This window comes from Pseudophryne corroboree, chromosome 6 (genome assembly GCF_028390025.1).
Source record: "Pseudophryne corroboree isolate aPseCor3 chromosome 6, aPseCor3.hap2, whole genome shotgun sequence".
NCBI lineage: Eukaryota > Metazoa > Chordata > Amphibia > Anura > Myobatrachidae > Pseudophryne > Pseudophryne corroboree.
The window spans coordinates 128,891,945-128,964,033 of record NC_086449.1 but is presented as its reverse complement, the minus strand read 5'-3'; the positions used below and the strand labels follow the sequence as shown (position 1 = coordinate 128,964,033).

At 42.7% G+C, this 72,089-nt stretch overlaps 1 protein-coding gene and 2 long non-coding RNA genes across 3 annotated transcripts; 2 read left to right on the top strand and 1 right to left on the bottom strand.

The window, feature by feature from the left end:
* Window positions 1-36,457: 36,457 nt before the first annotated feature.
* On the top strand, window positions 36,458-37,393 carry LOC134934499 (olfactory receptor 2T5-like). The gene has a single exon (XM_063929931.1). The coding sequence runs from the start codon at window positions 36,458-36,460 to the stop codon at window positions 37,391-37,393; it is 936 nt and encodes a 311-aa protein (XP_063786001.1).
* A 6,567-nt stretch (window positions 37,394-43,960) lies between these two features.
* Window positions 43,961-45,019, top strand: LOC134935038 (uncharacterized). Its single transcript, XR_010179856.1, has 3 exons — window positions 43,961-44,021; window positions 44,097-44,309; window positions 44,928-45,019. It is a non-coding gene; the product is annotated as an uncharacterized LOC134935038 (long non-coding RNA).
* Window positions 43,973-44,995, bottom strand: LOC134935037 (uncharacterized). Its single transcript, XR_010179855.1, has 3 exons — window positions 44,919-44,995; window positions 44,157-44,306; window positions 43,973-44,047 (listed from the first exon to the last, which is right to left on the bottom strand). It is a non-coding gene; the product is annotated as an uncharacterized LOC134935037 (long non-coding RNA).
* Window positions 45,020-72,089: the final 27,070 nt, after the last annotated feature.

Genomic DNA, 72,089 nt, shown 5'->3' with positions numbered 1-72,089 from the left:
AAGTCGTAAGCCCACTTGTACTACTTCCAGTAAGCAATTGACTGTTCAACAGTCCTTTGCGAGGAAGATGAAATATCACAGCAGTCATCCTACTGCAAAGCGGATAACTGAGTCCTTGACAACTATGTTGGTGTTAGACGTGCGTCCGGTATCCGCCGTTAGTTCACAGGGAACTAGACAATTTATTGAGGCAGTGTGCCCCCGTTACCAAATACCATCTAGGTTCCACTTCTCTAGGCAGGCGATACCGAAAATGTACACGGACCTCAGAAAAAGACTCACCAGTGTCCTAAAAAATGCAGTTGTACCCAATGTCCACTTAACCACGGACATGTGGACAAGTGGAGCAGGGCAGGGTCAGGACTATATGACTGTGACAGCCCACTGGGTAGATGTATGGACTCCCGCCGCAAGAACAGCAGCGGCGGCACCAGTAGCAGCATCTCGCAAACGCCAACTCTTTCCTAGGCAGGCTACGCTTTGTATCACCGCTTTCCAGAATACGCACACAGCTGAAAACCTCTTACGGCAACTGAGGAAGATCATCGCGGAATGGCTTACCCCAATTGGACTCTCCTGTGGATTTGTGGCATCGGACAACGCCAGCAATATTGTGTGTGCATTAAATATGGGCAAATTCCAGCACGTCCCATGTTTTGCACATACCTTGAATTTGGTGGTGCAGAATTTTTTAAAAAACGACAGGGGCGTGCAAGAGATGCTGTCGGTGGCCAGAAAAATTGCGGGACACTTTCGGCGTACAGGCACCACGTACAGAAGACTGGAGCACCACCAAAAACTACTGAACCTGCCCTGCCATCATCTGAAGCAAGAAGTGGTAACGAGGTGGAATTCAACCCTCTATATGCTTCAGAGGTTGGAGGAGCAGCAAAAGGCCATTCAAGCCTATACAATTGAGCACGATATAGGAGATGGAATGCACCTGTCTCAAGTGCAGTGGAGAATGATTTCAACGTTGTGCAAGGTTCTGATGCCCTTTGAACTTGCCACACGTGAAGTCAGTTCAGACACTGCCAGCCTGAGTCAGGTCATTCCCCTCATCAGGCTTTTGCAGAAGAAGCTGGAGGCATTGAAGAAGGAGCTAACACGGAGCGATTCCGCTAGGCATGTGGGACTTGTGGATGCAGCCCTTAATTCGCTTAACAAGGATTCACGGGTGGTCAATCTGTTGAAATCAGAGCACTACATTTTGGCCACCGTGCTCGATCCTAGATTTAAAGCCTACCTTGGATCTCTCTTTCCGGCAGACACAGGTCTGCTGGGGTTGAAAGACCTGCTGGTGACAAAATTGTCAAGTCAAGCGGAACGCGACCTGTCAACATCTCCTCCTTCACATTCTCCCGCAACTGGGGGTGCGAGGAAAAGGCTCAGAATTCCGAGCCCACCCGCTGGCGGTGATGCAGGGCAGTCTGGAGCGACTGCTGATGCTGACATCTGGTCCGGACTGAAGGACCTGACAACGATTACGGACATGTCGTCTACTGTCACTGCATATGATTCTCTCAACATTGATAGAATGGTGGAGGATTATATGAGTGACCGCATCCAAGTAGGCACGTCACACAGTCCGTACTTATACTGGCAGGAAAAAGAGGCAATTTGGAGGCCCTTGCACAAACTGGCTTTATTCTACCTAAATTGCCCTCCCACAAGTGTGTACTCCGAAAGAGTGTTTAGTGCCGCCGCTCACCTTGTCAGCAATCGGCGTACGAGGTTACATCCAGAAAATGTGGAGAAGATGATGTTCATTAAAATGAATTATAATCAATTCCTCCGCGGAGACATTGACCAGCAGCAATTGCCTCCACAAAGTACACAGGGAGCTGAGATGGTGGATTCCAGTGGGGACGAATTGATAATCTGTGAGGAGGGGGATGTACACGGTGATATATCGGAGGGTGAAGATGAGGTGGACATCTTGCCTCTGTAGAGCCAGTTTGTGCAAGGAGAGATTAATTGCTTCTTTTTTGGGGGGGGTCCAAACCAACCCGTCATATCAGTCACAGTCGTGTGGCAGACCCTGTCACTGAAATGATGGGTTGGTTAAAGTGTGCATGTCCTGTTTTGTTTATACAACATAAGGGTGGGTGGGAGGGCCCAAGGATAATTCCATCTTGCACCTCTTTTTTCTTTTCTTTTTCTTTGCATCATGTGCTGATTGGGGAGGGTTTTTTGGAAGGGCCATCCTGCGTGACACTGCAGTGCCACTCCTAGATGGGCCCGGTGTTTGTGTCGGCCACTAGGGTCGCTTATCTTACTCACACAGTCAGCTACCTCATTGCGCCTCTTTTTTTCTTTGCGTCATGTGCTGTTTGGGGAGGGTTTTTTGGAAGGGACATCCTGCGTGACACTGCAGTGCCACTCCTAGATGTGCCCGGTGTTTGTGTCGGCCACTAGGGTCGCTAATCTTACTCACACAGTCAGCTACCTCATTGCGCCTCTTTTTTTCTTTGCGTCATGTGCTGTTTGGGGAGGGTTTTTTGGAAGGGCCATCCTGCGTGACACTGCAGTGCCACTCCTAGATGGGCCCGGTGTTTGTGTCGGCCACTAGGGTCGCTTATCTTACTCACACAGCGACCTCGGTGCAAATTTTAGGACTAAAAATAATATTGTGAGGTGTGATGTGTTCAGAATAGGCTGAAAATGAGTATAAATTATGTTTTTTGAGGTTAATAATACTTTGGGATCAAAATTACCCCCAAATTCTATGATTTAAGCTGTTTTTTAGGGTTTTTTGAAAAAAACACCCGAATCCAAAACACACCCGAATCCGACAAAAAAAATTCGGTGAGGTTTTGCCAAAACGCGGTCGAACCCAAAACACGGCCGCGGAACCGAACCCAAAACCAAAACACAAAACCCGAAAAATTTCCGGCGCTCATCTCTAATGTTAATACCAAAGGGTTTAAACGAAAACTATGAACTGACACCTTTTATTGAAGAGAGATAGGGGTATTTTGTAGTATTCCTCTTGTGCTGAACTTGGTCTGCAGCTCTGATTTCTGATTTGCAAATTCTTCTGAGGAAGAATCAAAAGTGTCCGAAACGCGTTAAGCAGGTGGTGCTAGCTGATCTCTGGACTGTGGGTGGACTGATCCTGGTACTTCGACTTCCCTTGTACCGTTGCGGTGTCCGGGACCTCCGGTGCTTCCCCTTGTGCCATCTTGGGATGGTAACTAGAAGATATCCAATACCAGCACCCCTTTCTTTCCACTGGCAGTGGTTACATGCTTGTTTGTTTACAAATTTTGTGAGTGTTCTGTGTAAAATAAATACGTTGTCCCTGTGAAATTGATCTGCACTATGACCTCTTCTTCTTTATTGAGAAAAAGAAGTACTCTGTATCATTGAGGCTGTGTGGACAAGGGATTCGAGAACACGGAGCATACAATAACCAAGATCTCACTCCTGTCTTTTCATAAGGATGCTTATGTAAGGATTCATTTATGGTGTTTGCGCCTACTTTAAATGCTTTTTTGTTGTCATTTATTCTTGGAATTTTGTGTGAAGGTTCCTTGTTTATTAGTGGGCTGCATTTACATCATAGGCAGCACATTTGTACAATAACTTCTTTGTACACTGACAGAAAGAGTTGGCGACAGATTCAACAAATTATGTAGTAGGGAAGTGTACTGGATGCTAAAATGTAACTCTTTACACCCTGATGGTCTAAACGAAACAATAGAACTTAATTCAGTTCTGTAGATAGAATAGTCCCTTGCTTGTTGGGTTAGCATTAGACGTGGGATTGTCACCACCAGATTATAGGTCCCTATTACTGGTGTAGCACTTTATGTTAAAAATGACCACTTATGAAGAATTATAGCCACATCCTTTTTTCTTTAGTGATCTGCCCATTTAGACTTAATAGATAAGATTGTGATATCCCATAATATGATTGTTATATAACTTCTAATAAGACCAAGAATGCTCCATTGTAAAACGTATAATATCTGTATAGTGTTTAAAGGATTAATTATACTCCTGTTATAAGATCTATATAGTCCATATGGATGTTATTAGTATAACTATAAATTACAAATCACCATCATACAGTATATGATGAGTGTACACTATTCTATGGAACGAACCAGTCTCTTAAAATCTATTATAAAAATATTTATCACCCTCTGTCTATACTCTAAGAACATGTATATATTTTTTCCATCTATTAATATACTAGACATTATCAGATTTAATGTTATTATATAATATGGAGCCGTGGAGATGATACTCCTACTATGATAACAGTCTGTCCACGGCTGACTATCACCCAGACATGGCTTCTCTGGTTTCCATGGCAGCCTTGTTTACATGACACGGTGCTCGCAGCACCGGGTTACGTGATTGAACACGTGACCGACGCCCGAGCGTCAGAAGACGTTAGACACATACGGCTTCTCTGGTTTCCATGGCAGCCTTCTTGACATCACGCAGCGCTCGTAGTGCCTAGTCACGTGACTGAACATGTGACCGGTGCCCGAACGTCAGATGACTGCGGACGCATAGGGGAATTCCACATAATGACGCCTTACATAGCCAGATGACTCTATCCCTCCAATGGGAGAATTATGCTCCTGATAACTCCGGCCACATGACGAGTGTGAGTCACGTGATCGGAGTAAATGAGTAAAAATATACCTTTTACGTGTGATTGCTTGCTTTACACTGATCATTACATTCATTCATCAAGTACATATCTATATGAGACCAATAGGCTTATTATGATTGCAGTTTTTTATTACTTCTATGGACGGTTAGGTTTATTGAATACCCACAGTACACAGGTGTTTTAATTTACATTAATTTTGTAGGGTATATAATGTGACCCAAGCCATACTCCACCATATACTCCTGAGGAAGCTAGGTCGTTGGCACCAGTGAAACGCGTTGAGTTTGGAGAACATCATTGACATATCACGGGAGACCCTTTTCACTATTGCTTGGACTCTCACCCAGTTGATCCCACCTGGCACCAATTGGACATTATCTCCTTTGGACGTTTCACCACGCACAGAGGAACCGGAGCCACCCCTACTTGCTAAAACGCTTGAACTTTTGTGCTTAACCAGGAACTTAATAGGACTCCAGTGGTATAAACTAAATTCGACCATTCTTTGTGGATGTTACTCCAGAGTAAGTCCTAGCCGGGGTATGATCTAGATATTACCGAGGAGTCAAACTTTTTTGTCATGATATATGCATATATTTCTGCTAATTAGCTCTGTTTTAATGACATTTGTGTTTTAAAAGTGACTGTGCATATTAAATGTATTACTTTTTAATTTTATAACCTACCATCCTGGATTTATCTATTCATATATTTATAGCTATATAAGCTATAAGTTTACAACTAGCGCTGGTGTACACAATTTTTTATATGTTCTGCTGTGCATCTCTGCTCATCGGTCAATCCCAGTGTCCTGCTCTGCTCATCGACAATCCCAATGCCCTGCTCTGCTCATTGGTCAATCCCTGGTGTCCTGCTGTGCATCCCTGCTCATTGGTCAATTCTGGTGTCCTGCTGGGCATCACTGCTCATCGGTCAATCCCGGTGTCCTGCTGTGCATCTCTTTGAATTGGTCAATCCCGGTATGTTGCTGTGCATTTCTGTTCATTGGTCAATCCCGGTGTCCTTTTCTGGTCATCTGTCAATCCTGGTACCCTGCTCTGCAAAGCTGGACTGCATTCTTCCAGCTGATTGCTGACACTGCATTTGGCCCTTGTATGGCTCATCTCCCTTAGTGTAACCTTCGGTGTGCTGCCTTATCTGGTGCGCTTGTGGATGGGATGAAAAATACATGGACCTGATGGTTTTGCTGGAACCCTACACTGAACTTTAGGATTCTGCAATCTCCCCATTTTGTCTTTTTTCTTCTAGGGGTAGACTATTCCACCCTGAGTAATCCTACGCAGTGCGCCCAAGATGGCTGCTGCACCTGGTATCTTGTGAGGGAGGAATACACAACCCTTGGAAGTTATTACCTAAAATGCCTACATCAATCATGTATTATTCTTTTGGTGTACTCAAGGTTTTCTTTTATGTCTGTGTGGTTTATCTTTTGATGTATTACTTAAATCTTCTGTATTATGGCCCTCATTCCGAGTTGTTCGCTCGCTAGCCGCTTTTCGCAGCAGTGCACACGCTAAGCCGCCGCCTAATGGGAATGTATCTTAGGATAGCAGAATTGCGAACGAAAGATTAGCAGAATTGCGAATGGAATAGCGATCAGAAATTTATTTGCAGTTTCAGAGTAGCTCGATACTTACTCTGCAACTGCGATCAGTTCAGTCCTTTTCATTCCTGGTTTGATGTCATAAACACACCCAGCGTTCGCCCAGACACTCCCCCGTTTCTCCAGCCACTCCCGCATTTTTTCCAAAAACGCCAGCGTTTTTTCACACACTCCCATAAAACGGTCAGTTTCCGCCCAGAAACACCCACTTCCTGTCAATCACACTACGATCAGCAGAACGAAGAAAAACCTGATAATGCCGTGAGTAAAAAAACAAACTTCTTTGCAAATGTACTTGGTGCAGTCGCAGTGCGAACATTGCGCATGCGCAATTAGCAGAAAATCGCTGCGATGCGAAGAAAATTAACGAGTGAACAACTCCTCGGAATGAGGGCCTCTGTGCATTGTTTTTGATGTATGTAAAGCGCCTTGAGTCCTGTTGGAGAAAGAGTGCTATATAAATAAAATTATTATTATTAGTACTGGTCTTTTATCTGTTGCCAAGACTACGTTTATATCTGTTGAACCTTCCATTGTGAATGAATAAATATTATATCAAACCTGCTACATTCTGCACTGGTAATGCTAGCCAGGGCCCTGTACTTCAGCTCAGTCTGGGTCCACAAGCAAACATATCCATGACAGCAAGGATAACAGATATATCTGTGCTAAAGGACTGAGTTTGTGACAGATAGTTATTGCTGGAAGGACTGATCTAATAAAACAAGAGTTAATCAAGCCCTGTAACTGGAAGAGACTGAGTTTGTCCAATACAAACGCTCCATATTGTGATATACAGTAAGTACCATTGGCAAGAGACATGGGCCCTCATTCTGAATTGATCGCTCGCTAGCTATTTTTTGCAGAGCAGCGATCAGATAGGCGCCACCTATAGGGGAGTGTACTTTCGCTTTGCAAGTGTGTGAATGCTTGTGCACCCGAGCGGGACAAAAAAGGTTTTTGCAGTTTGTGTAGCTCTGGACTTACTCAGCCCTTGCGATCACTTCAGTCTTTTTGGACCCGGAATTGATGTCAGACACCCACCCTGCAAACGCTTGGACATGCCTGCATTTTTCCAAACACTCCCAGAAAACGGTCAGTTGACACCCACAAATGCCCTGTTCCTGTTAATCTCCTTGCGATCGGCTGTGCGAATGGATTCTTTGTTAAATCCATCACTCAGCACCGATCCGCTTTGTACCCGTACGACGCACCTGCACATTGCGGTGCATACGCATGTGCGGTTTTGCCGAGTTTTGACATGATCGCAGCGCTGCAAAAAATAGCAAATGTGTGATCAACTCGGAATGACCCCCATTGTTATTCCTTCACTAGTTATATCCACTTTGCAATAAAGAACTGAGTCATATTGACATTTCCTATCCCTGGATGCCCTTTTGTTAACTGCACCTATTTCCCCCATTTACACACTGTGGCACAGCAAAGCAAACTTTAACAAGAGCTCCAACAATAATTACCGTTTAAGATACTTTTTACCTTGGCTAAGGAAAGTTAGAAAGTCAGTAATTAGGATTACTGAAATGTATTGTCTTTATTCTTGTTGTAATCACGTTATAGAATGGAATGCACACTGTCTGATTTAATTTTCCTATTTCAAATGATTTTATGTTAATTTTGTGATTCCAATTGTTTGTCATCCTGATTCTAATTATTCTTCTTCATGATTCCAATAACTTGTCTTTGCAAATTGGATGATCTTTTGTGGTATGAACTGTAGAGAAATTGCATATTCCTGTTTTTATTGTATGACAAAATCTTCTTTTTGGGTTTTACCACCCTAGCAACGTACCTTAATCAACCATTCATCCCAAATCCAGAGTTCATTGCAGATTAATAAAAATATTTCCTGTTGGAATTGCTGACTCACTACTGATTTGTATCAATCTTTCCTACCTCTCTGAGTAATGTACTATGAGACAAGGTATGGGGAACGACTATTCAGGGGAAAGGTCGGTCACATAGCCACCCAATACCTGTGACATCTCTCTCAACCACTTAGATACACCCTGCCAACCCAGGGGTTTAGTTTGAGATATATATATATATATATATATATATATATAAATGGTCAAAGAAATGGCGTCACTCCAGGTCATTAAAATGTGAAATCTTCAATGAGTGAAATCAAACAAACATCAAATAAACCTGTGGGTTTCTGTGATGTTTGTTTGATTTCACTAATTGAAGATTTCACATTTAAATGACCTGGAGTGACGCCATTTCTTTGACCATTTAACTACATCTACATTGGAGGGCACCCTGGCAATTGTACTACACAGGGACCAAGAGTGCCGGCCACCACTGTTGCTATATATATATATATATATATATATATATCCTGCACAACCAGCCGGCACTCACAAACTCAAATGCAATAGGCTCAGGTGCTCCATCCGAAACAGTAATGCAGAATCCCCCATGAATAGATGGCACTCAGAGACTTTGATGTATAAATGCAGAAAGCTGTATTCATATATATATATATATATATATATATATATATATATATATATATATAGAAAATGAAGAGAGCACTTACAGGACTTAGAAGGTCAAGAATCAACCGACACAAGGCCTCCTCATGTTCAACCTTTTAGTTTATTTTACTTTTTTTCAAGAACTTAAAAATATCCAAAAGCCATACCTTAAATAGTGTACTGATTACTGCACACCATGTCCACTCACCCCGCAATGTAGGACACATCCGAATGATGTCACTACCAGTGTCGAACCATGGCCACACCATCAGTCATCTGGCAACGTGAGCAAGCCGGTCAGTTGGGTGACGTAATTTGCTGGTGCCGAGACCCCTGCTTTCCAGCAGTGACATACCAGGAAGGGGAAGGGGCTGCGGTTCTGGGGGGTAGGAGGGTTTGTAGGTTGGAGGAGCTTTTAAACTAGGAGCATGGGGGAGGGTTTAGCTAGAAACGATGGGTCATCCAGCGAGTATAGTAGGGATGGTGGTAGTGAGATAAATGGGGGTGGAGAAGGGGGGAGGGAAAGTGCAGCCGGTAAGGGTATTTACATGGGTTCTATTAAGGGTGTTAAGAAAGGTATTGCTAAAGCATTAAATAATAACAATTATGTGTCATCATTACAGACTATAGAAAATGTTGTACATGACTTGAGGGAAAATACTTATGTCAGTGCAATGAATTTAGACATTGGGTTGACCAAAGAGAAAAGTAAGGTGGGCAATACTAAGTACGGTGGGGTTGGAGAGGGAGCAAGAAGGACAGTCTATATCAGTAACTCTACGGATGCACTAGTTAACCAGGATGGGAAATCTTTAGTTAAACAAACAAATAAAGGAAATGATAAACTAAAATGTATGCTTGCAAACACAAGAAGTCTAGCAGGTAAAATGGGGGAATTGGAATTGTTAGCATCAAAGACTGGGAATGACATTATAGGTATTACGGAAACATGGTGGGACGACTCTCACAACTGGGTTGCTAACTTGGAGGGGTATTCTCTTTTTAGGAGGGACAGGGCTAACAAAAGAGGAGGAGGTGTATGTCTTTATGTTAAACCATCACTTAAACCATACCTAAAGGAGGTTATCTATGAGGAGACTGGTGATAATGTGGAGTCACTATGGGTAGAAATCTCAAGTGGGGGAATTGATGCAAAAAAACTAGTCATAGGCACGTGCTACAAACAGCCAGATATTAGCATACATTAGTTAGAACAACTATTGCAGCAAATCAAAATGGCTGTGTGATTGGGGGACATCCTTGTCATTGGGGATTTTAATTACCCAGATATAAACTGGAGTAACGATTCATGTGCTAAAGCGAGGGGCAGCAAGTTCTTAAATATGTTTAGGGATCACTATTTGTCTCAATTAGTCGAGGACCCAACTAGGGGTAAAACTACCCTGGATCTAGTAATTACTAATAATGTGGACATTATATCAAACACTAAAGTTGGGGAGACTTTGGATAACAGTGATCACTATATGATCACATTCGACATCAGTTTCAGGAAACATAGCTACAGGGGTTCCACCAAAACTTTTAACTTTAGAAAGGCTAATTTCAGTATGCTTAGATGTGCACTTAACGACATAGAGTGGGAGGTTCTGTTTAATAACAAGAACACTTCGGAAATGTGGGATGTTTTAAAAGGGTTGCTGGATAGCAATATTCATAATTTTATTCCCATGGGCAGTAAACGCAGGAGTATTAAACGCAAACCGATGTGGCTTAACAAGAAGGTTAAGGCAGAAATGGATAAAAAAGTGGGCTTTCAAAGCATTAAAATCTAATGGAAAGGAGGAGTCTTTCAAGTATTACAAGGAGTGTAACAAGAAATGCAAAAAACTAATAAGAGCAGCTAAAATGGAAAATAAAAGCAAATCGCTATAGAGAGTAAAACCAATCCTAAAAAGTTTTTTTAATACATAAACGGTAAAAGGTTAAAAAAGGAGAATATAGGTCCATTAAAAGATGAATTAGGAGAATTGATAAATGATGACAAAATAAAAGCGGAAATACTGACCAAATTATTTTCATCAGTATTCACCAGTGAAGAACTGATGGTGGGAGTAGAGCATAACAATTGTGACAGTAAAGATTCATGGTTAGATACTTGTTTAAGCGAAGAAGTAGTCCGGGAGAGACTAAGCAAAATTAAGATGAATAAATCACCTGTTCCTGATGGACTTCACCCGAGGGTTCTTATGGAACTTAGTCCACAACTAGCCCGACCCCTATACTTGATTTTCAATAGTTCAATTAGATCAGGCATGGTACCAAAGGATTGGCGTATAGCTGAGGTAGTGCCATTATTTAAAAAGGAATCCAAAAATCTTCCGGGAAACTACAGACCAGTTAGTTTAACATCTACAGTGGGGAAAATATTGGAAGGAATTCTAAGGGACGTCATACAGGAGTATATAAAGTCCGCTAGGATTATTAGCAAGAACCAGCATGGGTTTGTGAGGGACAGGTCATGTCAGACTTACTTAATTAGCTTCTACGAGGAAGTGAGCAATAATCTTGATAAAGGAAAAGCAGTAGATGTGGTCTACCTAGATTTTGCAAAAGCATTCGATACAGTTCCTCACAGCAGACTTATGATTAAATTAAAGGAGATTGGCCTAGGAAAAACTATTTCCACATGGATAAGCAGCTGGTTGGATTATTATTTATTATTATCCTTTATATATATGGCGCCACAAGGGTTCCGCAGCGCCCAATTACAGAATACATAAACAAATAATCAAACAGTAAAACAGCAACTTACAGTTAATGACAGTATAGGACAAGTACACGGTAAATAAACATAGTTACATCAGCAGATGACACTGGAATAAGTATCAGGTGGCAGAAGACTGCTGGATGTGGTGCAGTTGAAGATTATTAAAGTAAGAGAGGATAAGCACATGAGGGAAGAGGGCCCTGCTCGTGAGAGCTTACATTCTAAAGGGATAGCAGGGTACAGCGAGTAGTGGTCAACGGGAAGTCCTCAACCTGGTCCCCATTAGTCAGCGGAATACCATAAGGGTCCATACTCGGACCACTACTGTTCAACATATTTATCAATGACCTAGAAATAGGCATGGAAAGCACAGTGCCAATCTTTGCAGATGATACTAAACTATGTAAGGTAATTCAGAATTAGATGTGGAGTCCTTGCAGAATGATCTATCTAAACTTAAACTCTGGGCGTCTAAATGGAAAATGAGGTTCAATACAGACAAATGCAAGGGGTTATGCATTTTGGGACTAAAAACAAACTTGCATCCTACATATTAAATGGGGAACGTCTAGGGGAAACAGAGTTGGAAAAAGATTTGGGGGTATTTATTGATAATAGGCTTAATAACTTTACACAATGTCAAAACGCAGTAAAGAAGGCAAGTAAGGTGCTAGCGTGCATAAAAAGGGGAATTGAGACAAGGGACTCGGATGTAATCATGCCGCTGTATAAGGCATTGGTACGTCTGCACCTGGAATATTGTGTTGTTTTGTGCACCATTGTATAAAAAAGACATCAGTGAACTCGAAAGTGTTCAAAGGCGAGCTACTAAATTGATTAAAGGCCTAGAAGGACTGGACTATAAGGAAAGATTTACTAGGCTGAATATGTATACACTAGAAAAGAGGCGCTTAAGATGAGATATTATTAATATCTTCAAATATGTAAAGGGACATCACAAAGAGTGATCAGAGGAATTATTTATTAAAAGAACACAGTTTAGGACACGTGGGCACTCACTGCGACTGGAGGAGAGAAAGTTCCGAACGCAACGAAGGAAAGGGTTCTTCACTGTTAGGGTAATCAGGATGTGGAATTCCCTGCCAGGGAAGGTGGTAATGGCGGACTCTGTAATTTGATTTAAAAAAAGGAATGGATACATTTCTGAATGAAAAAGCTATCCAAGGTTATAATACTTAAAATTATCAATGTGATTAATCCGGGGGTAACATGAGTTATAGTAGCTAACTAGTCATAAAACATTATTCAGCAAGTATGTAGAATCATCACAACTTATAACAGGTTGAACACGATGGGCAATTTGCCTCTATTCAACCTCAAATACTATGTTACTATGTTACTATGTTTACCCGCTGTCGTATGGTCACCATGGCGACCTGTCAACGAAATATACAGAGCAAGTGTGCAAAAAGTGCTATGTGCTGTAAACAATACACAGTGTTTACATATATAATAACCAAGGTAACAAAATATAAAACCGTACAATTTGATGTACAGTAAATCAGAATTAAGGACCCTGCTAAATTAGTCAATCAATAGTAATATAAAAGTGCTGAGTGCTATAGTGTATGAAAGACTTGGGCCCTCATTCCGAGTTGATCGGTCGCAAGGCGAATTTAGCAGAGTTACACACGCTAAGCCGCCGCCTACTGGGAGTGAATCTTAGCTTCTTAAAATTGCGACCGATGTATTTGCAATAATGCGATTACTAACTACTTAGCAGTTTCAGAGTAGCTCCAGACTTACTCTGCCTGTGCGATCAGTTCAGTGCTTGTCGTTCCTGGTTGACGTCACAAACACACCCAGCGTTCGCCCAGGCACTCCCACCGTTTCTCCGGCCACTCCTGCGTTTTTTCCGGAAACGGTAGCGTTTTCAGCCACACGCCCCTGAAACGCCGTGTTTCCGCCCAGTAACACCCATTTCCTGTCAATCACATTACGTTCGCCGGAGCGAAGAAAAAGCCGTGAGTAAAAATACTTTCTTCATAGTAAAGTTACTTGGCGCAGTCGCAGTGCGAACATTGCGCATGCGTACTAAGCGGATTTTCACTGCGATGCGATGAAAAATACCGAGCGAACAACTCGGAATGAGGGCCTTGGTGCGCTGTGAAATTTGTTCATTCTCCTCGCATCATAGGTGGATTAAAAAGGTTTCATCAAAGTGTGAAGTAATCATGCCTTTCTGTATCAAAGGAGATGTTACTTATTAACATATTGGGAGGACTATCTACATGTATTATTAAGTTTGTTTTATTTAATCAAAATAGACAGTGTTCTGTGCTGCTCCAGTATATATACTAAAACTATGTTATCCAGGATGCTGCCATGGGCTAATGTATAACAGATAAAGGATAATGATATAATTTGAAACAATTCAGAGAAACAGGAAAAAGACAGTATCTACTAGTGTGAATTATAGCAGTTCAGAGAAAGCAGGAAAAAGACAAATATTCATTCAATCCAAAATGAACAATCGAGTTCATCCTATGTATCCATTGGGATTTGAGCTGCAGTAAGTGTTTGTCCCTGTCGCCTGCTCTTTTGGAAATAGGTACGTGATCCACGATTTTGTACGTTAATGATGAAAAAGTATGTCTCTTTCCACAAAATGTCATGCCACGGGTTGGTCAACTGGTTTTCCTTCAAGAGCCAAATGTATTGTTGAAATATGTTGGGTCATGTGCTCCCGAAATGTGGTTTTCCCAATGTACACATGGGTTCAGTATGTAATACTGAAGGATGGGATGCTGATGGTCAGAATACTGGCATCGGCATCCCGTCCATTCAAATCCAGACAGCCCTGTAGTTAGCACCCTAAACTTCCCCTCTCCCCTAGCCTAACCCTCTCTTGTGGGTGCCTAACCCTGACCCTTCCTGGGGAAGCCTAACCCTAAATTCCCTGCTGCCTAAACCTACCCCTCCCTGCTTGGTGCCTAACCCTAACCTCCCTTCTAAGTGCCTAACCCTCCCTTCCCAGTCCCTAACCCTAACCTTCTCATCCCTACACTCTAACCATAACCCCCTTCTCCTGTCTAAACCTAACCTCCTCCCTGCGGCAGGACGCAAGCACATCCTGCTTAGAGGTCGATCGGGATTCTCGGCGTCTGTATTTTGACACCGAGAATCCCAGCTGTGTCTGTATTTTCACGTTGGGATTATGGCCGCCGGGTGGGATTCCGGTGTATGTATTTTGTCTGCTGGGATCCCGTACTTAACTTTAACTGCATCTCAAACACAAGACTGCAGGGACACCGTATCATATAAATCACAAACTTACTGGTGTAAGAAAGTGCAGATCGAATGTAAATTATTTTGCCCAAATATGGGTGTAGAACATAATTGCCCGTTTCCAAATACCTGCATGTCGTGCACCCAATGCACTTGTAGCAACTGGCTTTTGTTGTCAGAAAATAGATAGTGCCTGAAAGTGCTATGCTCTTCATTGGATTATACTCTAAGGTAGTCACTGGCATTCCAGTAAATCTTATGAGCCAGTGGAGTTATCTTCACTGCGGAAAAAAAAAGATCTAAGCAATACTTGCTTGAAAATACAGTACTGTAGTTACCCTTCCCGGACAGATGGATATCTTATTGCACTGGTTGGGTATATCCTTTGTCTGTGTCTAGGGGCTCCTCCTTGCAGCTCAATAACAGTTAGCAATCCCCTTGTGCAGTGAGAGCCAGCGTCTTTGTGTAGCTGCAGCGGGAGCCGTTCAGTATATATATAATGAATAATGATAGAGTAATATCTAGTTCTGTTGCAGATCTAAAAATATTACATGACGACAGATATCCCTCATGCAAACTTGCCTAGCTTCAATCTGTCTCTAATACAAAACAGCTCGAGCAGAATAGTATTGTACTGGGTTCTATATCTCAAGTGTATAGAGTAAAACCCCTATTGACAATACTAATCTTCAAGATGGACAAAATCTAAGGCTTCATTTAGTCCTTTCACACTTAGAGTATTGAGTTTGAAAATTCCGGCAGATTCCCCTATGCTTAACTGTTTGAACCTTTTCCCTCCCCTTTTTGTAGTATTGAACTGTTCAACCCCTGTAACCACTAAGCCAACAGGATCACTATTATGATGATGAAAAAAATTATGGGAAACAATGGGGGTCATTCCGAGTTGTTCGCTCGTTATTTTTTTCTCGCATCGGAGCGATTAGTCGCTAATGCGCATGCGCAATGTCCGCAGTGCGACTGCGCCAAGTAAATTTGCTAAGCAGTTAGGTATTTTACTCACGGCATTACGAGGTTTTTTCTTCGTTCTGGTGATCGTAATGTGATTGACAGGAAGTGGGTGTTTCTGGGCGGAAACAGGCCATTTTATGGGTGTGTGCGAAAAAACGCTACCGTTTCTGGGAAAAACGCGGGAGTGGCTGGAGAAACGGAGGAGTGTCTGGGCAAACGCTGGGTGTGTTTGTGACGTCAAACCAGGAACGACAAGCACTGAACTGATCGCAGATGCCGAGTAAGTGTGGAGCTACTCATAAACTGCTAAGAAGTGTCTATTCGCAATTTAGCTAATCTTTTGTTCGCAATTTTGATAAGCTAAAATTCACTCCCAGTAGGCGGCGGCTTAGCGTGTGCAAAGCTGCTAAAAGCAGCTTGCGAGTGAACAACTCGGAATAACCCCCAATATGTTTAAGTGATTTGTTTATAATGTTACAGCGATGTTCCCTGAATCTACTTTTTATAGACCTAGTCGTCCTCCAATACGTAGGGAGCACACACACTGTAACATGTAAATGCAATAGGTGGAATTGCAATTTATAAATTGTTTGATGGCAAAAGTCTGTCCAATAGAAAATTAAGTAATATTTTCAGTTTTGTTAGACATATGTTTACAAGTTAAACATATTGTTTTATTACAATGATAACATCCTAACGGTATAGGGGGTAGCCAAGTGATAGATTGAATTTTAGGTTCAGATATATTCTTCAAATTTATATTTTTCCTATAAGTCTTATCCTCCAAACATTTCTCCAATATAAGATCTTGTTTTAATATTTGATAATTATTTTGTATAATCTTCTTAATATGTCCAGATTTTATGTTAAATTTGGATATAAATGCTACTGATTCTTTATTAGTAAAGCTATCTGTTTCCATCTGTTTGCTATCTCTAAATGTTCCCTTACTGTATATCTCTTCCCTGGTGAAGCTTTCTTAACTCTATCAATCAACAAGTCATTCCTCTGAATAGAGTTAGCGAAGGCCTTAGCCTCCTCTAACAGATGTTCTGGGTAACCTCTCTGTCTAAAATGATTGAACATTTCTTCCATTTGTAACTGAAAATCAGAGTTATTGCTACAATTACGTGGTATTCTGACAATTTGATTTTTAGTGATATTATCCACTCATGTTTATAGTGTCCACTTTTATATTGGAGATAGATCTTAGCATACACTGGTTTATTATAATTAGATGAGACTATATGATTATCTTGGATTGAAAAGGTAACACCTAGATAGTTAACCGTTGTTGGATGAAACATATGTGACAAGGTTAAATTAAAAGTGTTAGTGTTCAAATAATCTACAAACTCAAGTGCTCGTGCTAAACTCCCACTCCAAATAATAAATCAATCATCAATGTAATGGCCATAGAGGACCAGATTATCTCTATATGAGCAGCTCCAAATAAGTTGTTCCTCGAAGCGGCCCATATAGAGATTCGCAAAACTGGGTGCAAATATGGTCACCAAATATACTGTGTTCTAGTAATTCTTTACAATAAACACCCTGAATTACCAGCAACCCTTTGTTCTTTGGATTCCTGACTAACTTTGGGAAAGTAAGCGTAACAGATTGACCAGCCATAACAAACATGAGAATGCTGAAGAACAAATCACTTTAGATTCTCTAATTAAAGTCCTTGCTGCTGAAATCCTTGAAATACTGTAGTTAATCAGGTCAATCTGTCCTGTGGAAATATTTCACAGCAAACCCTGTCAGCTGACTTGATTTTGCTGTGTGCACAATTAGCACAGCTTTAAACTAACTTGCCAGAACTGCTTGCAAAGATGTCCACACTCCTCCAGACAATTGTTTCTTTCAGTGTTCCAGAATAGTTTGCAGGTAACTACACCCAAGCATGCCAAAAGGGGTCTATTAGTTTCACAAATCTACAGAGGACCTCTGTCCCATGTGTCACTGCAGCATCAAATTCAGTTCAACCTAGTACAGTGATTATGGTTTCCAGCAGTCCTCGTGCCCCTCTTACTGAAACAGAGCATGCTTTTTGTAGATGCAATAAACTATGCTTATATTGTGCTAGTCTCCTCCCAGAGTTGCCTAGCTTGAGTCTCCACCCAGAGTTGCCTAGCTGGAGTCTCCACCCAGAGGTGCCCAGCTGGAGTCTCCACCCAGAGTTGCCCAGCTGGAGTCTCCACCCAGAGTTGCCCAGCCGGAGTCTCCACCCAGAGCTGCCCAGCCATGTGGCTATGCCCTCATAGGGGACATGTGTGCCAAAGCCCCCAGAGAGGATTCGTGTGCCAAAGCCTCTGGAGGGGACATGTGTGTCAAAGTCTCCAGAGGGGACTCATGTGCCAAAGACCCCGGAGGGGTCCCTATTGCCCTGGCCTCCAGGCCTGAGGTTCTGTCTGCCCTGGCCTCTGGGCTTGAGGTTCGGTCTGCCCTGGCCTCTGGGCCTGAGGTTCTGTCTTCCCTGGCCTCTGGGCCCGAGGTTCTGTGTGCCCTGGCCCCCAGGCCTGAGGTTCTGTCTGCCCTGGCCTCCAGGCCTGAGATTCTGCCTGACCTTGTCTTGAGGCATGAGAACCTGCCTGCCCTTGTCTCGCGGCATGAGGACCTGACTGCCATTGCCTCATGGCATGATTACCTGCGTGCCCTTGCCTTGCAGCATGAGGACCTGCCTGCCCTTGCCTCAGGGAATGCAGATGTTGCTGCGGTGCCTGAGGGATCCGATGTTGTGGTCAATGACTTGGCCCCAGCAGGGAAAGCCAATGATCCGGTCCCAGAAAGAGAGTCTGATGATCCGGTCCAAGGGAGAGAGTCTGATGATCCGGTCCAAGGGAGAGAGTCTGATGATCCGGTCCCAGGGAGAGAGTCCAATGATCCGGTCCCAGGGAGAGAGTTCCAATGATTTGGTACCATCAAGGGAATCCAATGTTCTGGTTTCATCAAAGGTATCCAATGTTTCGGTCTCATCAAGGGAATCCGATGTTCTGAAAACCAAACACACTAGTAAATGCAGTGCCTGTATCTATAAATAAAATAATTGGCAAATTGAACCCATGCTTTATTATCCACAAAAAACGGGAGAGCAATAATAGGTGTACGTTCGCCTCTATACAGGAGTTGTGTAATACTCCTGAATAAAACTGAACAGAAAGGATAAAATAGAAGCGCTCATAGAACTATGTATATTGCTCTTCAGAAATATATCAGCCAAAGTAGTCCAGAAGTTAATAAGTAGCAAATTGCTTTATTAAAAAAATATATAGACACTTTATAACCGTATGCATAACATATACCTTATTGATAATTAAAAAACAGACTTTGTACAAATAAATTACAATAAATAAACACAGATATGTTACTGGAGGACCAGCTCCATGTGTCAATTTAATTGTATAAGAACAATTAGGCCAGTTGAGAACCGGGCGTCCCTGGATGTGGTGGCATTTGCTATGGTTTAAAAAGTTAATGAAATACTGTGGCTTAAAAAGCTGCTGGATTGCAGGGCACAGTTATCCGTGTTAAGCCACTAATTGTAGTAATAGCTGTGAAAAGTTACTGAGTCCAGGTGGATGGTAGATGGCGTGTAGCTGATTAGAGAGAAGCCGCTAATTCCAATGATGGACAGCCCGTAGTGACCTCCGTTGGGATCTCCACATAGTGAGAGGATGCTTTTTTCCGCTGCAGCCGTGCTGTGATAACAGGCAGTGTGGGTGGTCTGTATTGTCCACCAGCTTTTGGCAAAGTGGGCGGAGTACCACTTTGCCGAAAGCAGGTGGACAATACAGACATCGGCTATGCTGTCCAGATACTACGAGCCGCCCCAAGCATTGCACGGGAGACGGGAAGCTAATCCCCCTCCAGCTTGTTCCCCAACTGCAACCTCACATCCACCTGCAGGGTCTCAATATCCACCACCTCATCTAGCAGCTGCAATATGGGTATTATCAATGTGGTTCATACGCCGCCAGCACCAGCAGCCCTCTTACCACCCGCACTGCCTATTATCACAGCATAATAGGGCTGACCAGATAATCTCATCCAGAGATACTATTCTGCAGGATTTGGGGGCTTTTACCCAAGCTGTGGTCAGGAGGTTCGATGGACCGGAATTAGTTCCTTCTGAATCTCCTGAAAGTTTTGTTTCATCAGCCAAGAACTCGGTGTCCAACAAAAAGGATCAAGCTTGCAAGAACCAGGCTTCTGAGGTCTGTTAGTCTCAGGGTGATCTCAATACAGTACCATCTTCATCAAGATCTCCTATCTGGAAGTTAACTGCTGTTTTTGCCTCACTGTCTACACCCTGTACAGGAGTTGTGAAGAAGTGTGATCTGCAGTATCTAGTTCCTGTCCAGTCTGCCCATGCCCAGGTCCAATCCAGCCGTGTTTTTCTGGTTCCAATTGTCTCTAAGACGAAAACCATTATCCTCCCTCTGGATGTAAACTCCAACTCGGATTATGATTCTGAAACCAATGAGATAACTTTGCTGGAGGGTACCATCTGCTTGAATAATGTATGGGGACTTACCTTGGTCAGACCACTAGAATCATGCTAAAAAGAAGAAGAAAAGATGATTCTTAAGGTGTCTGGAATCTGCCTTCCGAAGGGGGGCTTAATGTTACTTAAATGTATTAAAATGTAATGCAATTAAACATTGATTAGCTGAAATATAAGGGCCTAATTTAGAGCTGATCGCAAATGCAAAATCTTTCTTTAATGGGCAAAACCATGTGTAGGTGGTATAGCTATAACATGTGCACAGAGAGTGTTATGTCTGTTTTGTTTAGTTGTTGTCTCATCACCAGGGGTCAACAGACATTTCTGGATTGCAGTTCTGCTCTCTGCCAGAGGTGCTGCTCTTTGGACATTCTTGCAGATCAGGTGCCTGGTGAGTGATCACTTAAACAGCAAAGTCTGGATGCCTGTCATCTGGCTTTCAAAGTCTGCTTGAGGCCAATACACTTTGCTGGTCATTACATTTCCTGGTGTGATGTAAGGAGGTTGCTGATTCTGGAGCTGTTCCTGTTTATACCAGTCTGCCAATACCTTGCAAAGCCGAGATACAGTAGTTCTTGGATTCCTGGCCTGTATGTCTACATCCCATAAGGTCTGCCTCAGCTGTTCTAAAATACCTGCATTTCCATAATCTGTGTTCTGTTTTCTGGTTTCCACTATATATGCATATACCTGGAATTGATTCACCAGCATCACCTCAGTCTGCAAATATCCTGTGTTCTAGTCTTGTCGTCTCTATATTTCTCTGGGCAATCCAGTTGTTAGCATTACCTCAGTTTGCAATATCTTCTGTTAAGTTTTCTGCCATACCTACATATACCTGGATTATTTATTTACCTGCATTGCCTCAGTTTGCAAATATACTGTGTTCTAGTAATCCTTCACAATAAACACCCTGAATTTCCATCAACCCTTTGTTCTTTGGATTCCTGACTAACTTTTTGAAAGTAAGCATAACAGAGAGTTAGATTTGGGTGGGTTATTTTGTTTCTGTGCAGGGTAAATACTGGCTGCTTTTTTTTTACACTGCAATTTAGATTTCAGTTTGAACACACCCCACCCACATCTAATTCTCTCTGCACGTTATATTTGCCGCACATGGTTTTGCCCATTCGAGAAAATTTTTGCTGTTCAGATCAGAACTGAATTAGGCCCTAAATCTCTTTACCTACTTTAGGTACAAATCTTCAGTGTTAATGTTCTACTAAGCCTGTGGGTCACAGGTGCTCTTCATTATTAGATTCAGAAAGGTGTAAAGACTTCCATAGGTGTAGGTTATTGTGGACCTGATTCTGAAGTGGACGAATTAGCAGTTATTGCTGCAACTTGTCAAAGTATAAATCAGGTCCTTTATCTTAAGTTTAATGACCTTCCCATTTTAGACCACACATTATAATAATAATAAAGGCTAAAATACACTGCTCAAAAAAATAAAGGGAACACTAAAATAACACATCCTAGATCTGAATGAATGAAATATTCTTATTAAATACTTTGTTCTTTACATAGTTGAATGTGCTGACAACAAAATCACACAAAAATTATCAATGGAAATCACATTTATTAACCCATGGAGGTCTGGATTTGGAGTCACCCTCAAAATTAAAGTGGAAAAACACACTACAAGCTGATCCAACTTTGATGTAATGTCCTTAAAACAAGTCAAAATGAGGCTCAGTAGTGTGTGTGGCCTCCACGTGCCTGTATGACCTCCCTACAACCCACACAAGTAGCTCAGGTAGTGCAGCTCATCCAGGATGGCACATCAATGCGAGTTGTGGCAGAGCATGGAGGCGCTTCCAGCAGACAGGCCAGTACATCAGGAGACATGGAGGAGGCCATAGGAGGGCAACAACCCAGCAGCAGGACCGCTACCTCCGCCTTTGTGCAAGGAGGAACAGGAGGAGCACTGCCAGAGCCCTGCAAAATGACCTCTAGCAAGCCACAAATGTGCATGTGTCTACTCAAACGATCAGAAACAGACTCCATGAGGGTGGTATGAGGGCCTGACGTCCACAGGTGGGGGTTGTGCTTACAGCCCAACACCGTACAGGACGTTTGGCATTTGCCAGAGAACACCAAGATTGGCAAATTCGCCACTGGCCCCCTGTGCTCTTCACAGATGAAAGCAGGTTCTCACTGAGCACATGTGACAGATGTGACAGAGTCTGGAGACGCCAAGGAGAACGTTCTGCTGCCTGCAACATCCTCCAGCATGACCGGTTTGGCAGTGGGTCAGTAATGGTGTGGGGTGGCATTTCTTTGGGGGGCCGCACAGTCCTCCATGTGCTCGCCAGAGGTAGCCTGACTATCATTAGGTACCGAGATGAGATCCTCAGACCCCTTGTGAGACCACATGCTGGTGCGGTTGGCCCCGGGTTCCTCCTAATGCAAGACAATACTAGACCTCATGTGGCTGGAGTGTGTCAGCAGTTCCTGCAAGACGAAGGCATTGATGCTATGGACTGGCCCGCCCGTTACCCAGACCTGAATCCAATTGAGCACATCTGGGACATCATGTCTCGCTCCATCCACCATCGCTACGTTGCACCACAGACTGTCCAGGAGTTGGCGGATGCTTTAGTCCAGGTCTGGGAGGAGATCCCCCAGGAGACCATCCGCCACCTCATCAGGAGCATGCCGAGGCATTGTAGGGAGGTCATACAGGCACATGGAGGCCACACACACTACTGAGCCTCATTTTGACTTGTTTTAAGGATATTACATCAAAGTTAGATCAGCCTGTAGTGTGTTTTTCCACTTTAATTTTGAGGGTGACTCCAAATCCAGACCTCCATGGGTTAATAAATGTGATTTCCATTGATAATTTTTGTGTGATTCTGTTGTCAGCACATTCAACTATGTAAAGAACAAAGTATTTAATAAGAATATTTAATTCATTCAGATCTAGGATGTGTTATTTTAGTGTTCCCTTTATTTTTTTGAGCAGTGTATATAGAATATCAGTCTACAGTATAAACTCCATAAAACGAATCAAGATTGTGAACCCTGATTTGTATAAGATATGTTAAATATATCACATGTGGAAAAAAACATTTGGTTAGTCTTAATCATTTCTTCAGAAGTCCACCTCAAAGGACTTTTATTAGGCCTTATTTACTAAATGTGTTCAAAGTTTGTATACCGAAAAAGATTCTCACATACACAGGTTTTTAAATCTGTCTTCCACCTTTAAGTTGTTCCTATGGGGTATATTTACTAAAGTGTGGGTTTTTAGAAGTTGAGATGTTGCCCATAGCAACCAATCAGATACTAGCTATTATCTTCTAGATGTGCTAGATAAATGATAAGTAGAATCTAACTGGTTGCTCTGTGCAACATCTCCACTTCTAAAAACCTACAATTTAGTAAATAACCCCTATGAGTCTGTCTCCCCCCTTAGGGTCTGATTCTTTATTTGTATATTGGTTTAATTAATTTGAACTCCACTAATTTCAAATTTTCTGGGTTACTAGAATAGATAGTTACTAGATAGGTCATAAAATGACAAGGGATGCTGTGATTTGATGTATTGTTTATAATGTTTCTCCTGTATTCCAGATATCAAATCTTAAGCATCCTGCTAGTAGGACCGACATACAGGTAACAACAGCTACATTTAATCAGACAGTTTACAAATGACAGATAACAATTTATAAAGCTTTTTATTTGGACCAGTGATATATGAGAAAAATGTCTGTTTATTTTTCATATAATATATTACTCATCCTTTTGTACTTAGAAAATGAGTCTCGCACCTTACAGCCTGTAGCATATTAGACTCTTGGGGCCAAGGGGGTAATTCAGACTTGATCGCAGCAGAAAATTTGTTAGCAGTTGGGCAAAACCATGTGCACTGCATGGGGGGCAGATATAACATGTGCAGACAGAGTTAGATTTGGATGGGGTGTGTTCAAACTGAATTCTAAATTGCAGTGTAAAAATAAAACAACCAGTATTTACCCTGCACAGAAACAATATAACTCGCCCAAATCTAACTCTCTCTGCACATTTTATATCTGCCACACCTGCAGTGCACATGGTTTTGCCCATTAGCCATCAAATTTGTTGCTGAGATCAGTTCTGAATTAGGCCCCAAATGTAATAGAGTGAGAGTTTCAGGGAGCTTGCTCATTGTGAGAAGCTTGCATTCTAAAGTGAAGCTTGGCTTTTTAAGTGAATTGTGAGTTTGAAACAGCAGCAGGTGAGTTAGAATACAGAAAAAGGTGAGTTTTATAAATATGCAAAAAGGATCATAAATATTTGCCATACTTTTAACATCTGATACAATGTTTGGGCTAGTGCAATGCAATGGATGTAAAGCATTGTTTTGAAAGATGCATTGTGGAGCCTCCACTGCCTCAGAAATCCACCAGAAGACATTCCCAATTGGTGACAGTGCCCACCCGGAAAGACTCAATATTAGACTTAATACTTACAAATGGAGACAGAATATCAGACGTAAGGGGGTGAAAATCTGGGATCCAGTGATCATCAAGCAGTATGGTTCAGCATAAAGACAGAGACTGACTTATCCCATACAAAACAAAGGTGTTTGATATTAGGAAGGCTGATTTTGTAGGGATGGCAAAATGTGTAAGTGATTCTTTAGCAGAGTGGAGGAACTTGGAAGCATTAAAAAGTGCAATATTAAAGGCAACAGACCTTTGTATCAAAAGTGTTTGGAAAAACACATAGAAAATGAAGCCAGTGAGGTTTGCGAAAGAAGTAGCAAATACTGTGAAAGCAAAAAAGATGGCTTTTAGGAAATATAAGCAGACAAAAAAATGAAGACAAAGAGATACAGTATATCTTGTTAAACAGAAGGAAACTAAGAAAGTAATCAGATGTGCAAAGGCACAAGCTGAGGAGAAAATGTCCCAATCAGTGGGTAAAGGAGGCAAAACTTTTTTTAGGTATATAAGCGAAAGAAGAAAAACAAAAGACAGAGACTGGGAGTCTTGATGAAGGAGACAATGTAATAGCAGATCATCCTAATTAAAGAGAGGGGCAAGGGGCCACAGTTAAGTTGCAGGGATAATCAGGAAAGTAAAACAAGTACATTTACAGAGGAGAAGGTCCTAACAGAACTCTCAAAGCTGAAAGTGGACAAATCTATGGGGCCAGATGGGATACATCCAATGATACTAAAATAACTTAAAGAGGTGCTGGTAGCACCATTTACAGAATTATTCAACCAGTAATTAGCTACAGGAGTAATTCCAGAGGACTGGAAAAGAGCGAACATAGTCCCACTGCACAAAAGTGGAAGCAAGGAAGAGGCAAACAACCACAGACCAGTGAGTCTTACATCGGTAGTAAGGAAATTGATGGCAACACTCTTAAAAGAAAGAGTTTTAGATTATCTAAAATCCAGCATTTTACAGGATCCCAAACAGCAAGGATTCACTGAGGGAAGATCATGTCAAACAAATCTTATTGACATTTTTGACTGTGTGACTAAAGTGGTGGATAAAGGTGGAGCTGTGGATATAGCTTATCTAAACTTTAGTAAGGCTTTTGACACTGTTCCACATCGCAGACTGCTAAATAAACTTGAAAGGTTGGGATTGGATACCAGGATTATTGAATGGATAAGATCTTGGTTGCAGGATAGAAAACAGAAAGTTGTGGTAAATGGAATGCATTCACAGTAGGAAAATGTTATCATTGGAGTACCCCAGGGATCTGTACTTGGACCAGTGCTTTTTAATATCTTTATTGGTGACATTGCAAATGGCATTAAAGGGAAAGTATGCCTCTTTGCCGATGATACAAAGGTATGCAACGGGATAGACACATCAGGATGGGTTAAACAAATGATTGAGGATCTAGGTAGACTAGAGGAATGGTCAAGAGTGTGGCATTTACAGTTTAATGCCAAAAAATGTAAAATCATGGACTTGGGTCTCAAAAATCCAAAGGCTAAATATAGTATTAATGGCACTATACTGGAACTACTGAGGAGGAAAGGGATCTTGGAGTCACTATTTCAGGTGACTTAAAGGCAGGTAAGCAATGTAACAAAGCAATGAGGAAGGCAAGTCAGATGCTTGGCTGCATTGGGAGAGGAATCAGCAGCAGAAAGAAAGAAATAATAATGCCACTGTATAGGTCATTGGTACGGTCTCATGTAGAATACTGTACTGTGTTCAATTCTGGAGGCCATATCTTCGAAAGGATATTAATACATTAGAGACTGTACAAAGAAGGGCAACTAAAATGGTGCACAGCCCACATCACAAAACATACACAGAAAGACTAAAAAATCTCAAAATGTATAGTTTGGAGAAGAGAAAGAGGGGACATGTTAGAAACTTTCAAATATACAGTATCAATGGTTTTAACAATGTCCAGGAGGGAAACATTCTTCAAATGAAGAGAAGCAATAGGACACGAGGACATGCACTGAGACTGGAGAGAGTTCATGGGAAATTTGAGGAAAAATTACCTCACAGAAAGGGTAGTGGACAAGTGGAATAGCCTCCCATTAGAGGTGGAAGAGGCTAAGACAGTAGAGCAATTTAAACATGCATGGGATAGACATAAGGATATCCTTACAAAGAAATAAGGATTAAATAAGGTTTGAGCTAAAAAAAAATATGGAAAAAAAAGGTGCAGACTAGATGGGCCAAGTGGTTCTTATCTGCAGTCAAATTCTATGTTTCTATGTACTTGTCTTCAAAATTTGCAAATAACAATGGTGGTCATTCTGAGTTGTTCGCTAGCTGTTTTCGGTCACTGCGCAGTGATCAGGCAAAAAAACAGCACTTCTGCACATGCATATGCGGCTCAATGCACACACATGACGTACTTTCACAACAGCCAATGCAGTTTCACACAAGGTCTAGCGACGCTTTTCAATTGCACTGCTGGCCGCAGAGTGATTGACAGGATGTGGGTGTTTCTGGGCGGTAACTGACCGTTTTTGGGGAGTGTGTGGAAAAACGCAGGCGTGTCAGATACAAACGCAGGCGTGCCTGGGAAAACGCAGGCATGTCTGGCCGAACGCAGGGCGTGTTCGTGACGTCAAAAAAGGAACTAAACAGTCTGAAGTGATCGCAAGCTAGGAGTAGGTCTCGAGCTGCTCAGAAACTGCACAATCTTTTTTGTAGCAGCGCTGCGATCCTATCGTTCGCACTTCTGCTAAGCTAAGATACACTCCCAGAGGGCGGCGGCTTAGCGTTTGCATGGCTGCTAAAAGCAGCTAGCGAGCGAACAACTCGGAATGAGGGCCAAAGTTGGTTATTAAACAAATATATGTATGTGAAAGGGGATGTGGTCAGCATCCTGATGGACAGGATGCTGGTGGTCATGTGCCCGACACCGGTATCCCAACACCACTCAGGACACGGGCACCGGAAAACCGACCACTGACATCCCAGGGGTAAGTATTAGAGAGTATGTTACGGTTAGGGCCCAGCCAGTGGGGAAGCTAGGGTAAGGCACTAGGAGGGTTTAACCCTAGCCACTAATCCTGAACGTTAGCCCTAGCCAGCCTGGACATCCATTGTCAGAAATTAAAACCCCTTTTTCCATTTTATGTTTTCAGATTTTTTTAAGAAGTGATTTCTTGCCCGAGGGTGAGTTTTTACATTTTTAGCTAAAGGTTGTAAAAAATAATTAATAGTTTGTGACAGAACCGAAGTGAGGAAACCAACATCTGAAATTATGGGACAAGCAAGATGTGAAGTGAGGCTTTTGTGAATTTTGGGAGTGGAGACTCTAGCGCGATGGGGAAACAGATAAACATTTTTTTCCTGGATATCGCCCCCTTAGATATGGCCTCCTCTTATATTTGCTTAATTTTATTTTTGAAGGCCTCAGCACAAGCTTTCGGGATAGTAGTATAAAAGTTCTTATTAAGTTGGTCATAAGCTTCCTTTAAAGACTTGAAGTACTGTACATGTATAGTAAAGAGGGAGGTTGTCATTTTGGCGGCTTCTCTTTCAGGACAGTATAGCCAAATGTTCCAACCATCACAGTACATCTGTGAACTAAAAATGGTTATGCAAGTATACACATTTAATATGTGTGTATGTGTGTGTATGTGTGTGTGTATATATATATATATATATATATATAAAATTCTATTAAATTACATAACATCTTGACCACAATACATTTTTGTTTTTGCAATTTATTACATCATTCCATGAATTCCGACTACAAATTGACGTACAGTGTACGTTAATTATTTAGTCTCTAGAGATCATTTAAATTACTACATGTGTACAATCTTAAAATCTGCACATTATAAATAGCCAGAAAAGATCATGCATACTAATACATTGCTCCATTGTTTGAATGATCTATTGACATGAAATAAAAAAACAAAAAAAAAAGAACACAAAAAAAAACATTAAATATACTGAAGCAAGTTGAAAGGTAAGGGCTGTGCAATTTTTAAATAACAAATGCTGTACTTGATGTAGATGAAAGGCATTTTATTTGTTATATCACCCTTTTTACATGATTTTTTTTTTTTCATGATGCAAATGTAATCTACAGTTTTGATACAGGTAAATAGAACAAAAATATTGTCTAAGGATGACAACCATGGATTAGAAATACCAGCTGTAATACATAAAATTCGACTGTGAATACAATTTGAAATTCTTTAAAATATTCAGCCTGATTATATCTAGTAGGATATCCCAGTTTATTGTTGGATTTTATGCTCAGCATATGAAACAAGTTGATTGTAAGTATATAGCCTATGTCATCTACTGTGTTCTCTTTTCCTCATCACTCTGGTCACAAGGCAATTATTTCATGAGTGAGTATAATGACTGACAAACTGAGCGGGCTACAGTATTAAACAGTTCTTCTCTTTATTTTGTTCCTACTTTTCTTACGCTGACAGAAACCATTCTTACAGTTCCAAGTGACATGGGAGTGAGGGAAGGCATTTTGGGGACAGGAATTTACATGTATTTGGAAAGCGCTGCCTGAGACAGATTTATAGGAATACTAGCCATGCCTAAGTACTGACATTTTGACTATATTACTGCGGTTTTTGTTATTCTTTATTATTGATAGAAAGCCATAATTTTAAATATACAAATTTTCTCTTGAACAGTTTATAATGTATCTTGATGAGAATATTAAGGTGGCCATTTTGTCCGAATGTGTGGAAAATAAACCTTTGTTGACTAATGTGATTTTATCAACCTGGACAAATGATTAGGGAAGGAAGAAAAGAATGTTTTTACATTTAATGATTTATTATATTACTCATGATACTTTTATTACATTTGTTTGTAACTTGAGAGACAGTATAGAGAGAAGAGACTATCCAGTTTTTGTTATTTTATGTAATAGCAGCATTCATGAACAGTAAGTGATGTCATTGTTCAGACATCTTGAAAACTCACTCTTTTCAGTGATTTCTTGAGCAGGAACCAAATCAATTAATCAATCAATAAATTAATACATGTCTCATATCATAATAGTCCTTAGGTTTTCATTTACAACTTTGGATTTTTAGTAGTAACTTTGTTTCTCTATGCTTATCTTGGGCTGTCTTTATATTGGCAAAGAAGAAGAAAGGTTTGTCGCACTGAAAATTCAAATTCCGATATCCTGATACAGGTTCTGAATGAACCAAAACGTGCTGGATAAAGGTAGTGTGACTGTTTTTAGGGTTATTGATTCTATCACTGAATGAGGAGTGTTTAAGCTTCATTTAATTTCTTTAAGCTGGATTTTGGAATTTTTTTCCATCTCCAGGACAGAATCGATTACAATTAGTTTTTTCTGGTCATGATTTCTATTTATACATACACTTTGTATATACAGTATGAACCCTTTGGTTATGATTTTAACTTGTGCTATATTTTTAAAATATTCTTAATGACTACCCTGGAACATTTATCTACGTATTATTTCACCCGCATTTGGTATAGTGGAGAGAGAGAGAGAGAGAGAGAGAGAGAGAGAGAGATCTACGCAGTCCAGAAAATCAGAGGAGAAGAAACCTTTACGCGATTGTCAAAGATTTGAATACCATGAGACTGGGTATGTGTGCCAGCATTAACACACTGAGTTGTGAAAGATACATTTCTCTGCCAGACACAGAGCTTACTATTGTCAGTGGGGTATGTTCTCTTGCTTTATCTTGGTGACAGTGGTGGAATAGTGAAGAGAAAGGAATACTTAAGAATAGAGATGTGCGGCGGACACTTTTCCAGTTTTGGATCTGGATCTCCGCTCGTGTTTTGGATCTGGATTGGTTTTGCCAAAGCCACCCTTTCGGGTTTTGGATCTGGATGATTTTTGAAAAAAACATAAACAGCTAAAATCACAGAATTTGGGGGTAATTTTGATTTTACAGTATTATTAACTTCAATAACATTAATTTCCACTAATTTCCAGTCTATTCTGAACACCTCACACCTTACAATATTGTTTTCAGACCAAAAGGCAGCACCAAGGTCGCTGGATGACTAAGCTAAGCGACACAAGTGGGTGGCACAAACACCTGGCCCATCTAGGAGTGGCACTGCAGTGGCAGACAGGATGGCAGTTTTAAAAACTAGGCCCCAAAGAGCATATCATGCACAGAAAAAAAGAGGTGCAAGATGGAATTGTCCTTGGGCCCTCTCACCCACCCTTTTGTTGCATAAACAGAACATGCACACTTTAGCAAACCAATCATTTCAGCAACAGGGTCTGCCACACGACTATGGCTGAAATGATTGGTTTGTTTTGGCCACCACAAAAAAAAAGAAGCAATCAATCCCCCCACCAAAAAAGAAGCAATTAATCTCTTCCTGCACAAACTGGCTCTACAGAGGTAAGATGTTGTCCTCATCCACCGATTCCTCACCCCTATCATTGTGTACATCCTCATCCTCAGAGTATTAATTTGTCACCACTGGAATCCATCATCACAGGTCCATGTGCACTTTCTGGAGGCATGTGCTGGTAAAGGTCTTCCTGGAGGAATTTATAATTAATTTTGATGAACATCATCTTCTCCACATTTTGTGGCAGTATAGTAACCTCCTACGCCAATCGCTGACAAGGTTACTGGCTGCACTAAAAACACTTTCGGAGTACACACTGTATGGGGTGTAACTTAGGTAAAATAAAGCAAGTTTGTGCAAGGGCCTCCAAATTGCCTCTTTTTCCTGATAGCATGCATACGGACTCTGTGACATGCCTACTTGGATGCTGTCACCGACATAATCCTCCACAATCCTTTCAATGGTGACAGCATCATATGCAGTGACAGTAGACATGTCAGTAATTGTTGGCAGGTCCTTCAGTCCGGACCAGATGTCAACACTTGCTCCTTGCTGCCCTGCATCACCACTATTGAGTGGGCTAGGAAATTTGATGCTTTTCCTCACAGCCCCAGTTGCGGGAGAAAATGAAGGAGGAGCTGTTGACGGGTCACGTTCCGCTTGAGTTAACAAATTTCTCACCAGCAGGTTTTTGCACTTCTGAAGACTTGAGTCTACCGGAAAGTGGGATACAACGTAGGCTTTAAACCTAGGATCGAGCATGGTGGCCAAAATGTAGTGCTATGATTTTAACAGATTGACCACCCTTGAATCCTGGCAAAGCGAATGAAGGGCTTGATCCACAAGTCCCACATACTTGGCAGAATCGCTCCATCTTCGCTCCTCCTTCAATTTTTCCAGGTGATTCTGCAAAAGAATGATGAGGGGAATGACCTGACTCAAGCTGGCAGTCTCTGAACTGACTTCACGTGTGGCAAGCTCAAAGGGTTGGAGAACCTTGCACAACATGGAAATCATTCTCCACTGTGCTTGAGTCAGGTGCATTCCCCCTCCTTTGCATATATCGTAGGTGGCTGTATAGGCTTAAATGGCCTTTTACTGCTCCTCCATCCTCTGAAGCATATAGAGTGTTGAATTCCACCTCGTTACCACTTCTTGCTTCAGGTGATGGCAGCGCAGGTTCAGGCATGTTTGCTGGCGCTCCAGTCTTCAGCATGCAGTCGCTGAATGTCGCAAGTGGCCAACAATTTTTTGGCCCACCAACAGCATCTCCTGCACGCCCCTGTGATTTAAAAAAAAAAATCTGCATCACTAAATTAATTGTATATGCAAAACATGCAACATGCTGGAATTTGCCCAGATGTAATGCACGCACAATATTGGAGGCGTTGTCATATATCACAAATCCCCATGAGAGTCTAAGTTGGGTAAGCCATTGCGCGATGATGTCCCTCCATTTCCAGAAGAGTTTGTCAGCAGTGTGCCTCTTACAGAAACCAGTGATACACAGCATAGCCTGCCTAGGAACGAGTTGGTATTTGTGAGATGCTGTTACTGGTGCCGCTGCTGTTGTTGCTGCGGGAGGCATTACATCTACCCAGTGGGCTGTCACATTCATGTAGTCCTTAGTTTGCCCTGATCTTCTTGTCCACATGTTCATGGTTATGTGGAAAGTGGGTACAACTGCATTTTTCAGGACACTGAGGACACTTTTCTTAATGTCCCTGTACAGTCCGGGAATTGCTTTCCTAGTGAAGTGGAATCTTGATGGGATTTGGTACCGGGGACACAGTACGTCCATCAATTGTCTAAATTCCACTGCACTAATGGCAGATACCACACGCATGTCTAACACCAACATAGTTGTTATGGCCTCGGTTATCCGCTTTGCAATAGGGTGACTGCTGACATATTTAATCTTCCTTGCAAAGGACTGTTGGAAAGTCAATTGCTTAGTTGGAGTAGTGCAAGCGGTCTTCCAACTTCCTCTCTGGGATGACGATCGACTCCCAGAGCTGCAGCAGCAGTAAGCGTACCACTCAAGGATCCTCCGGAGGAATCCAGGTTAGGAGAGGACTCGTCAGTCATGCCAGTGACATGGCCTGCAGGACTAATTACGTTCCTGACTGAGGAGAAAATTGACACTGAGGGAGTTAGTGGTGTGGCTTGCAGGAGCTTGGGTACAACAGGAAGAAGGGATTTAGGTGTTAGTGGACTGCTTACACTCTTACCCAAAGTTTCTGAACTTGACAATGACTTCTGATGAATGCGCTGCAGGTGACATATAAGGGAGGATTTTCCTAGGTGATTAACGCCCTTGCCCCTACTTATTACGGCTTGACAAAGGCAACACATGGCTTCACACCTGTTGTCCGGATTTGTGGAGAAAAAATTCCACACTGAAGAGGTGGCTTTTTTGGTATTTTGCCCAGGCATGACAATGGGCTTTTTCATCCCACGGAGAACAATTTTCTCCATTGGTGCCTTATTCAAACAAACAACATCATCAGAATCCTCATCATCGTCAACTTCCTCCTCAGCACCAGCTACACCAATATCCTCCTCATCTTAGTGTACGTCAGTGACATCTTCAATCTCAACATCAGCAACTGGACTGGCAGTGCTGCTCCCAGCAATTGCAGGGGGCGTGCAAATGGTGGTAGGAGCCTCCTCTTTCCATACAATCTTGGGAAGGTCAGGCATAGACATCTCAACCACAGACACACTTGGACTCTCCTTGGGGATTTGTGATATCTCTGAACGCACAATTGTTTTTTCGTATGTTTTTACAAGCTTAATTTTTGTACATTTTTTGAGAGGGAGGAGGGCTTCCATCTTATTAAGAAGCTGAGCCACCAGTCATGAACCTAGGCCAAGGCCTTAGCCTTTCCTTGCCACCAGGTGTTGTGAATGGCATATTGCCAATCTTTCATTTCTCATCAGATAATTTATTTTGTTTTCTGATTATTCATTTTTGGTTCTTGGATTTTACATGCCCTCTACGACATTGGGCATCGGCCTTAGAAGACGACGTTGATGGAATTGCATCGTCAATGTCATGACTGGTGGCAGCAGCAGCTTCAGCACTAGTACTAGGAAATGGTTCCTGATCTACTATGTTGTTTCCGCCAAATTGTTGCTCTCCATTTCACAGGGCAGCACCCCTTTATTATTACAGCACACAGAACAGTGCACCTTTATTTTCACAGGACCTCTGTATTTTCACAGCATAAAGGAACAGTATACTTTTATTTTAACAGCAGCAGTACCCCTGAATTTTTACAGCATACAAGATTGGGCCAGCACCCTGTATTTTCACAGCATACAGGACCAGTGTGCTTTTATTTTAACTACAGCAGCACCCCTGAATTTGTACAGCATAGAAGACTGGGCTAACACCACTGTATTTTCACAGCATACAGGACCAGTGTTATTTTATTTTAACAACAGCACCCCTGAATTTTTACAGCATACAGTAGAACAGTGCCCCTGCCCCCATACTACACAGTGACAGCCAGGATAGAAACACCCATGTACAGCTGCAGCACCCCTAACAACAGATGAAACATCAGTGACAGCCAGGACAGCACCCCTAACAGCACAGGTACACCACAGTGACAGGAGCAGCACCCCTACAGAGCAACTGACTCCACCACCCACAGAGAGACAGAGTTCTGTCTCCCTCACTTTCCAAGTCAGGAGTGAAAATGGTGGCGACGCGCGGCGACCCTTATACAGAATCCAAAACCCACGAGAATCCGACAGTGGGATGATGATGATGATTTGCCTCATTTTGGTTTCTGAGTCTGGCGGGAAGTCCCGAGTCGGACTCGGATCCGGGCTAGGAGTGTGAAGTTTGGTGGGGTTTGGATCTTTGAGAACAAAACCCGCTCATCTCTACTTTATACTATATAAGGAAGCTATTTCCTCTGATGCTCTGCAATAGCAACTGCTGGCAGCAGCCAATCACCAGAAAAAGTGCTTTTCCCAGATTCATACATATGCCCAGATGTATATGTACATATATGTACCAGATGAACTCGCCGTATAGAAACTTTTCAAACTTTTTAAAAGGTCTCAATTTTTGTGTGAATGTTTTGGTGAAAAATATACTATAGTAACAGAACCATACAGGCAATGATGCATGGCTGTTTATATGGAATCCAAAAACCTGCGAGATTCCGACAGCGGGATGATGATGATGATGATGATGATGTTTTCCCTCGTTCTGGTTTCCAAGTCTGGTTGGAAGTACAGATTCGGATCCGGGCTCGGTGAGTAAAATTCGGGGGGGGGGGGGGGGGTATTCAGTTCTTTGGGAACTGAACCCTCTCATCTCTACCTTAGATTACATTTATGTGTAGAACACATCATTGATACCCGTGAGTTGGGTATGCATTCATTCTATATACAGTACATTGGACAGAGTTAGAAATGGTGGCGGTCCTGCATTCACCTTTCAAGCATTCTTCACCACATGATTCGCAGAGGGTGGACTAAGATATCACTTTAATTAGAACATACTGCACAGTACTACACATTTTGGTTATTTTTTGTATGTTTCACTATATGCTGATGAGGACTTATTTCTGAAAAGAGTAAGAGGAGGATTCACTTGAGGATAATTATGCAACTACATAGAAAGTACTCTATAATAATTGTACAGTTTTTAGTCTATAACAGAGATCCTCTTAGCAAAGTCATTCCCACTACTTTATACGGTATTTTTGTTATTTTAAGTGTGGTGACTATTTAATGGTGACTGTTCCTGGTGGAAATATCGGTTTGGGGAGACCCAAGTTGCACAATCTACACAGTGAGACACAGATACTTCAACAAAAGTAACAGATTTATTTAAATATACTTAGCTACAGGTCTTCAACCAACATAGATTTGTCCAATACAGCAATCCTAGGAGCCCTTGCTCGGTCAGTGAGGCTAGGATGGATTTCAGGTTCCTTAGCGTTTCTGCAGTCAATGTTGTTCTAAGGCAAAAAAGGCTGTCTCACACTTCCTACTTCTCACTTATATAGGAAAGCTAACAAAGTGCTGATATAAGTGCCAAATAAGGGTTTAAACACATAACTGGTTACATAAGCTATGATATAGCTACATGCCATGCATAGTAACAAGCTAAACGTATCCTTGGTCCTTACATATACTATATGGTAAAGCATAAAAACAAGTTAACTGCCACCCCAGGTGTTGTTGATGTCTCAGGATGTGGTAAAGATGTGTGACATGATGCAGGGCAGATTTGAGAGCAGTGAAGTGACAAAATGAATGACAGCCACCATCTTGTTACATAATTTTGTGTCTCCTATCACAGGTGACCTATCTGAGAGCTACTGCTGCTCCATTTTGAGAATCCAAATTTTTTATATTTTATGCATAACGTATGAGTTCATTATGTGAAGCCAATAAATGATATTTGTAATAAATGATTACATTTATCTTTTCTTCAAGACAAAACAGACAGAATGGATGAAAACAGCAATAATTACACTCTGCAAAAAGATTTCCATATCATCGCATTTTCCAGAAATCCAGGCAAACCAGCTATTCTTTTTATCTTGGTTTTATTTATGTACTTAGTGTCTGCATTTGGAAATATGCTTATTATAGAACTTGTATGTCTGTCTCCCAAGCTACACACTCCCATGTACTTCTTCCTCTGTAATCTGTCATTGCAGGACATAGTTTATATTTCCTCCATCCTACCAAAGCTTCTGGCCATCACAATAACAGGTGACACCAGTATATCATTCCCAGGATGCCTCATACAGATATTTATGTTTATATTTTGCCTTGATACTGAGTTTTTCCTTCTGACCTCCATGGCTTATGACCGTTATCTGGCCATTTGTAAACCACTTCAGTATTCGCTCATTATGAACAACAGGTTGTGCTTCCTGTTGATTATTTCTTGTTGGATTGCTGGTGCTCTAAATGGCCAGATGTTCTCATTGCTAATTTCTAAATTATCATTCTGTAAATCTCTGGAAATTAACCACTTTTTCTGTGAACTTAAAACAGTGTTGAACCTTTCATGTAATGACATAACATACATTATTACTATGATATTCATTGAAGGATTATGCATTGGTGTTTTTCCCTTTATCTTTATTCTGACCACCTATATTTTCATCATCTCTACTATCCTGAAGATTAATACTTCAGCAGGAAGACTTAAGACCTTCTCCAGCTGTTCCTCTCACTTAGTTATTGTTATATTACTCTATGGAACATCCCTTGGGTTTTACATGAGAACAGACTCTGAACAGTCAAATGAACAAGATAAACTTCTTTCCCTGTTATACACAGCTGTGGTTCCAATGTTAAATCCATTGGTGTACAGTTTGAGGAATAGAGAGGTTATAAAAGCAATGAAAAAATTAGTGAAAATTACTTTATGAAAAGTAGAGGGAGACCACTTTCTTTACATGATATACTGTAAACTGAATATCTACAGATGTGTCCTCATACAGTAGATTGTTACTCTAGGTGCACCAAAGAGTCCGGCAGTATGGATGGTTTAATGGTTAGTACTACTGAGGTCACTGGTTCAGTTCCCACCACGGCTCTACTGGGTGGAGTTTGGATATCCTCCCCATTTTTTGTGGGTTTCCTCCGGGTACTCCAGTTTCCTCTCCCAATCCAAAAATATACCGGATAGGTTAATTGGCTTCCAACAAAATTCACCCTAGTGTGTAAGTGTGTGCATGTACATGTGGTATGGAATATAGACTGTGAGCTCCACTGGTGCAAGGACTGATGTGAATGGCCAAAATATTCTCTGTAAAGTGCTGTGGAATATATGTGCACTATATAAATAATGGGTATTAAAAAATTATGGGGGACATGTACTAAGCAGAGATAAAAGTGGAGAAGTGAGCCAGTGGAGAGGTTGCCCGTGGCAACCAATCAGCGTTGAAGTAACATTTATAATTTGCATACTTTAAACATAACAGAGCAGCTGATTGGTTGCCATGGGCAACTTCTCCGCTGACTCACTTCTCCAGTTTTATCACTGCTTTTTATTACATGTCCCCCTAAGAGTCACTCTAGGTGTACCAGGGTCCTTGCCACTCAGCGTTGGAAAGCATACCTTTTTTCACATGCTGCATCTCATTCACACTGCCAAAAAATGCAAGTAGCAACAAAACTACATTAATAGCATACACATACTTATACATCTGTATGTGCCAAAGCAGCAAATCTGTATAAAAAAGGTTCCAACACGAGCAGCTGTGGCTATTCCTCCCTCTACCTTCCATTATGCTGAATCTGTGACTTTGTACATGGATTAGGTGGAATGTACTAATACATCTATAACAAAAGTCATAATTTACAGTAGTGTCTCTAGTACACTGTAAGTGGCATTATATGCAGCTACAACCAGTGGCGTTTTAACAGAAGAGGGGGGCCTGTGTGCAGACTCCAGGTGGGCCTCCTCTTCATGGCGTAATAGACTCTGGCATTGTGCTAGAGTCTTCTGCACATGCGCAGGTCTCGCCATATTCCGGAGACTAAAACCCTACTGCTCATGTGTGGCGGCCATTTTGACAGCAATTTTTTTACTGCACCTGCATCTCCAAAGAGGGACTCCGATAAGGTAAGTAAACAACTGGGTGCAGTTTGTGGAGTGTGGGCCACCATGGACCCAGTGGCCCATGTACAACACACACATTGGGGTTTATTTACTAAGATTCGTAATTTTCAGAATCATGTTCAAGTTCAATCACGACTGACATCGACAGTGTAAATTTGCAACTTTTTGAATTGATTACGACTAATTTACTAAGCTGTCGTATTCGTATTTTCCGTATCTTCCGATGTCGATGTCATTCGTGCTTTTCTGCTGTAGATTGCGGCCGCGTTTGCTATTTCGCGGCCGCGTTGTTGTGTTTTTTTACGACTGCGTCACAAGTCTGTTACGGCAGTGATTTGGAATTTGCTGCCGCGTTTTTACTCCTAAGTTTCGTTTTCGTCACGCGGCCGTGATTGGTTGTATTCGTGAAGGAGGAGTGTCTGTGCATGTTACTATAAAAACGCCCCAAACACTCCGCACCTCGTGGGTTTAGCTAGTGGAGAGGAGAGAGGAAGGTGTATTTGGAGTTGGTGAGTTTGGTGGAGTTTTTGGTGGATTTGGAGAGGAGTTTGGTGATTGTTGAGTGCTGTACTGTGTGTGTTAGTAGTCTTGTGATCTTTGTAGTATTGTTTTTTCACAGTTTGTAAACTTTTTTGTCCTTGTTTTTTTTTTTCAGTCTTTTGTCATTGTTTGTGAGTGAGTGAGCGTGTGTGTTGGCTGTGTGGTGTGTAGTAGGAGTAGTGGAGGAGTGTGTTTTGTGTTTTCATTTTTCAGTGTTTTATGTTGTTTGTCATGTCCGACTCAGAGGTCAGTGTGGTGGCGGAGGTTAGTGAGGTGGCGGAGGTTAGTGAGGTGGAGGCTGGTAGTGAGGTGGAGGCTGGTAGTGAGGTGGAGGCTGGTAGTGAGGTGGAGGCTGGTAGTGAGGTGGAGGGGGGTAGTGAGAGGGAGGAGGTTAGTGAGGAGGAGGAGGAGGGGGTGCCTGTTGCTGTATTTTCCAGTGATAGTGATGGTGTTGTGGCTCCGCAGCCACGCACCACTACCAAGACTGGCAGGAATATAAAGTTCAGCTATGCTGAAAACATGGCGTTGGTGCGTGAGCTGATGAAGCACCATCGCCAATTGTTTGGTCAGGATGCTGCCAGGGTGTCCTCCCGCAGGAAGTCTGCCCTGTGGGGGCAAGTCATACTTGCTGTGAATAGTGAGGGTGTGGTGAGGCGGACAGAGGACACGTGCCGCAAGCGATTTTATGATATTAAGCGGCGTGTCAAGGCCAAGATGGCCAAAGAGTCCAAATCTGCACGGAGAACCGGAGGTGGGCCACCTTTACGTGTAAGCTATCGGGACTGGGAGGAGCCTGTGCGGGCATTGATTCCTGGCGAAGTGGTGTCTGCTACTCATGTCCGGGATTCGGACCGACCCACGCAGGATGGTAAGTTTGATTTGTAATATTGTTCTTAAAATGTCTGTAAAATGTAGATAATATCATTTTTAAAGTGTAAAGGATGCATTTTTTAACACAAAACAGATTGCAGGCCTATGCTCCCTTAAGGTGTGTTTGTGTTTAGAATTAGAGATGAGCGCCTGAAATTTTTCGGGTTTTGTGTTTTGGTTTTGGGTTCGGTTCCGCGGCCGTGTTTTGGGTTCGAACGCGTTTTGGCAAAACCTCACCGAATTTTTTTTGTCGGATTCGGGTGTGTTTTGGATTCGGGTGTTTTTTTCCAAAAACACTAAAAAACAGCTTAAATCATAGAATTTGGGGGTCATTTTGATCCCAAAGTATTATTAACCTCAAAAACCATAATTTACACTCATTTTCAGTCTATTCTGAATACCTCACACCTCACAATATTATTTTTAGTCCTAAAATTTGCACCGAGGTCGCTGTGTGAGTAAGATAAGCGACCCTAGTGGCCGACACAAACACCGGGCCCATCTAGCAGTGGCACTGCAGTGTCACGCAGGATGTCCCTTCCAAAAAACCCTCCCCAAACAGCACATGACGCAAAGAAAAAAAGAGGCGCAATGAGGTAGCTGTGTGAGTAAGATTAGCGACCCTAGTGGCCGACACAAACACCGGGCCCATCTAGGAGTGGCACTGCAGTGTCACGCAGGATGGCCCTTCCAAAAAACCCTCCCCAAACAGCACATGACGCAAAGAAAAAAAGAGGCGCAATGAGGTAGCTGTGTGAGTAAGATTAGCGACCCTAGTGGCCGACACAAACACCGGGCCCATCTAGGAGTGGCACTGCAGTGTCACGCAGGATGTCCCTTCAAAAAAACCCTCCCCAAACAGCACATGACGCAAAGAAAAAAAGAGGCTTTTTACTGATATTTGGTGTTTTGGATTTGACATGCTCTGTACTATGACATTGGGCATCGGCCTTGGCAGACGACGTTGCTGGCATTTCATCGTCTCGGCCATGACTAGTGGCAGCAGCTTCAGCACGAGGTGGAAGTGGATCTTGATCTTTCCCTAATTTTGGAACCTCAACATTTTTGTTCTCCATATTTTAATAGGCACAACTAAAAGGCACCTCAGGTAAACAATGGAGATGGATGGATTGGATACTAGTATACAATTATGGACGGGCTGCCGAGTGCCGACACAGAGGTAGCCACAGCCGTGAACTACCGCACTGTACTGTGTCTGTTGCTAATATATAGACTGGTTGATAAAGAGATAGTATACTCGTAACTAGTATGTATGTATAAAGAAAGAAAAAAAAACCACGGTTAGGTGGTATATACAATTATGGACGGGCTGCCGAGTGCCGACACAGAGGTAGCCACAGCCGTGAACTACCGCACTGTACTGTGTCTGCTGCTAATATATAGACTGGTTGATGATAAATAGATAGTATACTCGTAACTAGTATGTATGTATAAAGAAAGAAAAAAAAACCACGGTTAGGTGGTATATACAATTATGGACGGGCTGCCGAGTGCCGACACAGAGGTAGCCACAGCCGTGAACTACCGCACTGTACTGTGTCTGCTGCTAATATATAGACTGGTTGATAAAGAGATAGTATACTCGTAACTAGTATGTATGTATAAAGAAAGAAAAAAAAACCACGGTTAGGTGGTATATACAATTATGGACGGGCTGCCGAGTGCCGACACAGAGGTAGCCACAGCCGTGAACTACCGCACTGTACTGTGTCTGCTGCTAATATATAGACTGGTTGATAAAGAGATAGTATACTCGTAACTAGTATGTATGTATAAAGAAAGAAAAAAAAACCACGGTTAGGTGGTATATACAATTATGGACGGGCTGCCGAGTGCCGACACAGAGGTAGCCACAGCCGTGAACTACCGCACTGTACTGTGTCTGCTGCTAATATATAGACTGGTTGATGATAAAGAGATAGTATACTCGTAACTAGTATGTATGTATAAAGAAAGAAAAAAAAACCACGGTTAGGTGGTATATACAATTATGGACGGGCTGCCGAGTGCCGACACAGAGGTAGCCACAGCCGTGAACTACCGCACTGTACTGTGTCTGCTGCTAATATATAGACTGGTTGATAAAGAGATAGTATACTCGTAACTAGTATGTATGTATAAAGAAAGAAAAAAAAACCACGGTTAGGTGGTATATACAATTATGGACGGGCTGCCGAGTGCCGACACAGAGGTAGCCACAGCCATGAACTACCGCACTGTACTGTGTCTGCTGCTAATATATAGACTGGTTGATAAAGAGATAGTATACTCGTAACTAGTATGTATGTATAAAGAAAGAAAAAAAAACCACGGTTAGGTGGTATATACAATTATGGACGGGCTGCCGAGTGCCGACACAGAGGTAGCCACAGCCGTGAACTACCGCACTGTACTGTGTCTGCTGCTAATATATAGACTGGTTGATAAAGAGATAGTATACTCGTAACTAGTATGTATGTATAAAGAAAGAAAAAAAAACCACGGTTAGGTGGTATATACAATTATGGACGGGCTGCCGAGTGCCGACACAGAGGTAGCCACAGCCGTGAACTACCGCACTGTACTGTGTCTGCTGCTAATATATAGACTGGTTGATAAAGAGATAGTATACTCGTAACTAGTATGTATGTATAAAGAAAGAAAAAAAAACCACGGTTAGGTCACTGGTATATACAATTATGGACGGGCTGCCGAGTGCCGACACAGAGGTAGCCACAGCCGTGAACTTCCGCACTGTACTGTGTCTGCTGCTAATATAGACTGGTTGATAAAGAGATAGTATACTACTAATATTATATACTGGTGGTCAGGTCACTGGTCACTAGTCACACTGGCAGTGGCACTCCTGCAGCAAAAGTGTGCACTGTTTAATTTTAATATAATATTATGTACTCCTGGCTCCTGCTATAACCTATAACTGGCACTGCAGTAGTGCTCCCCAGTCTCCCCCACAATTATAAGCTGTGTGAGCTGAGCAGTCAGACAGATATATAATATATATAGATGATGCAGCACACTGGCCTGAGCCTGAGCAGTGCACACAGATATGGTATGTGACTGAGTCACTGTGTGCTGTGTATCGCTTTTTTCAGGCAGAGAACGGATTATAAATAAAAGTGGTGGTCACTGGTCACTATCAGCAAAACTCTGCACTGTACACTACTGAGTACTCCTAATGCTCCCCAAAATTAGTAAATCAAGTGTCTCTCTAATCTATTCTAATTCTAAACGGAGAGGACGCCAGCCACGTCCTCTCCCTATCAATCTCAATGCACGTGTGAAAATGGCGGCGACGCGCGGCTCCTTATATAGAATCCGAGTCTCGCGATAGAATCCGAGCCTCGCGAGAATCCGACAGCGTCATGATGACGTTCGGGCGCGCTCGGGTTAACCGAGCAAGGCGGGAAGATCCGAGTCGCTCGGACCCGTGAAAAAAAACATGAAGTTCTGGCGGGTTCGGATTCAGAGAAACCGAACCCGCTCATCTCTATTTAGAATGTGCTTTTTTCTCCTTGCTTTAGCAATTTTTTCAATTTAATTTAGTGCCAAAACATGTGCAGTGTTTTATAAAAAATGAATTTTTTTTTGGGTCAATTTTTGGCGATAATGCTTGAACATGTGTGTTTGTTTAAAATCAACAAAAGGTTTTTTTTTTAAACTAACTGAAAAGCGGGGCAATTTTTTTTACATTACATTATTAAAACATTTGCAAGTACTCAATCTCTGCAATATCTGAGGCAAAAATCTAATTTTTAAATAATTTATTGTGTGCCACATCAAGTACATTTTGAAATTCAACTCAAAATCATGAATCTAGAAGCTCTTAAGCTTAAATATTTGGTTTAAACAATACCTAATAGATGCTTACAGTACATTAATGGTTTTCAGTGGGTCATTTTTCTAAAAACATGGTAATAATGTTGGGGTCACTTTTTCAACAGTCACACAGACCAGCCGCCCAGACAGGCCTCAGACAAGTCAGGATGAGGCTGGGATTGCAGGTAAGTCTTCACTGTAGTCACATATTCTGTAAACACATAGAAGTACAAAATATTAATTTTAAATTTTGCACCTAGGTTCTGCTTCTGGAAGCCGACCTCCTGTAAGGCGGCCATCACAGGGCTTGGGCCACTTACCCAGGAGGCCAACTAAGACACGGCGTCTTGGCTCGGATTCAGCACCTCCATCATCCCCACCCAGGCGAAGACTTTCGGCAGTGTCACCCCAGCCACCACTGGCACTATTGGCGAGTTCGCAGAGTGATGAGCCCAGATCACCTCAGTTATCTGGTGAGTAAAAACATAAATTAAACACATAAGCAATAATATACACAGTACACTTAATATGTTGTTAGTTGGTTTGGAGTTTACATGTTTTCAACAACAAGCAATGTGATGTAACGTCTTCAATTGCTAAAGGTGCTTTAATCAAATTATATAAGGTCTTAGTGGATGGTCTCGACAACCTATTTGTAGGAAAATATCAGATTTGAGTAAAAATTAAGCACACACACGTTCACATTTTCCAAAAATATGAATACAATTAAATTTTGGCCCAAAAAAAAACCACACCATTATAGTGTTCACACATCGCCCCTGTCCAGTATGTAGATGGCTTACTTGCTCTGCTCCTCTGGACTATACAGGTAAGTAGTCTATATCGTGGTGAGGGGAGGGAATCTAACAGTGTAATGGTGTGGAGGGGAGTTAGTTAGGTGATGAATATGCAAATCTGTCTATGTTAGCGCCTGTGTTGGTATTTTTTTAACAATAGCTTTAAAATTGTTAAAGTTGTGAAAATCAAGTGTTAATAATTCAAAAATGGAGTATTATGAATGTATTAATGTGTTGCATTAGCCATGAAAATTTTAAAATAATAAAACATTGCATGTTGCCCACCCCATACAGAGCACAACTTGATGTCCGCCGTGGACCAGCAGGGCCCAGACCAACAGCCATCCATCACACTGCAACTTACAGCTGTTGACCCAAGCCTGCCAATACAGTTGCAGGATATTCCCCAAGCATCCATCAGTCCCCAACTGGCACAAGCTCCGCCCCCAAGCCAAATTCCAGACGAATTTTGGGCCAGTTGGACAAGCCAACAGGCCCAAAGCAATGCCAGCCTGACCCAACATACACAACACCTTGCCAGTCTGCCCCATCATCTACCGCGTATTAGTCGCAACTCGGGCAGACTGATAGTACAAGTAGGGCGAATGGCTACCTCAATGGAGCAAATTAGGGCTGAAAACAGCCAAATGAATGCACATTTATCCCGCATTATAGATGAGCAACAGCGCCATCAGCAGGCACTCGTTCAGCTCATTCAACACAATCAAGTGGTGAATGAGTCCTTATCCAGGATTGTAGCCAGCCACACTGCTACTAACACTCAGCTGATTGCAAGTTTAAATAATTTGAGCAGCAATATTTCTATGATGGGAGCTCAGCAAGTAACCTCCAGCTCGGGGACCACGACCCCTATCCAAACGCCAGTAACCTCCCCTGTTCGGCGTTCCTCAAGAGCACGTGCCAGTGAGCCAGCACCCAGCACACACAAGCGAAAAAAATAACAACAATCTTTTTGGAAAAATAAATACAAAAATTTGTCTAAAAAACACATTCCTGTGTCCGTCTCCAAAATTTATGAAGCTGGTCTGTATGTATGTATGTATGTTTTTCCAGGGTAATGACTGTAAATGTTTTGTTAGCATCAACTAAGCACAATGGACACACCACTATAAACAACAAACAGTAAGTAACAAAACACACAATAGAAAGTAGAGCAAAGTGTTTAGTGAAGGATAATTACAGCATAATAAAACTGACCTGTAAAATATCGCAGGATCACTTCTTGACGTACCTGCCTCCCTACATTTGTACTCACACTGTCACCAGATGGATCTAACTCCTCTGCTTGCTGACTGCTTTCTCCCTCACCATGTGCCAGATGTTGACTTAAACACAGATTATGGAGAAAACAGCAGCAGAACACAATTCGAGTCACCTTTGAGGGACTATACAACAAAAGGCCACCAGATTTATCCAGACACCGAAAACGTGACTTCAGCACCCCAAAACATCTTTCTATCACATTCCGCGTAGCCTTATGTGCATGATTATAACTGTGTTCAGCAGGAGAATCAGGTTGGGACAATGGAGTAAGGAGCCAAGAGTAGCAGCCGTAACCCCCATCACCTGAAAAACATATATAGTCAACATTAGGACATATGTTAGATTATTCTTTCACCTCCTCCAAACTCTAGGTTGTGGTTAAAAGACAGACACACAAAACATTTTCAACATACCCAACAGCCAGCCATCAGGCATTTGTCCCTCCTCAAATTTCTCGAAGAGCGATGACTGACTGAGGATGAAGGAGTCATGGCAGGCACCAGGGTAACCTGCAACAACACTCATAATTTTTAAATTTGCATCACAGACCACCTGGACATTAGTTGATTGATCCATATGCCTATTAGTATATATATACTGGCGGCCCTTAGGTGATCTCAGCTGAACGTGTGTGCAATCTATGGCCCCCAGCACATTGGGCATGCCAGCAAGCTCATAGAAAGCTACCCTGACAGCACTCCACTCCGACTCCTCAGTAGGGAAGCAGATTGAGGCTTTAATGTGTGGCTCCAACACATCCAAAACCTGAGTGGACATTAAAGAAGCTAAGGTGAGTGTCATGTTAGGTATTCTCTACAATACTGTGGTGTTTCAACTTACACAAGCAACACTTAGCCATAACCGCATATGTATTTTTATACTCACCTGCATCAAATATCTTGAAAAGGTGGGCTGTGAGATCCCAATGACGTCGCCTGCCACAGCCTGGAAGCTCCCAGTAGCCATAAAGTGTAACACAGCCAGGAGTTTGTGTAGGCCTGAGACAGAGCGAGAGCGTGCTGTCTCAGGGTCTATGCCCAGTTTGACAAGGTCATACAGGTGGAAAATGTTGTTTCGATTTAGGCGGAACATCTGTATGACCCTATCATCGGACAATGCATTTAAGTTTAAACGCCCTCTAAATAAACGAGGCTGGCGCAGCCTCCGCGGTACCTGGACAACCTGTTGGCCATGTTCACTTACCTGGTCCTGATTCCTGGAAGCCTCATGGAGCAGTCTAACGTATCCCACAGCCAACAAAAAACCATTGCCACACACCACAGCCGCCATTTCAGAGTGAGAGAAGTTCAGAATGTGCCTGAAACACTTTTATAGGCCCAAAAAATCAGGTGTGAGTAATGGATAATTAAGTACACATGTAAACGCGGTTTCCAAAGGCTGGCGCGTTTTTTTTTAGGAAAAAAATGCGAATCGTAATTTTTCGCAGCCGCGAAAGCATTTTCGCGGCAGCAAATACAATTACGAATGGTTAGTAAATGACCGAGATTCATATCTAAACAGGCGTAATTTGACCGATGGTGTATTCATTCGTAATTTTGTACTTGGACTTGCAAAAAAATACGAATGCCCTCATCACTGCCGTGATTACTGTTTAGTAAATGACCGAGATGCCACTTTGAAGAAAAAACGCCATCTCGGTCAAAATCGGGAGCTTAGTAAATATACCCCATTGCATCCATTATAGAAACGCCAATGGCTACATTCTACTGAGATGCAATAATGGGAAGATAGTCGTTATGCTATCCATATTGAAGAAGCTAAGTCCCACCAGGCGTCTTGTAACATAAGTATCAAAAATCATGAAGCTTTGTTTTTTCTTTTTTTTTAAACTTTTTTTAAAAAGCTTTTTAAAGAGGATTATATGAACATAAGACATGTTTTATTAAAAAATAAACTTTTTATTAATCTGGGTTTTTTTTTTAAACTGACCCATTTCTTTCATTTTAAATCTATTCTGTCCATGTTTCACTGACATCCTTACATATTTCTCAAACATAATTTCTACTCTGCCTCAAAAAGAAGAGTGTACATAATGTACTTAAAGCTGGCAAATGTTATCTTTGCATAGGTGATATGCAGTCCTCTGCACATATCTAGACAGTAGAAACCCAGCTATATTATACTGTATTCTGACCAATAACAGATAGTCTATCCAGTTATTTCATATATGTTGATACTGGGATGATGATACAATTGCGATGACTAACACTTGCAGTTTATTGCATGGGATCTCACACCCTCAGAAGAGAAAGTGACAGGCACTCCTTTTTAAATACTCACCCCAAATAATTATTTATTTATTTTTTCTTGTTAAATCAATCATTCAAGTCCAGGAATCAGAATGAATTGAAGACATCATTGATACACAATAGAATGTTATTATTTATTATTACCAGTTATTTATATAGCGCACACGTATTCCGCAGCGCTGTACAGAGAATATTTGGTCATTCACATCAGTCCCTGCCTAAGTGGAGCTTACAATTTGTATTCCCTATCACATGTACACGCACACACATTCACGCTAGGGTTAATTTTATTGGGAGCCAATTAACCTTCCAGTATATTTTTGCATTGTCATTGGAAACCGGAGAAAACCCATGCAAGTAGGGGGGAAATATACAAACTCCATACAGTTAGGGCCATATTGGGAATTGAACCCATGACCTCAGCGCTGTGAGGCAGTATTGCCTACCATTGCCCCATTCGTACTAGCCAGATGATGTGACCAGTGAATCAAATTCAAAGCAGTCTAGCACGACACTGATTCTGAGTCAGATGCAATTGTGACTGCATCTATTGCCTCATGTTTGTATCTTTATACTAATGCTGCTGCAAAATCCGTACTCAGATAACATCCATGCATCTGAATGTGCAAGTACTGAGGTAACCACTGTTCTCATCCATAGATGCTGAAATATCGATTGGTATCTCTTTAGACACACCATGGGTCACAACATCACAACTTGCACCTCAGTGGTTTGGCATCTTTGTACACAACTGCTTTTGGAGTAACACTCATGACAATCTCATAAGACACAATGGGGTAAATTTACTAAGAATCGTATTTTCCCGTTTGAGGTCAAAGTTCAATCACGAATGACATCGAAAGTGTAAATATGCAACTTTTTGAATTGATTACGACTAATTTACTAAGCTGCCGTATTCTGCATTTTCGGTTTTTCCGATGTCGATGTCATTCGTTTTTTTAGGCAGTGTTTTACGTGAGTGACTTGTAAAACACTGCCAACTTTAATACAATGAATCTCGGCCGGATCTGAGAGATCCGTGCTGGGCTTCATTGTGCACCTTGTAAAAAAAAAAAAAATGTTTAAACTTAAAAAAAAATTGCGTGGGGTCCCCCCTCCTAAGCCAAACCAGCCTTGGGCTCTTTGAGCCGGCCCTGGTTGCAAAAATATGGGGAAAAAAATTGACAGGGGTTCCCCCATATTTAAGCAACCAGCACCGGGCTCTGCGCCTGGTCCTGGTTCCAAAAATACGGGGGACAAAAAGCGTAGGGGTCCCCCGTATTTTTGAAACCAGCAGCGGGCTCCACTAGCTGGACAGATAATGCCACAGCCGGGGGTCACTTTTATACAGCGCCCTGCGGCCGTGGCATTAAATACCCAACTAGTCACCCCTGGCTGGGGTACCCTGGAGGAGTGGGAACCCCTTCAATCAAGGGGTCCCCCCCCTCCAGCCACCCAAGGGCCAGGGGTGAAGCCCGAGGCTGTCCCCCCATCCAATGGGCTGCGGATGGGAGGCTGATAGCCTTTGTTGTAAGTTATGAATATTGTTTTTAGTAGCAGTACTACAAGTCCCAGCAAGCCTCCCCCGCAAGCTGGTTCTTGGAGAACCACAAGTACCAGCATGCGGCGGAAAACCGGGCCCGCTGGTACCTGTAGTACTACTACTAAAAAAATATCCCAATAAAGACATAACACACACAACTTGAAAAGTATAACTTTAATGCATACATACACACCACCATATACACATACTTACCTTATGTTCACACGAGGGTCGGTCCTCTTCTCCATGTAGAATCCATGGTGTACCTGTTGAAAAAATTCTACTCACCAAATCCAGTGTAGAGGGCTCCTCGGGTAATCCATTTGTAATCCACGTACTTGTAAAAATAAAAAAACGGACACCCGACCACGAACTGAAAGGGGCCAAATGTTTTCACATGGGACCCCTTTCCCCGAATGCCAGAAACCCCCTCTGAGTTATGTCTAAGTGGGTTTCTTCAGCCAATCAGGGAGCGCCACGTTGTGGCACCCTCCTGATCGGCTGTGTGCTCCTGTACTGTATGACAGGCGGCACACGACAGTGTTACAATGTAGCGCCTATGCGCTCCATTGTAACCAATGGTGGGAACTTTGTGATCAGCGGGTGACCGAAAGTAACCTCACCGCTGACCACAAAGTTCCCACCATTGGTTACAATGGAGCGCATAGGCGCTACATTGTAACACTGCCGTGTGCCGCCTGTCAGACAGTACAGGAGCACACAGCCGATCAGGAGGGTGCCACAACGTGGCGCTCCCTGATTGGCTGAAGAAACCCACTTAGACATAAGTCAGAGGGGGTTTCTGGCATTCGGGGAAAGGGGTCCCATGTGAAAACATGGGGCCCCTTTCAGTTCGTGGTCGGGTGTGCGTTTTTTTATTTTTACAAGTACGTGGATTACAAAAGGATTACCCGAGGAGCCCTCTACACTGGATTTGGTGAGTAGAATTTTTTTCAACAGGTACACCATGGATTCTACATGGAGAAGAGGACCGACCCTCATGTGAACATAAGGTAAGTATGTGTATATGGTGGTGTGTATGTATGCATTAAAGTTATACTTTCAAGGTGTGTGTGTTATGTCTTTATTGGGGTATTTTTTTAGTAGTAGTACTACAGATACCAGCGGGCCCGGTTTTCCGCCGCATGCTGGTACTTGTGGTTCTCCAAGTACCAGCTTGCGGGGGAGGCTTGCTGGGACTTGTAGTACTGCTACTAAAAACAATATTCATAACTTACAACAAAGGCTATCAGCCTCCCATCCGCAGCCCATTGGATGGGGGGACAGCCTCGGGCTTCACCCCTGGCCCTTGGGTGGCTGGAGGGGGGGACCCCTTGATTGAAGGGGTTCCCACTCCTCCAGGGTACCCCGGCCAGGGGTGACTAGTTGGGTATTTAATGCCACGGCCGCAGGGCGCTGTATAAAAGTGACCCCCGGCTGTGGCATTATCTGTCCAGCTAGTGGAGCCCGGTGCTGGTTTCAAAAATACGGGGGACCCCTACGCTTTTTGTCCCCCGTATTTTTGGAACCAGGACCAGGCGCAGAGCCCGGTGCTGGTTGTTTAAATATGGGGGAACCCCTGTCAATTTCCCCCCCATATTTTTACAACCAGGACCGGCTCAAAGAGCCCGAGGCTGGTTTGGCTTAGGAGGGGGGACCCCACGCAATTTTTTTTCAAAAAATTAACACTTTCCCATCCCCTTCCCACTGATAAACATGCACGGATCTCATGGATCCCTGCATGCCTATCCAAACACGGGATAAAAAAGCAGGTCTGGTTTTTTTTAGCACTTTTTTACGATTTGTATTTCTGCACGGCAGTGTTTGGCTATTGTCGGCAGTGTTTGTGATTTGCACTTTTTAGTAAATTCCCGATTTCTACCAAATTGCAGGTGTATTTGACCGATGGTGTATTGATTCGTGATTTTTTCCTAGGACTTCCAAAATAATACGAATGCCCTCATCACTGCCGTGATTTTTGCTTAGTAAATTACCGAGATGACACTTTGAAGAAAAAACGGCATCTCGGTCAAAATCGGGACCTTAGTAAATATACCCCAATATCTCTGTGTCTTTTTTGCCCCTTTCTTGTTACCTCCCAGTCACCGTCCAGGAACACCCCTTACATTTTTGATACCATGCTACTGTAACACGTACTGAATTTTATTTCTTATGATAGCATTCTCCCCCTAGTGCATCCTTTTTCACAATGATTGATCTTTTAAACCTCTGAAGAATAAGCATATAGTCATGAGCTCCAAGTTTAAGGCCACAATAAATGTATAAAACTTGTCTCTTTTGTATTTTTTTATTTTTGAACTTGTTCTCTTATATTAGTGTAGCAAATAGGGCGTCAACTGGGAACCCATATTTTGTAGTGTAGGCGGTAATTAAAAAAAATACTATATGAAGTCAATATAAAAGTTCCTATTTCCTTAATCAAGAAAGAAGAAATCGCACACCAATCTTTTCTTTTTAAAAATGTCACCACACCCAGTGGTCAGGGGCATTTTAACAAAGGAGGGGGCCCATGTGCAGACTCTGGTCAGGCCCCCTCCTCTCCACAGAGCAGTAGGTTCCGCACACAATGCACCCATGATAGAAATGCAAATTCCACTGGTACCCCCGCACTTACACAGTTTTATGTTCTTCCTTAATCAAGAAAGAAGAAATCCAACACAAATCTTGTCTTTGTAAAAATGTCACCACACCCAGTGGTCAGGGGCATTTTAACAAAGGAGGGGGCCCATGTGCAGACTCTGGTCGGGCCCCCTCCTCTCCACAGTTCAGTTCCGCACCCATGATAGAAATGCAAATTCCACTGGTACCCCCACACTTACACAATAGGTTTTATGTTTTTCTTCCAGATATGGAACATAAGAAAAAGAAAATATGTATAGTGTAACACCATCTTAAATATAAAAACACTGAATAATTTGGATGGGGATCTCACAGTTTTGAGGAATAGATTTCTTGGTATAAACTAGAGATGAACCTAAAATTTCTCTTACATGCATGGACTGATCTAGAGGTCTATTTGTATGTACACACTTACCACACTAACATAATCTTAAAGTTATGAAAAAAATTGAGATTTACATGAAAATAAGAGATTTGTAACAAAAAAGTACAATTTAAAGAATATAGGTAGTTTATATTAAAACTCGTATATTATTTCTACCCTCATTTTTTTAATTGAAATAACTGACATGTATTCCTTAACCACTTAACTGGCAATTTTTCCATTCAAAACCATCTATAACATTTTTTTTTGTTTTAATTAATATAGTTAAAAAAAAATAATCAAAAATATTTAAATATTATTATGTGCACATCTGCAGAACAGATCTTGTCAAAAACTGAGGGACACAGTGGAGCAGCACGGTCACCTGTGATCTGACCATGCCAGTTAAGTGTGATTTCTTCCCTTTCTCAAACAGTTAGGGGGAGATGTACTAAGTGGGTTATTGATGTTTTTTTAGCAATCCAAAAAAGTTAGCAATTGGGCAAATCAATGCTGCAATCCAGGAGGGACAGATGTAACATGTGCAGAGAGATTTAGATTTGGGTGGGTTATATTGTTTCTGTGCAGGGTAAATACTGGCTGCTTAATTTTTACATTCCAATTTAGATTTCATTTTGAACACAACCCACCCAAATCTAACAATCTCTGCACCTGTTACATCTACCCCCCCTGCAGTGCAACATGGGGCCTAATTCAGACTAGATCGATGTAGCACCAGAGATTGCAGTCTGAAGCCCTTTGCGGAGTGCGCACGCACCCTGGGAGCCCAGTGAGATGCTAAAAGCATTTCAGGGCTGCGGTTGCCTCTGCCTGAGGAGGTGTGCCAATGGCATTAGAATGCCGTTGGCGGGGGTGCAGTCCGGGCAACTCAGGCATGTCCAGACCATTGTGTGGGTAGGCTGCGGTGGCTGCATGACATCACATGTAACCACTGCAATCTAGGACGCGGCAGGTAGCTACTCGCCGGGTGCAAATGCATTGCCGCCGTGCGATGCTTTTGCACCCCATGCAGGGGGGGCAGAGCTAGACATGTGGGGCAGACTAGCCCTGTACTGGGCGTCCCCCACATGTCTGAGAAACTGATCGTAGATGTCCTAAATTTAACACGTCTACAATCAAATCTGAATAACCCCTAAGGTTTTGCACAATTGCTAACTATTTTGGTTTGCTAACAAACCTGAAGAAGGCCCTGAGCCTTGAAACGTGATAAATTTCACAGTGATAAAGTACCAGCCAATTGGCTCCTAAATGTCATGTTACAGGCTGGGTTTGAAAAATGACTGCTAGTAGCTGGTTGATTGATACTTTATCACCGTGCAATTTATCACTTTGCAGGGTTTAGTACATCAGGCCTTTAGAGTGTATCTAATGTTAGCTACAGCTGAAGAATTTTATGGTATCTTTAGTGTAAGGAAATCATATGCAGTCCACTGTAGAAATGTAGACCCACACAGTTACATTATATTCCCAATGTTAGCTGGTTTCATATAAAACTGTTAAAGGATATTCTCACCAGCAATGTCATTACTGTTGCAGTATAACCTCTACTTTGGTAACCTTTCTTCTAAATTTGTAATCTCAATCCTGCATTAAAGATTACTTACATGTACAGATGAGTATGTTCAGTTACCAGAGAACCTAACCCCCCTGAACTTCATGATCCGAACCAGGAATGAGCCCAGCTCAGGACTTCCCACCAGACTCGGGACTTCCCGCCAGTCTCAGAAACCAAAACAAGGCAAAACGTCATCATCCTGCTGTTGGATTTTTGCAGGTTTTGGATTCCATATAAACAGCTGTGTGCCACCACCATTTTTACTCCGGACTTGGAGAGTGAGGGAGACAGACCTCTGTCTCTCTGTGGGGGTGATGTCAGGTGGGTCAGTGTATGCTCTCTAGGGATGCTGTCCTGTCACTGTGGTGTCTCTGTGCTTTTGGGGGTTCTGTCCTGTCACTGGTGTCATGTGCTGTTAGGGGTGCTGCAGCTGTACATGAGTGTTGCTGTCCTGGCTGTCACTGTGCTATACAGGGGCACTGTCCTGTATGCTGTAAAATTAAAGGGGTGTTGTTCAAATACAGGGGTGCTGACTCTTTCCTGTATGCTGTAAAAATTCAGGGGTGCAGTTGTTAAAATAAAATTACCGTACACTGGCCCTGTCCTGTATGCTGTAAAAATACAGGGGTGCTGTTCTTAAAATAAAAGTACACTGGCCCTGTCCAGTATGCTGTAAAAATACAGGGGTGTTGTTCAAATACAGGGGTGTCATTTTTAAAATAAAAGTACACTGATCCTGTCCTGTGTGCTGTAAATAAATATACAGGGGTGCAGTTGTTAAAATAAAAGTACATTGGCCTTGTCTTGTTTACTGTAAAATTACAGGGGGGTTGTACAAATACAGGGATGCTGGCCCAGTACTGTGTGTTGTAAAATACAGGGGTGCTGTTGTTAAAAAAGTACACTGGCCCTGTCTTTAATACTGTAAAATTACAGGGGTGTTGTTCAAATGCAGGGCTGCTGGCCCTGTCCTGTATGCTGTAAAAATACAGGGTTGCTGTTGCTAAAATAAAAGTACACTGGCCCTGTCCTGTATGCTGTAAAATACAGGGGTGCTGTTGCTAAAATAAAAGTACACTGGCCCTGTCCTGTATGCTGTAAAAATACAGGGGTGCTGTTGCTAAAATAAAAGTACACTGGTCCTGTCCTGTGTGCTGTAATAATACAGGGGTGAAGTTCTTAAAATAAAAGTACAGTGGCCCTGTCTTGTATACTGTAAAATTACAAGGGTGTTGTTCAAATACAGGGTTGCAGTTCCTGTCCTGAATGCTGTAAAAATACAGGGGTGCTGTTGTTAAAATAAAAGTACACTGTCCCTGTCTTTTATATTATATAATTACAGGGGTGTTGTTCAAATGCAGGGGTGCTGGCCCTGTCCTGTATGCTGCAAAAATACGGGGGTGTTGTTCAAATACAGGGGTGCAGTTAAAATAAAAGTACACTGGCCTTGTCTTGTACTATATAATTTCATGGGTGTTTTTCAAATACAGGGGTGCTGGCCCTGTCCAGTGTGCTGTAAAAATACAAGGGTGCTATTGTTAAAATAAAAGTACACTGGCCATGTCTTTTATACTGTAAAATTACAGGGGTGTTGCTCAAATGCAGGGGTGCTGGCCCTGTCCTGTATGCTGTAAAAATACACGGGTGCTTTTGTTAAAATAAAAGTACACTGGCTTTGTCTTGTATGCTGTAAAAATACAGGGGTGTTGTTCAAATAGAGGGGTGATGTTGTTAAAATAAAACTACACTGGCCCTTTCCTGTATGCTGTAAAAATACAGGGGTGCGGTTGTTAAATTTAAAGTACACTGGCCCTGTCTTTTATACTGTAAAATTACAGGGGTGTTGATCAAATACAGGGGTGCTGTTGTTAAAATAAAAGTACACTGGCTATCTTGTATGCTGTAAAATTAAAGGGGTGCTGTACAAATAAAGGGGCACTGTTCTGTGTGCTGTAATAATAAAGGGGTGCTGTCCTGTGAAATGGAGAACAACAATTTGGAAGAAAAAATTGTTGAAAATCAGGAACCACTTCCAGTTCCTCGTACTATTGCTGAAGCTGCTGCTGCCACCAATCATGACAGTGATGATGCAATTCCATCAACATCGCCTGCTAAGGCCGATACCCAATGTCATAGAGGGCATGTAAAATCCAAGAAGCAAAAATTAATAATCAGAAACAAAAGATGAGAATCGTAAAATTGGAAATTTGTCATTCACGATACAAACTGGCAAGGAAAGCCTTGGCCTATGCTCATGACTGGTGTTTCAGCTTATCATGAGGATGGAAGCCCTCCTCCCTCATTCCTGTTATTATTCTGGTACATTATCATGCATGGCCTAGCAGTATTTACTATATGTCTTCATGCCCTATGTCCTTAGTGAGTATTTATACATTTTTTTTAAATAAAAATAAACGAATTAAATACAACTCAAATAACAAAATACATACATTTCTATAGAAAGTTACATACATAGAAAAACATATCAACAAAACATGGAACAATGTGATGGGAGAGATGAAAGAGGGAATGGGGAGGTAAGTCATTGGCTCAAACTTTACTTGAAAAAGTAATCCTCTTCTTCCTCAAGACAGTCAGACAAGTCCATGGTTGAATAGTCTCTTAGCAGGCTGTGGATCATCTTTAGACAGTCCTGGATAGACATTTTCTCCCTTTTCATAATGACAGACTTCCTGGGCATGCAGTCTCTGAGATTGTGTTCCAGGACATTGATCAATGCCTGTTTAGTGGGACAGTCCCAAAACATTTATGTTTCCTCATAACATATGCACCAGTAGCAATGTCTTTGTCTGCACAGGTTAGAGTGCATAAAAAGACCCAAGGGGCACATCCCCTTGTATGGCCATCCATGCCAATTCTATCTCTCTATTTGTGAACCTTTTAAAGGTCACATTCCCTCTGACATGGTTTGCTGTTGCAACTGGGAGCCATGGAAGACTGTAAATATCATGATGTCCTTAGCAATGATGAGAAGGTAGATTGTTTTAAAGTTCCACAATTTGGGATTAACTCCCTCCAGTAAGATAGGCTAACTCACCAGGTAGAACCAAAGAGTGTTTCAGTTGTAAGGGAAGGAGCTGTCCCCCTTTTATCAGCTGTGGCTTCTCCAAAGGTGTAGGAGAAAGATCTGAAACATTGAGTTCGCTGCAGAGCTGTTGAACTTTGCACAAAGAGTCCTGTGGCTGCAGTTGCAAATGAAGAAAATATATGGCATGGTGTTGATGTCAGTAAATCCTTTCCCATCTTTGGGGGGAACCTAGTACATACAGTAACTGACCACTTAAGTCTTCTAGGAGCCCCTGATGAAGTTAAACACTGCCCTTTTGATGTCCCTGCAGAGAATAATTTTCCTGTGATGGTCAGGTACAGAATTTTAGACATCACATTTCAATCTTCTGTCTCACAGTTGCCAGTCTCTTGACCCAATATTTCAGGGCCATACCTTCTCCACAGAATCAGACTCCAAGGATTTTGATGAAGTCAGAATTTACGGTGAGGAGAATGGACCAGAGGAAGCCAGATGTCTGCTGTCCCAAGAGCATTGCTTCTTACTTCCCACATTTGATATTTGCCCCTGAAGAGTGACCACATTTTTTGCAGGTCCAGAGGAGTGCTGTTACTGAATGCTGATTAGCACAGAAGACAGTGACATCATCCATGTAGGGCAAGCAGTTGTCTACTTGTTAGTCTGGACCTGGTGGGGTGATCCCTCTGATCTCTGGATTAAGTTGATGCATACAGCAAGGAGCTCTATAAGACAAACAAAAAGAAGAGATGAAAGTGGACAACCTTGTCTGATCCCAGAAAAGACCAGTAAGGGGTCAGTTTTCCAGCCATTCACCAATACTGAGCGTGAATATCAATGTGCATCAAATTAACATACAAAAAAAAAAAAACATTTAATCAATCCCAATTCTCTGCAGAACTCTACTCATAAACTTATTTTATTATTATTATTACATATTATTTATAATAATATATACATATTGTGGCAATGGATGTACTTTGCCACCTGTAAGCTACACACAGGGTCCTGGGGGTGGATGGGAAGTGTGGATGGACCGGGTTCCCATCCATTTGGCCCAGACCAGGTCTTATAGGCTTCTTAGCCCAAGAAGCTGCTTCATCAGCCAGCACCTGGGTGCTGGGTTTAAAGCAGAGTCTCTACCATAAGTCAGCGCTCCTGAAGGCAGCTAGTTGTCCAGGTGATAGGCCTGCTAGGGACAGTGGGATCCGGAGGGCTGGGCACTAGTGTCAGGATGCCAGGACCTGGAGGGTTCCTTATTAAGTAACAGGGAGGGAGGCAGAGCCTAACCTCCATGGTTGTTTATACTAAAGACCGTGATCTTTGTTTTATGTATATCTTTGTTATTGAGCTACCTGAATAAAAGGTATTTGATATTTTTGCACAAGCCTGGAGTCGGTCGTTGGTGGATTTTTGTAGCAGAGCACATTCTAGCAAGTCTCCTGTTACAGATGGCGCCTGAACAGGGACCCTTCTGCTAGTTGTGTCACACGTGGCAGAGGACCCAACAGCCGCAAGGTAGCGGCACACATACCAGCGAACTCCAGACCAAGCTGAACTCGTGGGCATCAGTACCAGACCAAGGGTGTTGTGAGTAGTGGTTAAAACCAACCCCACAGGGTAAAAATATGTTTTGTTTAAACTGAATGTGTTTATTTTGGTGCAAAGGTTTGCATTGGCCTGTTCTGTCTTATGTGCATTGCACCATTCATTGAAAGTAGCTGTGTTGATTTGCTCTAAGGGTTTGCAAGCAGCTGATAATTTATGACTGAATTTCTTTTCCAAGCTTATTTTTACCTGTGCCTGCAACATCTGGTAATTGGAGTCTGGTGTCCCTGTTAATTAGCTCATTGAGACCAATCAAGCAAAGTTGAAACCTTTTATGAATGTGGTTTTGTTTAAATAGAGAAACTTTGTGGCACTATGTGTCCCAGCAATCCCTGAGTTATAGTTTTAAGAGCCTGAAGGGAGTTGTTTATTGCACTACCAGTGTAAGATATTTGTGACCACTATGTACATGCTACATTTCAGTGCTTTGCTAAAAGCTTAATCTGTGCTAAAAAGGAAAAAATAAATTTTTATTTTCCCTTTCACTTACAGGTTTCAAAGGTAACAGGGTGAATCAAGATTTTCAGATACACTTCAGAATAGGCTGTATATCTTCAAATGGGTAACAAAAAGAGAATTTATGCTAAAAAAAACAAAAGGGGTAACCGCTCTAATACCTCAGGTCAGGAACTTATGTGACCCAATAAAAGCCCCACAGTTGGAGAGAGAAGTAGAGAGCTTATTGGAGAGTAATCGAGATCTTGGGGAAGATTTTAGCATGGAACCTTTTTTTAGGTGTCACACGATAAGTGACCTTGAAAGCAATGTCGAATTAAAGGACCAGGAGCTAGAATAGCTTAAGGAAAAATGTGATTCCCTTCAAGAGCAGGTGAACACCTTAACGCAAAAGCTGGAGGAGAAGGAATCTATTAGTCTGACTCTCTGACCAAATTGGGAAGGAGTAGAGAAGAGATTGCCAAGCTCTCAGGCCAGGTGTCAGAGTTGCAGAAAACCTTGGCAAAGGCTAAACCCAGATCTGAAAACTTTGTAGTACATAGCCATGGACTATTGGAGAAAATCTACTGTGACCAGACACGAGATGGAAGTCTGGTGCTGGCCAATAAGGCTCTGTCGCAAGACTGGGCGGAGCTTCAGGAGGAGGTTTCTCAGCTAAAACCATTGGCTATGCCTAGTTTTAGTTCAGCCACAGGCGTAGCTACACCAATTGCTGAAGACGTTATGCCGAAGGTTGGGTCAGAGACATTATTAGCAAAAGTGGAGATGCCATCTTCGGGGGAAATGATGCCAACGGTGGTGCAGGCTGCGGAAGAAAGGTACCATACAGCAGTGGAATCTGGCTATACTGGATTCCCTGTTCCAGCCAGAAGGAACAGAAAAGTTGAGCCAGAGCTGTCAGTGCCTAAGGCCCGGAATCTCCCTGCTATGCTACTAGTAAGGCCATCTGCCTGGAAAGTGGAAATGAGGGCCCTTCCTCAGAGGTAGAGCATTTACAGGCACTAAGGTCCATTCAGTTGGTATTGCTGTTCCAGAGCATGGAGAAAGCTGCAGCCATTATTGCGCAGCGCACAGAAAATCCACGGGAATTTTGCAAGCAGCAAGAGAGAGCCACATCAGATGGCAGTGTGTTGTTGTTAACCCCTAGGACAGCAGTGAGAAGTTCCTCCGAAGCAGCACCACCTCATTCTCCAGAAAAAGAATGTCGTAGTAGCTTGGGTGAAGAGTCAAACAAAGCCCTGAGTTCAGTAGAACCTGTTCAAGATGGAGCATGGCAGCCACAGGGGATCACAGAAGATGTGTTTATGGAGACACGAGATGAGGATTTGGGATGCATAGCTGCTCCTCAGTTGACAAGGAGTGAGGAGGAAGCGATAATGGAGCTGGGAGAAGTTTACTTGATGTCAAGTGATCATCCACCTCCAAAACAAGAATCCTCTAATGTGCTGGATCTGTGGCAGAATGGTGAACCCCAGGAATCTACCTGGACAAATGGCAAGTTGATGACTACTGAAGAGCCCATCCTAGAGCAGGAAGTCTAATCTGAGCTGGAGATTGCTTCTGTTGAGGTCTTGGATGCCCAGGATCTGGACATCCAGTGCACATGTGAGACTTTCTCGAACGAATCACAGACAAAGACCATACCTTTTGGAGGTGTCTCACCTACATGAGCTAGTCATGGCTAAGTGAGTGGCAATAGAGGAGTCTTCTTCTGAAGTCATCCGGGAACCTGCTTCTGAAGGAGTTCCACTCGTGCGTGTGTACGATAAGGTGCAAGATTTCGATCTTGGGGTTGTTGCACCCTGGCATGAGTCACCACGAGAGGTTCAGGATCCAATTGCTAAACTGGGACAGTTCATGGAGGACATACTAAGTAAGGAGCAAGAACCTGTCCCAGAGGAATTGGTGCAGAGTCCCATTTCTGAGGTTGCTCTACCCAGAGAGAGTTCTCTATATAAGACACGAGAGCTGAAAAACTTGAGGGGAGAGTTCCAAAAGCTGGCTCTAAGTAACACCCAGCTAAAAGAAACAGTGAAGGAGATTCCTAAACTACGAGACCTGGACAAGAGACTCAAAATGGGTTATGTGCCGGTCATAGAACAGCAGGAGTCGATGACTAGGGTCAAAGATGGGAGATTGGAGGACGAAGCCGTCACATTAACTAAGAAAATATTATCAAAGCTGGAAAAACTGGAGGAAGAACTAAAAGTTCAACAAATGAAAGGACTTTCTGAGACTTGGGACCAGTGCCTCACTCTGAGGGAAAGGGTGGGGGCAAAGTTGAACCATGACCTCAGAACAATTAAAGTAAGGGCAGAGACTAGGCGTTACCGGTGGCAAAAGCGGGGCCATAAAATATGGAATTGTCCATATAGGCCAAGACCAGTGAGGGCTGGGGTGACTACTAGAACCAAAGTGAACTTAAAAACCTTCCCAGTCCAGAGTTGGTTAAGGTCGGGTGTCACAAACACCCAGAAAAGAATGAAGCGACTTCCTCAGTAGCCAGTAAATCCAAGCCTGATAAGGGAAACATCCCTAAGAGTGGAAAGGTGAAGAGAAGGGGAAGTTTAGTGGGCAACAGGAAGTTGTCCATTAAAACAACCACTGTGGCCACTATGCCAAAGTGGAGGGAAAGGAAAGGTGGCACAGTGGAGTCGGTGCCACCACCCTTTAATGGAAATAAATTCCAAGGCCAGTTAAAAGGTCCTTGGAGGTGTACTTGGGAGAGGAACTTGTGACCCAGGTGTATGGGCCCAAGTTATATCCCAAAGATTTGTCAGCCAAAAATAATTGGCGCAGGTGAAACCTTGCCAATGTCTCATGCCGCTTTTCTTAGCCACGAAAAGCTGAGGGAAAGGGTATGTTGTAAGGGAGGTACTTTGCCACCTGTAAGCTACACACAGTGTTATGCACACCAGTGCTAACAGGAGTATACCGGTGTATGAACAGAGAGGAAAGCGAAGCAAACGAACTCACAGACAGTATAACATAACATACACAGGAGGTGATGGAATAACTAATAAACACAAAGTGAACGGAGAAGCCCAAAGGCTCAGGAATTGGGTGTCTCCCTAGTGTCAGGAATGCTCAGATGGAATAGAGCGGACAATGAAGCGATGTGTAGTGATTTAACATGTGGAGCACCTGAAATGATGTTGCTAAGAGCAACAGAAAAAACCCCAAAGGGTTACCAACGGGTGTGGGAATAAACTCCTTGGTCAGAGATAGAAATATAGACACAAGGAGAGTATCCACAATCCTAACCCCCACTTGCAGGGCACAGGTTCAGCTTACTGCCACTAAACTGACACCTGGACGCCCTGCACAGTGAGGGAGGATTAAGCAAGCAGGTCTGAGAGTACAGCCGCAAACCTGCTGGGTTCACAGAATAGCAAAAGAACCCCAGCAGGTCAAACAGCTGACTCCAGTCTTACTGCTAGGTCCGGATTGGCAGAATGAAGTACCGAATCCCAAGGCCTATTCGCAGTAAGCAACAAGTAAATACAAAGTCACACAGTACTAGCTAACTCTCTGGAACTGACTAACAAACAAAGATTCAGCAGCATTTGCCTAGCCTGAGAGGATGGTTTATATAGCAGGTGCTGTCCACGCCCCACTCAGACCTCACAGACTGTGAGCACAAAACCAGCGCCGGATTCCCTGCCGTGCACAGAGCCTGTAACCACTACACAGTAAAAACCCGCTAACACTTGCCTCCCGGTTGCCATGGCGACGTGGCAGCACAGAGCAGGAGATCCTAACACACAGGGTCCTGGGGGTGGATGGGAAGTGTGGATGGACCGGGTTCCCATCCATTTGGCCCAAACCAGGTCTTATAGGCTTCTTAGCCCAAGAAGCTGCTTCATCAGCCAGCACCTGTGTGCTGGGTTTAAAGCAGAGTCTATCCCATAAGTCAGCGCTCCTGAAGGCAGCTAGTTGTCCAGGTGATAGGCCGGCTAGGGACAGTGGGATCCGGAGGGCTGGGCACTTTTGTCAGGATGCCAGGACCTGGAGGGTTCCTTATTAAGTAACTGGGAGTGAGACAGGGCCTAACCTCCCTGGTTGTTTATACTAAAGACAGTGATCTTTGTTTTATGTATATCTTTGTTTTTGAGCTACCTGAATAAAAGGTATTTGATATTTTTGCACAAGCCTGGAGTAGGTCGTTGGTGAATTTTTGTAGCAGAGCACATTCTAGCAAGTCTCCTTTTACGATATTATTTATAAGACACCAGAAGTGTTTTGCATTACTGGATTACTCAAAAACAAAACAACAATATAGGATAAATATTATCACAAGGGAGCGCTTATGTATAAAAAATATTTATTACTTATCTTGTAGGTATCTTTGCTTCTTATATTTAAAGTTACTATTTATAACCCGCCATAAAAATGGGTATTTACATTGTATGATTTTGCAATAACTCACTACATGTGGCTATAGATTATCCTTGCACATGACTGTGTATGTGTGTGTGTGTGTGTGTGTGTGTGTGTGTGTATGTGTGTATATATATATATATATATATTATGCTAGCTGCATGTGTTTAGTCCATATATATGAGTGATCATAGAGAACAGCGGCTATCAAGGGCATAGAGCAACAATAATAACACTACTAACTCTTGCCACACTTGATAAACACGATAATTCTTAAGTAAATGTTGCAACAATGGTGGTCATTCCGAGTTGGTCGCTATTTTTTTCGTTCGCACAAGGTATTCGCAAACTTGCGAACATGTTGCAAAATAGCGATTATCCGCCTCCAACGTGTTTTTGCTAATTCGTCCGCAGTATTAAACAAAGTGGGCGCATGCCAAATTTCATCGCAGTAATGTGATACCATCGCATTAACACAAACCTCATCGTAAAAATACTAACTTTTCGTAGATTTACACATTCTTCTTAAAATTGCACACGCTTTTGCGGAAAAACGCACAGCAATGTTTTTTTTTCCTATTAAGTTAAATTACACCTTTCAGTTTAAAGTCCACAAGCCCTCCTCAATTACGAATCCAATTAGTGTAATGAATGATAATGGTCATGACCAATTAAGTCTTCAAAAAATACCTGAAGAACACTTTGTAGGCATAATTGTCCATTAACATATAAATGTTTAAAATAAAAATATAGATGTGTTAAATGTGCCTGTTCTAATTTTTTTTTTTTTGCGTGTTTTTGTTTAGAGGTGTAGTTTGTGAATGAAGGTGTTTACATGTTTTTTTTTATACAATAACCTCCTAACTGTTTTTTTTTTTTTATCTTACGTTAGATGTGTGAAATGTTTAAGGTAATCAATTTCTGCTAGCCAATCTGCTGTTCCTTTATTGCATTAATAAACACAACACCCGCTTAACTTGAAAAAAAAAAAAACATTTTTTTTTTTTTTTGTGTGTGTTTGAAATTATTATAACGTAACAAAAAACAAGTTTTTAAATAAAAATTAACTAAACTTTTGCAGCTGCTCCACATTCCTCAATAATCCCTGCAGGTGTTGCCGCATGGTGGCAAGAATGCCCACAAAAGTAGCGGGATCTCCAACTGCAACATCTGAAATTAAGAGGCAACATAAACATTATTAACTTACTCACATTACCAATTATACAAGCAAGGCACAAAGCACACTTTAATGCAGGCATGTCCAAACTGCGTCCCTCCAGCTGTTGTGAAACTACATATACCAGCATGCTTTGACAGTTTTGGGGTCAGAGAATGCAAAATCTGTGTCGGGGCATGCTGGGATGTGTAGTTTCTCAACAGCTGGAGGGCTGCAGTTTGGACAGGCCTGCTTTAATGGCAAAGTGACTACATCATGGCTGTTTTAAGGATAAATCAGTAGCAGAACAACACACAAGCCTGCTCAGCAATGTTTTTTTTTAATTATTAATTTTTTAGAAAGTGTACCACACCATGGGGTACATTTACTAATATGGGAGTTCTATTTAAGATGGGACGTTGACCATATCAAAAAATAAAATGCAACCTATTATCTTGTAGAAGGGGCCAAAAAAAGGACAAGAATAATCTTATTGGTTGCTATGGGCAACATCCCATATTAAAGAGAACTACCATCTTAGTAAATGTAACACCATGGGGTATATTTACTAAGGTCCCGATTTTGACCGAGATGCCGTTTTTTCTTCAAAGTGTCATCTCGGTAATTTACTAAGCAAAAATCACGGCAGTGATGAGGGCATTCGTAATATTTTGGAAGTCCTAGGAAAAAAACACGGATCAATACACCATCGGTCAAATACGCCTGCAATTTGGTAGAAATCGTGAATTTACTAAAAAGTGCAAATCACAAACACTGCCGACAATAGCCAAACACTGCCGTGCAGAAATACAAATCGTAAAGTGCTAAAAAAAAAAAAACAGACCTGCTTTTTTATCCCGTGTTTGGACAGGCATGCAGGGATCCATGAGATCCGTGCATGTTTATCAGTGGGAAGGGGATGGGAAAGTGTTATTTTTTTGAAAAAAAAATTACGTGGGGTCCCCCCTCCTAAGCAAAACCAGCCTCGGGCTCTTTGAGCCGGCCCTGGTTGCAAAAATATGGGGAAAAAATTGACAGGGGTTCCCCCATATTTAAGCAACCAGCACCGGGCTCTGCGCCTGGTCCTGGTTCCAAAAATATGGGGGACAAAAAGCGTAGGGGTCCCCCATATTTTTGAAACCAGCACCGGGCTCCACTAGCTGGACAGATAATGCCACAACCGGGGGTCACTTTTATACAGCGCCCTGCGGCCGTGGCATTAAATACCCAACTAGTCACCCCTGGCTGGGGTACCCTGGAGGAGTGGGAACCCCTTCAATCAAGGGGTCCCCCCCTCCAGCCACCCAAGGGCCAGGGGTGAAGCCCGAGGCTGTCCCCCCCATCCAATGGGCTGCGGATGGGAGGCTGATAGCCTTTGTTGTAAGTTATGAATATTGTTTTTAGTAGCAGTACTACAAGTCCCAGCAAGCCTCCCCCGCAAGCTGGTACTTGGAGAACCACAAGTACCAGCATGCGGCGGAAAACCGGGCCCGCTGGTACCTGTAGTACTACTACTAAAAAAATACCCCAATAAAGACATAACACACACACACCTTGAAAGTATAACTTTAATGCATACATACACACCACCATATACACATACTTACCTTATGTTCACACGAGGGTCGGTCCTCTTCTCCATGTAGAATCCATGGTGTACCTGTTGAAAAAATTCTACTCACCAAATCCAGTGTAGAGGGCTCCTCGGGTAATCCATTTGTAATCCACGTACTTGTAAAAATAAAAAAACGGACACCCGACCACGAACTGAAAGGGGCCCCATGTTTTCACATGGGACCCCTTTCCCCGAATGCCAGGAACCCCCTCTGACTTAAGTCTAAGAGGGTTCCATCAGCCAATCAGGGAGCGCCACGTTGTGGCACGCTCCTGATCGGCTGTGTGCTCCTGTACTGTATGACAGGCGGCACACGGCAGTGTTACAATGTAGCGCCTATGCGCTCCATTGTAACCAATGGTGGGAACTTTGTGGTCAGCGGTGAGGTTACTTTCGGTCACCCGCTGACCACAAAGTTCCCACCATTGGTTACAATGGAGCACATAGGCGCTACATTGTAACACTGCCGTGTGCCGCCTGTCATACAGTACAGGAGCACACAGCCGATCAGGAGGGTGCCACAACGTGGCGCTCCCTGATTGGCTGATGGAACCCTCTTAGACTTAAGTCAGAGGGGGCTCCTGGCATTTGGGGAAAGGGGTCCCATGTGAAAACATGGGGCCCCTTTCAGTTCGTGGTCGGGTGTCCGTTTTTTTTATTTTTACAAGTACGTGGATTACAAATATATTACCCGAGGAGCACTCTACACTGGATTTGGTGAGTAGAATTTTTTTCAACAGGTACACCATGGATTCTACATGGAGAAGAGGACCGACCCTCGTGTGAACATAAGGTCAGTATGTGTATATGGTGGTGTGTATGTATGCATTCAAGTTATACTTTCAAGGTGTGTGTGTTATGTCTTTATTGGGGTATTTTTTTAGTAGTAGTACTACAGGTACAAGCGGGCCCGGTTTTCCGCCGCATGCTGGTACTTGTGGTTCTCCAAGTACCAGCTTGCGGGGGAGGCTTGCTGGGACTTGTAGTACTGCTACTAAAAACAATATTCATAACTTACAACAAAGGCTATCAGCCCCCCATCCGCAGCCCATTGGATGGGGGGGACAGCCTCGGGCTTCACCCCTGGCCCTTGGGTGGCTGGAGGGGGGGGACCCCTTGATTGAAGGGGTTCCCACTCCTCCAGGGTACCCCGGCCAGGGGTGACTAGTTGGGTATTTAATGCCACGGCCGCAGGGCGCTGTATAAAAGTGACCCCCGGCTGTGGCATTATCTGTCCAGCTAGTGGAGCCCGGTGCTGGTTTAAAAAATACGGGGGACCCCTACGCTTTTTGTCCCCCGTATTTTTGGAACCAGGACCAGGCGCAGAGCCCGGTGCTGGTTGCTTAAATATGGGGGAACCCCTGTCAATTTTTTCCCCATATTTTTGCAACCAGGGCCGGCTCAAAGAGCCCGAGGCTGGTTTGGCTTAGGAGGGGGGACCCCACACAATTTTTTTTTAAAGTTTAAACATTTTTTTTTAATTTTTTTTTTACAAGGTGCACAATGAAGCCCAGCACGGATTTCTCAGATCCGGCCGAGATTCATTGTATTAAAGTCAGCAGTGTTTTACAAGTCACTCACGTAAAACACTGCCTAAAAAAACGAATGACATCGGAAAAACCGAAAATGCAGAATACGGCAGCTTAGTAAATTAGTCGTAATCAATTCAAAAAGTTGCATATTTACACTTTCGATGTCATTCGTGATTGAACTTTGACCTCAAACGGGAAAATACGATTCTTAGTAAATTTACCCCTATGTTGGGATTCATTCACATCTGGAGTGAAGCAGACTTGTCTTTTTTTGGGGTTGGCCCTGCATCATCACACTGCATATCAACATCTTCAGAAGGACAACATATCCTAGCATGCCCACACTCCCTGAAAGCCTGCCTTACTACATAAGGTCAAACAGGTTTTTAAATTAAATGTTAAATTTTTTTGAGTGTAACTTTCACAACACAAATCACTGTGTCCTTAGCCTGGCTAACAAAGTGAAGCATGCAAATTCAATGTGCTAATATTGGAATACCCAGGCACAAGTGTAAAAATCAAACAACATACTAAACTCCACTCACGTCTAACTGTTTAGCAGATAATGTTGCACATACAAACCCTGTTGTCCAGGCAACCCTGTCGACCTAGTGAGTGTCGACCTAGAGTGGGCATCCTCAACATTGCAGACATAGACACTGTACATCTAATGATACTCACACAAATGTAAATGCAACATCCATACCATGATGAAGAACACAAACATTTTTCCTTGGGTCAAGATTGGCCACAGTACAACACTGCATGTATTGGAATTTGAAGTTTAAGTAGGTAACAAATACATTTTAAATGTGTTAAAACTTACTCTCATCTGCCACATGCGCAGCACCCTCTCGATTTTCCGAGGCTTCTGCTGCCCATTCACTGGATGGGGGAAGGAGGCTGGATGGGGGAAGGAGGATGGATTGGGGAAGGAGGAGGGATTGTGGAAGGAGGATGGAATGGGGAGCTGGTTACAGAGGGTGGGTCTGATTGAGAGGGGGAGGGGGGCGGAGAGGGTGTTTGGGCCACAGAGGGGGAGATGTGCTGAGAGGTGGGTTGGTCCACAGAGGGTGAGGGGGCCAGAGAGGGGGAATGGGAAAGAGAGGGGGAGGTGGGCGGAGTGGTGGTTTGGCCCACAGAGGGGGAGGGGGACAGAGAGGGGTATTGGTAAAGAGAGGGGGAGGGGGGCAGAGAAGGGGATTGGGAAGGAGAGGGGGATTGGGCCACAGAAGGGGAGGGGGCTGATAAGGGGATTGGGAAGGAGAGGAGGATTGGGCAACAGAAGGGGAGGGGGGCTGATAAGGGGATTGGGAAGGAGAGGGGGATTGGGCAACAGAAGGGGAGGGGGGCAGAGAAGGGGATTGGGAAGGAGAGGGGGATTGGGCCACAGAAGGGGAGGGGGGCAGAGAAGGGGATTGGGAAGGAGAGGGGGATTGGGCCACAGAAGGGGAGGGGGGCAGAGAAGGAGATTGGGAAGGAGAGGGGGATTGGGCCACAGAAGGGGAGGGGGGCAGAGAAGGGGATTGGGAAGGAGAGGGGGATTGGGCCACAGAAGGGGAGGGGGCCTGAGAAGGGGATTGGGAAGGAGAGGGGGATTGGGCCACAGAAGGGGATTGGGAAGGAGAGGGGGATTGGGCCACAGAAGGGGAGGGGGGCTGAGAAGGGGATTGGTCCGGGCTTTCAGCAGCAGCTTGCCGTTGTGCTTGCCCTAGAATGACCTATGTAATATTTAGGTTTTGGCTTTAAAAATTATAACAACAGCATTTTTCTATTACACTGTTCTGTCCCATGTTAAAGACACAGGGGTAAAATTACGAAGTTTTTTTTTTTTTTTTTTATTGGAACTGGTGATGTTGGCCATAGCAACCAATCTGATTATACGTAACATTTATTAAGCTGCTTCTAGAAGAGAATAGATTGAATCTGATTGGTTGCTATAGGCAACATCACCAATTCTAAAAAGCTCCCACCGTAGTAAATTTACCACACAGAGCAAGTTATTCGGTTCAGTTGACAGCCTGTGTAGCAACTCAGTACAACAACATGCACTTTTTCAGAAGCACTTTGCTACACAGTCAGTACTGCTTGCCATAACCACACACACTGTGTCATGTTTGTTCTACAATACTACATTGTCAGTGTGCTAATTTTCACACTATATAACTTAGTAAAAATATACAAGTTTTGCATTCAAAGTTTCTGCTAATAATCTTAGTGGAATTTAATTTAATATGAAACTTACTTCGGCTACGTGTATTGCGGATTTGTTGGCGGATTTGCACCAACAGGTCCGGTGTGCGACGGCGGAGGTCGCTCCAGCGCCTTTCTAGCTGGATAATAGTGCGTCTGGTCCGGGTGCGGAGTATGCGGGGGACCTCCGCGTAGGCCTCGCGCTTTATCTTATTGGGGACAAAGGGCCCTACGCGGCGGTCCATCACCGCGACCAACACACACAGCTCATGTCGGGTAAAAGCTGCTGCGCGCATGGTGCCAATGGCGTTTTCCATATATGGGCTTGTATTTATAGTGTGTGGTGGCATGTGATTGGTTGTAATTGTATGGTGTCATCTGTAATAAACTTTATTGATATGTGTACATTGATGTGCAGGACAGTTTGTACAGTTCGCATGGGCGGAGATTTGCACCCGCGGACACACACACACACTTTTTTTCACCCTATTTTTGGGCTTAGAAAAACACAACTAAGTGTAACAATCTGTTTACTCACCACATTTTGCTGGAACAAACAGCTACACAAAGTCACAAATTTTGGGATTTTTTGGATCAGATGGTGTCATTTTTATGGTAAACAGATGCACAAGCCAAACAGAAAATGTTAAAAAAAAAAGTGATTGTTGTTTAATAACACAATTACCACAAATTCAAAACTACAAAAGTAAATTTAAAAAAAAAAAAAACATTGTATACAACAATCTTACACAACAAACATGATAAGGAGAACATTACAGATAAAATCTGTACTGAAACAATATAAAATACTCGCTAAACTCACTCAGAAATTTCCACCTTGCTTCAGTAATTTTCTGCATACACCCACACACACACACACAGGCTGCATGCAGGGCATTTATATAGCCAGTACAACAATTACTGGACCAATTTGCATAATTTACACCTGCGCGGATTTCCACACCGGAAAACACACACACACAGCTATAAATAGCTAGACACTCGTGCATACACACATGCCACCAGTAACATGGCTACTCGTGAGCACATGGCAGCAGAGATGGATGAGATGCAGCAGCAGATGGCTGCTTTAACACATCGACGCCTAGCGCTGTGGAGGCAGATGCTTGACTCTGCCAATGCTGAGTTAGAAATAGCAGGACCCAGTACTATACAAACTCCATCTTCTGATACCCAGGAGTTAGGAGTGAATCCCCTGCCAGACATAGATAGTGGGGAAACTGAGGGTGATTCCGGACTAGCAGCTCAAACACAAACTACACAAGCAGCTAGTGAAGAGGAAGATGGTGAGGAAGGACAGGAAGATAGCTCACAGGCTACATCCAAAAAAAGAAAAGACAGACCGCCTTCACTAAGAGGGAGTTATGTATTTTGGTCACACAGGCCATGGAAAAAATACATTGAGGACCCAAAAACATGGGTGCTGCATCCAAAGATCGAATTTGGAGGGACATCACTGATTCTGTTAATGAAGTCGGCTCAATAGTCCGCACCTCGCAGGAAGTTCGAAGACGGTAAGTGTTTATTGACAAACCATTTTCTGAGCCAAGTATTCTTAAAAACTTAGCTAGATGTGATGTTGCCTATAGCAACCAAATACATAACGTGTACTATCAATTAAAGCAGGTATTCATAACTTTTATGTCCCTTGCCCCTATTTTTTAACACATATGTAGTTGGGCCGACTTCAAATCCCGCCTGAAGGTAAAGAGGTCTGCGGAGTGGAATGCCTTGAGGGCAACAGGGGGAGGTCCAGCTGCCACTGTGGAGTA

Coding starts and splice junctions, on each gene's coding strand:
- LOC134934499 (XM_063929931.1), top strand. CDS start 36,458: ATGGATGAAAACAGCAATAATTACACTCTGCAAAAAGATTTCCATATC.